Below are 72,089 nucleotides of genomic sequence, written 5' to 3'. Positions count from 1 at the left end.
TTTGCGGTGATCATCTACCCGCACAAGGTGAAGATCTGATCTTCTAATATTTTTAAAAGTTTTTAATCCTTGCCTAACTACGAACGGTTCATGAAACAACGTTCATGCGATGAACGTCGATCCCGCACATGCCTCTTCCGCTGCTGTTACGGGGGAACTTAGCCACCATGCCCCACGTGACCGGCACGCGCGCCCAGGAAGACTACGGCAGCCCCTTGATCCAGCAATCCGACCCCGAGTTGGACATCTTCGGCTCCGCAGCCCGACCCCGAGTCGGCTGCCCCTTGATCCAGCAATCCGACCCCGAGTCGGACATCTTCGGCTCCGCAGCCCGACCCCGAGTCGGCAGCCCCTTGATCCAGCAATCCGACCCCGAGTCGGACATCTTCGTCTCCGCAGCCCGACCCCGAGTCGGACATCTCTCGACAACGACAAGCTATTCCCCAGAGGCACGCCGCAGCCTCCTGCTCCACTACTCCCTGCAACGGTTGTATCTGGCGCTGCTCCACGATCCCCTGTAACGGCCGTACAAGGCGGAGCTCCACTACGCCCTGTCATGTCCGTACCCAGCGCTGCCCCACGACGCCCTGTAACGGCCGTGTCAGTGGCAGCTCCATCGTGCCCCACGATGACGAACCCCCCTGAAAGACCCCCCAGCCTGGTATATATGCGGCTGGGGGAAGAAGGGGGGGTAAGCGAGAACTTCCAGAGCATTCTCTTACTGGCTACTATTATCTCTCCTTCTCCTCCAATCTCCTCTGACTTGATCGTCGGAGGGCCCCCACTACCCCAGTGGTGGTGCGAGGCTTGCTTGCAGGTTTTCCGGTGGAAGGTGGAGCGCAATCAACACCAACCAAGGCAACTCAAACGGAACCCCGTTCACACCGCTGTGCCAATCGTTCTCGGTTTGGACCACCAGCAACAGTTGGCGCTAGAGGAAGGGCACCGAATCTCAGAGCGATCGTAATGGCACGGCGAGGTGGTCGTGGAGCTTCCAATGCCTCCGGTCGCGGGGCCTCTCGCGCCTCCGGCCGGGAGGCCGCTGCATCTCCAACACATTCTCAGCAACACTCCACCGCTCCACCTCCCATTCAGATGGTCGAAGCCGCTCAGTTCGATCAGTTAGCCCAGCAGGTTCGCACCCTCGCGGAGGCAGTGCAGAACCTGCAGGGTGTGATGTCTCGGGCGCCGCAGCGGGCCCAGGAGCCGCTGCTCCCTGAGCGCTCACCTGTCCTCCTCAACCCGCGCTCCTTCCTCTCCCATGGGGAGGAGCGCCGGCGCGAGGAAGATTCTCGAGCACGGTCCATTCTGCCGGGACCTTCCCATCGGAGCTGCGCGGGGTACGAGAGGCGGGCCCGGGCGCGTTCCCAGACCCCCCGGTCCTCAAGGAACCCGCGCTCCAGTCGGTCCCCCTCTCGGTGCTCCTTGTCTCCCACCCATCGGTCGCGCTCCCTGGACCGGCGGGTGGACGATCTCCACCGACAACTCCAGGTCCTGAAGGGCCACTCCAAAGATCCCTTCGCCGACTTGGAGATCTCCTCCCAGCCGGCGCTTGCCTCGAGGATCCTGCGGACCCCGAATCCGCCGGGGTTTAAAATGCCGGCGATCGAGCCCTATGACGGGGCGGCGGACCCGCGGGATCACGTCGAGAGTTTCAAGACCCTTATGCTCCTCCACGGAGCATCAGATCCTCTCAAGGCCTTCCCGGCGACCCTCCGTGGCCCGGCAAGGGCGTGGTTCGCTGGCTTGGAGGCTAACTCAATCCAGTCCTTCGACCAGTTTACTCGCCTCTTCATCACCCATTTCGCCGTCAGTAGCCGGCGGCGACTGGTCTCCGACTCCCTCTTTGATGTCCGGCAAAACGAGGGAGAAAGCTTGCGGGATTATCTTACCCGCTTCAACAAGGCTACGCTGGAAGTCCGGAACCTGAGTCAGGAGGTGGCTCTTTCAGCCCTGAAGCGTGGCTTCCGAAAGGGCAGACTCACCTTCTCCCTGGACAAACGCCTGCCGCGGAGCTTCCCGGAGCTGTTGTCCCGAGCGAACCAGTATGCGGACGCCGAGGAGGCGGCCGCCCACCGGAGCAAGGAGGCCGCCGAGATCCCTCCAAAGCTCGGGAAGAAAAGGCGAAAAGAGGCACACCAGAGGAGGAGCCCGACGCCTCAACGTCGGCGCAGAAGCCTGTCGCCGGCGAGGAACCACGGCGCCTTACGCCCTCGTTCTCCGCCCCGACATTTCAACCGGTACACTCCTCTCCTGACTCCCCGGGCCCAGATCCTCATGGAAATCAAGGGGCGGGAGGACCTCCCGGTCCCGAGACAGATGAAGAAGATTCCTGGGAGGAGGCCCTCTCGGGCGTACTGTGAGTACCACCGGGACCACGGCCACGACACCGAAGACTGCTTCCAGCTTCGGGACAAGATCGAGGCTCTCATCCGCCGAGGGCGTCTCGGTCGATATGTGAACGACCGACGTCCCCCCGCAGACCCGCGTCCGGCCGACCCGGCCCCTCAGGAGCCTCGGGAGCAGAATCGACCCGTCGCGGGCGTGATCCACACTATCACTGGGGGCTTCCCCCGGCCCGAGAGGAACGCAGGGGGCTCGACTGAAGCGTCAGGGGCAGCCGTCGCAAAGAGACAGAGGGTCGGTAATGTAATCACTTTTTGTGATGAAGATGTAAAGGGGGTTCAGACCCCCCACGATGACGCCATGGTGATCTCCCTCACTATGGCAAACTATGATGTAAGGCGTGTTCTTGTGGATAGTGGAAGCTCAGCTGATATTTTGTTTTACGAGGCCTTCCAAAAGATGAGCTTGTCCAGACAATTGTTGCACAAAACATCCACCCCCCTTCGCTTCAGCTCAGGCGTGTTCTCGGACCATTCCCCGTCGCTTCAGCTCAGCGGAAATTTTTGATTGTTGCAATCGACTACTTCACCAAGTGGGTGGAGGCAGAGCCGCTGGCCACTATCACGGAGGTGCAAGTCCGGAAGTTCGTGAAGAAGAACATCATTGTCCGATTTGGGGTACCTCGGGTCCTCATCTCGGATAATGGTCAACAGTTCGACAACAAGCATTTCCGTAACTTCTACGAGGAGTTCGGGATCGAGCATCGGTTCACATCTGTGTCGCATCCCCAAACCAACGGCGAGGCCGAGGTCACAAATCGGACAATCCTCCAAGAAATCAAAGCGCGAATCGGTCGGACGGGGCAAGCTTGGGTCGAAGAACTCGAGAATGTCCTTTGGGCGTATCGGACCACTCATCGGGCCCCTACCGGGGAGACGCCTTTCAGCCTAACCTATGGCACGGAAGCCGTTGTCCCCGTAGAGCTCGGACTCCCCTCACCTCGGGTGGCCGCGCACCGACCCGAGGCCAATTCGGAGCAACTCCGAGGGAACCTGGATCTCTTGGAAGAAGCGAGGGAAATGGCGCAGGTTCGGATGGCGATGTATCAGCGGAGGGTGGCCCGATATTACAACTCCAAGGTCCGACCGAAGCTTTTCAGAATCGGAGATCTGGTGCTAAGGCAAGCTAAAGCATCTCAACCTGCGGAAGGTTGGAAGCTAGCGCCAAATTGGGAAGGCCCGTATAGGGTTCGCTGGGTAAACCGACCTGGCTCCTACCAGTTGGAGGCCCTAGATGGTCGAGAAATTCCAAGGAGATGGAATTCCGCTAACCTGCGGATGTATTACCAATAGAACGACAATGCCAGAAAGACAGTTCAAAAATGTATAACACTTTTCATTTCAATAATTTCTGGTTACAATGGCGTGCTCGTGTGATTACAAGGAATTCCCAGAGGGGAATTAGGGTGTAAAGAAAGTAAAGAAGAGGTGGAGACTCCGAGGAGCTGAAGATCTGGGATCCCGAAACCTCCATCCGAAGCGGCTGCAATCCCGCCGGAAGTGGGTGCTTCCAACCGGAGGCGCCATCGGCGTCTCACGAAAAAGACGAAGAGCCAGCGTGGATGAAGAAGAAGTGGACGAAGGAGAAGTCCACACTACTCCTACCCAGAGGCGCCGTCCACGCCTCACGAAAAAGACGAGGAGCCGCCGCAGAAGAAGCTCCCGCTGCCTCCAGGGGAACGCCACCTCCAAGGGATATTCCGGTCCTCCCCAGTGTTAGGAGAGAGAAGGAATACAAGGGAGAAGAGCATACGGAGGCGCGGTCCCGGATCAAGCGTCTGGTGCGGAGCTCAATCGGGAGGCTGAACTTCAAGGAGGGGAGACGTGATCCCGGATGAAACGCCTAGAGCGGAGTTCCGCCGGGGAGAACCTCCTTGTTGATCCCAGATGAAATGGCTAGTTGGCGGAAGTCGCGAAGGGCGCGCCTCCCGTTCCTTCGATAGGGGTCTCTCAACCATGCGCCGGAGAGGAGGCTCACGATCCATGGCAATCTGAACAGCTCCGGCTTGGCAGGCTCCATCGCACCTGCACCTATATTTATAGCCAAACTGTGGCCCCCCGGTCGTTCCGATGCGGGTGGCTCCAATAAATGCGGGCGCATTGAATCCGGAGCCGATCCGGTTCTCGAGGCGTATCTTCCCGCGATTTCCTAAGCGTCATTCTCCTTAATCGCATTCTTTGTGCAGGACACTCCGGGTGGCCTGTACCCCTAGGTCTACGTATCTCCGCTCGCGCCCAGGCTGCATCCGCCTCGAAGAACGCGCGTATCGCGGCCGCTTAACTGACACTCCTCGCAAGCAGCAACTGGCGATCCGATTTCCCAGGTAACCCCTCAATTAGCATTTAATGCCCATCTGGTGTTCCCCAGGCAACGCTTGGAGAGGAGGAGAAACACGATCGCAGCTGGCCACGGAGAAATCCCGTCGGGCGGCAAGCGACAGGCGCACAACCAGCGAGCAGAATTTCCCGAGGCTCGGCCCTCGGATGCCAGGCTAACCCGATGATCATCCCGGGAGCAGACTAGCCTGAAGCCCCGACTGGTCGCCTCGGCTTGCGCCAGCCTTGGCCGACCAACGAGCGGAATTTTCTGAGGCCTGACAACCCTCGGATGCCAGGCTAACCCGATGATCATCCCGGGAGCAGACTAGCCTGAAGCCCCGACCGGTCGCCTCGGCTTGCGCCAGCCTTGGCCGACCAACGAGCGGAATTTTCCGAGGCTCGGCCCTCGGATGCCAGGCTAACCCGATGATCATCCCGGGAGCAGACTAGCCTGAAGCCCCGATCGGTCGCCTCGGCTTGCGCCAGCCTTGGCCGACCAACGAGCGGAATTTCCTGAGGCTCGGCCCTCGGATGCCAGGCTAACCCGATGATCATCCCGGGAGCAGACTAGCCTGAAGCCCCGACCGGTCGCCTCGGCTTGCGCCAGCCTTGGCCGACCAACGAGCGGAATCTCCTGAGGCTTGGCCCTCGGATGCCAGGCTAACCCGATGATCATCCCGGGAGCAGACTAGCCTGAAGCCCCGACCGGTCGCCTCGGCTTGCGCCAGCCTTGGCCGACCAACGAGCGGAATTTCCCGAGGCTCGGCCCTCGGATGCCAGGCTAACCCGATGATCATCCCGGGAGCAGACTAGCCTGAAGACCCGACCGGTCGCCTCGGCTTGCGCCAGCCTTGGCCGACCAACGAGCGGAATCTCCTGAGGCTTGGCCCTCGGATGCCAGGCTAACCCGATGATCATCCCGGGAGCAGACTAGCCTGAAGCCCCGACCGGTCGCCTCGGCTTGCGCCAGCCTTGGCCGACCAACGAGCGGAATTTCCTGAGGCCTAACCCTCGGATGCCTGGCCTAGCGCCGGAAGAAGTTCCCGAGGCCTAACCCTCGGATGCCTGGCGTAGCGCCGGAAGAAGTTCCTGAGGCCTAACGCTCGGATGCCTGGCCTAGCGCTGGAAGAATTTCCTGAGGCCTAACCCTCGGATGCCTGGCTTAGCGCCGGAAGAAGTTCCTGAGGCCTAACCCTCGGATGCCTGGCCTAGCGCCGGAAGAATTTCCTAAGGCCTAACCCTCGGATGCCTGGCCTAGTGCCGGAAGAATTTCCTGAGGCCTAACCCTCGGATGCCTGGCCTAGTGCCGAAAGAATTTCCTGAGGCCTAACCCTCGGATGCCTGGCTTAGCGCCGGAAGAAGTTCCTGAGGCCTAACCCTCGGATGCCTGGCCTAGCGCCGGAAGAATTTCCTGAGGCCTAACCCTCGGATGCCTGGCTTAGTGCCGGAAGAATTTTCTGAGGCCTAACCCTCGGATGCCTGGCCTAGTGCCGGAAGAATTTCCTGAGGCATAACCCTCGGATGCCTGGCCTAGTGCCGGAAGAATTTCCTGAGGCATAACCCTCGGATGCCTGGCCTAGTGCCGGAAGAATTTCCTGAGGCCCAACCCTCGGATGCCTGGCTTAGCGCCGGAAGAATTTCCTGAGGCCTGACCCTCGGATGCCTGGCTTAGTGCCGGAAGAATTTTCTGAGGCCTAACCCTCGGATGCCCGGCTTAGCGCCGGAAGAAGTTCCTGAGGCCTAACCCTCGGATGCCTGGCTTAGCGCCGGAAGAATTCCCTGAGGCCTAACCCTCCGATACCTGGCCTAGCGCCAGAAGAATTTCAAGAGTCGGGAGTCAGCGAGACGCTACCAAGAGTTAAAAAGAAGAAGGACGAAAGTGAAATGAAGAAACTCTATTTGCATTAACTTTCATTGTTTCAGGGCCGAGACCCATACAACTTGGCAAAACGCCAACACACAAAGAAAAGAACAAAAATACAGAAGGTCAGCTTGGAGGAACCCCCGGGTCGGGAACGCCGGGCACGTCCGCAGGGGGTAGGGAGGTGGTTGGAGAATCAGCGGGCAATGGCGCCGGAGAGGAGTCTAGAAGAGAGATCCCACTCAGGTCAATTTCGGGGTACTTAGCCGACACCCTTGTCAGGCCTTCCTCGAAGCCTAAGATAAAGGAGTCGGACCCCGCGTCCGACATGTCACGGACGAACTCGTCAGACTGACGATAGGCCTGTACCGCCTCCGACATATCACGGGTGAACTCGGCGGACTGACGATAAGCCTGTACCGCCTGACGCCCGATTTCCGCACTCTTCTCGGCCAGCGCCGCCTCTGCCCGCTCCATAATCGGAGCTTTCGCCTCCAAGACCTTCGCCACAATCCGGTCGTCCGCCTCGGAGGAGACCCTCAGCAGATCAGCCTGAGCCTCCTTGTGCTTCGCCTCGGCAGCAATGCGAGCAGCCTCAGCCTCCTCCAGGCGCGAATGAAGCTCCTGGTCGCTCGCGCGGAACTTCTCCAAGGCCGACTCCAATTCGCCCAGCTTGGCTTCAAGAGACCGGGTTCGGTTGCGGGCGTTGTCGGCTGACCGCTGGGCCTTCTCCCACCTCTCCCGGTAGTCGGCAGCCTTCCGGGACTGCTTCTCGGCCCGCTCCTCCGCCTTCTTGATCTCGCCCTCGAGACCCGAGGCAACCTTGAGTTGCTCCTGAGCTCCAACAGTTGCTTCTCGAGGGTGACGAAGCCGAGTGCCCGCTCTTCGGCCACCTGGAGCCTCATCTCGAGGTCCCTGATCGTCCTCCCCGCCGCAGCCTGACCTCCCTCCTCTACTGCCTTCAGTTGGCTCTCGGCCCTCGCCAGAAGCCTCGCCTGTTCCTCGTAGCACTCCTCCAGGCGGATCATGTACTGGGCGAGCTAAGAGATAGGAAAAACGAGGGCGTCAGGCGGGGATCAACAGAGCCTATAAATGATGAAAGCGACCAAAAGAACACTCACCGACATGAGACAGACGCAGCTGGCAGCCCCAACGTCAGGGACCCTCATCTCCCGGACCCGCCTGCGGTCCTTCTCCAGCAGCACCGTCTCGATGAGGTTTCGGGCGCCGGCGAAAGTGAAGGCCGACCCCGACTTCTCCCCGGAGTCGGACGGTGGTTCTGCAGCCTTACCCTTACCCATCGCTTGGGGAAGAGTCATGCTGACCATGCTTGGGGCGGGGACCGCCCCTGGAATTGACAGGGTCCCGCTCGGCCGGGGCCTCGGCGCGTCCCTCCTCGTATCATCCGGAGCCGACCGAGTCGAAGGCTGGGCTGGGGACCGATCACGTCCGACCCGTCCATCTCGGGCGCGCCCGGGTGATGCCTCCGGAGAAACGGTAGTCTCGGCATTGGAGGGCTGATATAGCGTCAACTGCCGGTCCGCGCCTGCGGCGTCCCCCTGATCGGTGGGTCCGGACCCGTCTGTCGGCGTCGGAGTCGCCTGCCGGCGGGACTTCTTCGCCGGAGGGGCCCCGCTCGGAGGAGCTCGTTTCTTCCTCCGGACCGCTTCCAGTAGGGACATCCTACCGACAACCGTTGCCTTGTCCGACCGCATGATGTCGTCGATCTCTGCAAAAAGGACGAGATGGTCGGAGGCTGAGAAACTGAAGGAAAGAAGAAACGAAATAGGAGAAAAGAGCTAAAAAAGAAATGGTGGCGGGCTCACGGTCAGCGGGGACCGAGCTCAGACCGACGTTCACCAAGGTATCCTCGGAAATAAGGCGAGCCACCGGGGGGAGCCGGCCCTCGGCAACCAACCCCTTCAAGACGGCGACGCCATCGGATTCCTCCCTCGACAACCTCGATAGGCCAATCGGGGAGTTCATCGGCGTCTCCCAGGTAGCCCTAATTCCCCAAAAGGGATCTGCGTCAACAAAAAAGAAGCGCCCCTTCCAGCCGTGAATGGAGGTAGGAGCCTCCTTGACGAGGCCGCACCCTCGCCGCGCCGCAAAGCACCACCACCCTTTGTCCTGGGGGTGGCCGCTCAGGCCGTAGCATTCCCAAAAGACATTCAGGGTGGCGGGAACCTCGTGCATGCGGCAGAGAACCTGAAAGGCCGTCAGGGCGCGCCATGAGTTCGGCACCAGTTGCGTCGGCGCCACTCTTAAACTCCGAAGCACCTGAACGACTAAGTCCGAGGGGGGAAAGCGAAACCCGGCCTGAAGAATGCCCTCATTGATGGCGACCTTCCCTGGAGGAGGATGGGACATCCTCTCCTCAGGCCCCGGGAGCGTAACATTGCAGGCCTCGGGAAGGTGATATCGAGCCACGAACCTATCTAGGTCTTCAGCGACCAGCTCCGACTTAATGCGGTCTGCTCTCACTTCGCCCATCCCTAATGGCCAGTGAATCTACGGTCAGGACGGGGTCAAGAAGGGGGAAAGGACCGGAACGACTGGAGTACCCTAATACAAAAGGAGAAAGTATGGAGAGCCTTAAATTGAAGAATGGGGCAACTCACCAGAAGAAAAGGAAGAACGGCTCCGAGAGCGTCAAAGGAGGAGCAAGCGGACAGTCCGACGGCAATGACGGCAGCGCAAAGGAGAAACTCGGAGATGTCTGTAAAGAGAAAGGCGGACGGAGGAGGGCCCCCGGTTAAATAGGCGGAAAGGTGGGTGACGCCACGGTGACGCCAGAGGACGCCTGGCTGCCGAAGGGTCGCTCGCGCCCCAAAGGCGAATCGACGCCATTAAGGAAGGATGTCCGCCGAAATCCTCAGACTGCCAGGTCAGCAACAACCGCCATACGCCATAAAGAAGGCGGGGAGCTCGAAGCGCGCGCGCCTCTCCGAGGGATGGCGGCAATCACGAAGCATCACTCCCTTCACCCGTTCCCCTTCTGGTTCCAGGCTCGGAAGTGGGGGGCTACTGTTACGGGAGAACTTAGCCACCATGCCCCACGTGACCGGCACGCGCGCCCAGGAAGACTACGGCAGCCCCTTGATCCAGCAATCCGACCCCGAGTCGGACATCTTCGGCTCCGCAGCCCGACTCCGAGTCGGCTGCCCCTTGATCCAGCAATCCGACCCCGAGTCGGACATCTTCGGCTCCGCAGCCCGACCCCGAGTCGGCAGCCCCTTGATCCAGCAATCCGACCCCGAGTCGGACATCTTCGTCTCCGCAGCCCGACCCCGAGTCGGACATCTCTCGACAACGACAGGCTATTCCCCAGAGGCACGCCGCAGCCTCCTGCTCCACTACTCCCTGCAACGGTTGTATCTGGCGCTGCTCCACGATCCCCTGTAACGACCGTACAAGGCGGAGCTCCACTACGCCCTGTCATGTCCGTACCCAGCGCTGCCCCACGACGCCCTGTAACGGCCGTGTCAGTGGCAGCTCCATCGTGCCCCACGATGACGAACCCCCCTGAAAGACCCCCCAGCCTGGTATATATGCGGCTGGGGGAAGAAGGGGGGGTAAGCGAGAACTTCCAGAGCATTCTCTTACTGGCTACTATTATCTCTCCTTCTCCTCCAATCTCCTCTGACTTGATCGTCGGAGGGCCCCCACTACCCCAGTGGTGGTGCGACGCTTGCTTGCAGGTTTCCCGGTGGAAGGTGGAGCGCAATCAACACCAACCAAGGCAACTCAAATGGAACCCCGTTCACACCGCTGTGCCAATCGTTCTCGGTTTGGACCACCAGCAACAGCTGCCATCTGATTTTTTTTTGAAATATCAGCGGCATAGGCGGGTTCCCAACAGCTGCATCCAGCCCTAGTGAAGAGATCAGCCCTGCATGGTATTGCGGGCGACAGCAGCAGCAATGTAGAAGATCTTCATCACGACTGGGTTCTCCATCCTTTCTCCCACCGGCTTCCTCTCCCTCTTGGACTTCATTATTTTTTTCTTTGGGAAATCATTCCCAAAATACCCAAACCATTCTCCCTCTTCAAGTAAAATCTTCCAAGGAGTCGCCGAAGAGAAGTCTGAACCGAACCCCTCGTTCCCTCTCCCGTTTCATGCCTGGGCCTTTTATAGGCTGCCATCTCCCCCTCTCTCCTCCTCTATGGCTGATTCGAATGGGAAGATAGGGCTGTGGAGGCTTCATCCCTTCCGTGGATGATGGGAGATCTTGCCATATCTAATCCGGACGTTGAGAAGAGGTGTTCACGGCTGAGATGAAGAAGTTCGGAGGCTTGCAGTTGAGATGATGTTCACCAACGGGAGGAGATGGGATGCTGGGAAGTTTGAGAATCCGTAGATGATGGGATAAGGATGCGGGCTGGTTCAGATTCGTGAGAGGAAATCTAGGATCCGGAAGATGGCTGGGACTTGATTCTAAAGCAGAGAAAGATGAGCTGCAGCCATTTCACCGCGGAGAAGATGTGGGCGTTGGAAATCTGTTCCGAACGGGATGTGCGAAAGATTTGAGCTGATCTTGAAGCTGGGGAGAAGCTTTAATGCGGTGGAAGGTTGGGATGCTGGGGAGCTGATCCGAAATGAAGTGGAAGATCTTGGTTCTGTTCCAAAACAGGGGATACGGATGACAAGTGGGTGGCTGGGAACAAACGTGTGAGCTGGGAGATGATCGCGGATGGGGAGTTCTAATCCGTGGAATGCTCTATTTGGGATGCTCACGGGATGCGGAGTTGTGAACATTGGGGTGTGGTTCACGGCTCAGATGAGGTGCCGGAAGAATCGGGAAGATAAGAATGAGTCGAGGGAGAAGGAAGATGCTGGGAACAAACACGGATGGGATGGAGTTTGGATTCGGAAGTTGAGAGGAAATGAACACTGGAAACAAGGGATAAGCTTGGACATTGTTGAGAGCTTATCCGTGGAGATGAGAACGCTGGAGACGGAGATGTTGTGAAGATATGATGGGAAGAGGATGAGGATGCTGGGACGTTGAACCTTGAATCGCGGACGCGGAATGATCCGAAAGATGTTGTGGCTTTGATCCGTGATGAAGAGAAGATGCTAGTCCGTGAAGCTCGGGAGGATGATGGAACACGATCTGGTGATGCGGAAGCTGGGAAAAGATGTTGGGATAAAGGGAAGATCACAAGTGACGTGGAGGAAGCTTGGTCGTGGGGAGCATGTAAATGGGATGAAAAGATTTCCGGAAGATGATCTAATCCGTGGGTGCAGTGGGAGAGAGGAAGATGAGGATAAGAAAATAAACTGGGAGCATGGAGTTTGGATCAATCCAGAAGAAGCTGGGTTTTGATTTTATCCCACGGGTCATGCGACTCTACTCCAGAACAGGGGAAGAAAGAAAAGAAAAGATGACGTGGGAGGTTGACATATGGAATGAAGGAAGAGCTTGGACATGTGGAAGGAAAGGTTCTGATTCGTGAAACTTGGATGCCATGAATGCAGGGGAGTTGGGAAGGGAGACGCATGGAAAATGCTCACAGCTGCGGATGAATTCTGTTCGTGGGATAGCTGATTGCACATGAAAGCTGATCCATGATACATGTTCAACGTGGGAGAATGTTAGAACATAAATGGTTGAACTCGATTGGATGTGAAAGGAATAGATGAGTTGGGCTGAATCGAAAATCTGAGAGGGTCTGATTCATAGGGTGCATGCGATTTGGGTTCAGGGATCATCCCAAATGAATTTGACTCGACCAATAAAATAAAGAAAATCAATCAAACTTGAATAATTTATTTAAAATGAAATGATGAAGGAAAACACATTTTCTCATATTTAAATTTAGAATATGTGTATGAAAATAATAATAAGTGCTATGTAAAATAGATTAATTTACGCATTATTTAGCACTTATCACCAGATAACGGCCGGTGGTGTGGCTGCGGTGTGGAGTTGTTCGCATGGGCGGCATGCAACGCTGATCGGGCGTAAATTGTGGTGTCGCCACAACTGCGAGATGACAGGGCCGTCTATCGTTAAAATTTGTCAGTCCGTGTCGACACGTGCTGATAGGCTCCTCAGTCGGAGATGAAGTCACTCATCTTAGGTGGTCGGATCCTTTGTTGGAGCCAAAGTCGTTCATTTTGGATAGTCGGCTCCTCGGTCGGGGCCAGAATTGTTTGAGGTCAAGGTTGGTCTCGTTCGAGGTCAAAGTGTCTAATATTTCTCCCTATCTAGTAATTAAGAATATATATCAATATGTGGACATATGAAAGGGATTCTATATAGGTCTCCGTGTGCTAGTATAAGTACTTAATGTGGTTCACAATAAATCTGGTGAATTATAGTCCCTAATGCAATACGTGGAGGTTAGATGACCATACATTTGCATTCCATATGTGAATGATTCCATGGCGAACCATTCATGCGCGTGTCACATCCTCGTACATTGGCAATTGATTCAAGCTGCTAGAAACGTTTGGCTTTATTAGCTTGAATAAAGAGTGAACAAGGCAATAGGTAGGTGACCTCAATTTGCAATGGGTTGGCGACCTTAAGACATACCATTCACTTCAAGTAAGGCATAATGCCATGCCCCCAACCCGTACTCGCGGGCCAAGGATGCCGCAACCGCCACATACTCACAAGACATTTCTCCTACAAATATGCGAGACTTCAATTATGATATCATAAAGATACAGAAACTAAAATCCAGAATCCAACAATTAACAAGTCCAAATTAACAAACTATATCCAAAAGTCAGTTGTATTTCAAAAGCTAATTTAATAAATAGACCCATAAAAAGTTTTTAATTGTAACACTAAATCTAACCTACATTGATGCGGTCGATTAACGCTTCTATTCTCACTTTCATAACAGTACCCATGTCCGTAATTAATTCTCTAAATCTGTAATAGAGGAAGAGAATGAGCTCAACAACCTAGTAAGTAATGAGCACCTTAACTAGATAAATCAGCCAATATAATAATAAGTAACTTTATTGAAAATAAGTACATAAAAGACATCAACTCAAAACCAAATCAAAATATACAAGAATAACCAATACACAAATTTTATAATAATTTCACATGGAAAATATCATGCAACTCCAATCTTTATCAAAATTCAAGTTTATATTCATGAGTACGATCCTGCAAAACATCTCGTTCAACTAATCAACAATAAAGTATGTGTTGGAAATTGTGTCCTAAAAATCAATCGTCAACCTATTGATGATTGAGATGTATATGAATTAATAAATAATAAAAGTTATTTGGCAATTTTCATCGCATATTTTGTACATCTTCATGAACTCATGTAATATGATAAAGTTTTTAGGACTCTTATAAATGATTAAGGAGGATTTATCTACAAGTCCTTAAACATGTTCACGACCGAACGATATGCTATTACAAGGACAATGGCATTATCAAGTATAGGTCGTTGTGTGCCATATTTGTTGGTTGTCCTCTTAACCAAGGAGTGTAGAGACACTGGTATGCCACACAAGTGAAGTGTAGGAGTACATTTCACTTAACGTGATCTAATCTGGAACGCTCTGCTGTCAAGAGATGTTCCGAGTGGATATGGATATGTGTGTCCCTCCGACCTGAGATCACCATGGTGACTAGCAAGAAACTCACTGTACTTTGGTACCAAACTATCTGAGTTTCTAATTTAGTGACGGAAGGTTACTGGGTGCAGTCAAGTATTTGGAATGTTGGTGTGTGAGTCAAGATGGAATTGATCCCTCCTGGTGATAGGAGATAATGCCCTTATGTTCAATTTAGCAAAACCTTCGCCAGGATAATCCTTCTGAGGAGTCACAAGATTTGTAAAGTTGAAACACATTATGGATGAACTGATTAATGAGTTGACAGTGAGCTCTAAAGTCGTCCTAAGCATTAGGTGTCATAGGGATGAATTATACGGTAACCATAGTCCAAGGGTTCTAGAATATTACTTTGCAATCATTCAGCCTATCCGGACGTCGGGTACCATTACTAGATGGTCACTTCGATTAGTACAGAAAATTATTTCTGTGCTACCGGCTTAGGTTCGAACCTATGGGGTCACATGCATAGAAGTTTCTAGGTTGATCAAAATGGCTGATTGATGATTAAGAATCATCCAAGGATAATTTGGTAAATTTGATTGACAAATTGCCCTAAACAAAAGTTGCAGTAAAATAATTATTAAATTATTGGAGGATTAATTAGCAATTAGATTGCTAATGAACTCAATTTGATTGAGTAATTGGGCTTAGGTTGAGCCAACTTAAATTAGATTCAATTAGGGCACAATAGGGTTTGACCTAATTGGATTGGGTTCAATCCAAGTGGATTGGGCTTGACCTAATTAATGGGACTTGACCCAATTGGATTGGGCTTGATCCATGGTCCTTATCTGATAAGGATTCTAAGTGCAAATATTCAAAATTTGAATTAGAGATCAATCCCTAAAAATTAGGAACCTTAAGAAGGAAATTGACACCTCATCCTTATCCACTTGGTAATCCTTCTTAGAGGAGGAGTGTTCCACAAAATTAAAAGGGATTAATCACCAATTTTTTATGACTAATTCAGGAGGGATCATGCCTTAAGAGTCCTTCTTTAAGAAGGACTCTTGAGCGCCTCTTATTGGACCAAAAATCAGGGTGGCATGCGACTAATATATGGGTCATGAATCTCTATTGTTTAGGGATTCAAAGCGCACAAAAAGGGCCAAAATCCTCTCCCCTTAGCTGCCGTATTTCTCAGGATTCTTAGGGGATTTTATCGGCCAAATAAGTTGGCTAAAATAAGGGTATGGCGTGAGGGTCCAAGGCTATAAAAGGACCTCCACGCCTAGGGTATGAAATATGCTTCTTGGGTTTTCAAAATGTTGCCCAAGGAGACAACCCAAGAGGGGGGGTGAATTGGGTTTTAATTAAATATGACCAATTAAAAGTATAATGAATAATTAACTAAATCTATTGCAAGCAAATTAGTTAGTTTACTAGATGCAGTGAGTGAAGAGAGAGAAAGAGACAACAGCCAATACAAACACAGATAAATTTATAGTGGTTCGGAGCCAATTCTTGCTCCTACATCCACTCCCCAAGCCGCACTTGGGTGTTCACTATAATCCCTAGGATTACAGTCGGTTATTTTACAAGCTCACAACCCAATTTGTTGTTTTCATGAGATTACAACAAACTCAGTCGGTTTTCACAGGCTCACCGACTAGAACCACCCAATTATTTTTCCGGGTTCGCAATCAAACCCAGTTGATTTTTTCCGGTTCACCAACCACAACCTTACACTGTTGGTTTTATATTTAGCTCACCAACAAACCTTACAACCCTTGATTCAATCCCCTGATTCAATCAAGTAAGAAAAATAAAGTTTGGGAGTTCACAAAGAATGCTTCTAAAAAGCAGATGTGAGAACAATATAAGCAAAGTAAAGTAAGAAGCCCTCAAACAAATTTTAGATGGAAAAGTAGGAGCTTCTCGATTTCTGAGTTTCCTCTTGAAAGCACTGAAGATTGGAGGACAGTAGTAGAGCCTTGAATGCGAAGGAAGTACTTCTCGGATTGAGTTAAATGCACATCTTCCTTCTTTTGCTTGTATTTACTCTTAACAAGCTCTTGGTAGTTGAAATGCTTTAATGCTCAGATAGAATAGCTCTCTTGTTGTCTACTACTATTCACTCTGGCTATTTAAGTGGTTCCATTCGAAAACTAGCCATTAGAGAGTGATTTGGAGCCGTTCTGTCCCGTCTGCACATCCTGACAATGTATCCGTTGGGATCGGAGTCGACTCGTGCGATCTAGAGTCGACTCGGCTGTTGCTGGAGTCGACTCATGCTTTACTGGAGACGACTCGCCCGTTGTACAGGATTTGAATTAAAGTGCTTGTCCCGTCCTGGAGTCGACTCGGACCAAACCTCGAGTCGACTCGCCAACATCTGGAGATGACTCAGGCACTTAGGAGTCGGCTAGTTCTCAGAGTTCCAGAAACCCATCTTTCTGTTTTTCTTCCTCGAGTCGACTCGGGTTTTCTTGGAGTCGACTCGGCTGTCTTGAGAGGCGACTCGAGATCTTCAGGAGACGACTCGTTCTCAGAGTCCGAAAAACCGATTCTTTGTCTATTGAACTGATCTAACTCGGAGTCGACTCGCGCTTTGTTGGAGTCGACTTGGCTGACTTGGGGGTCGACTCTGGAACTCTTGGAGTCGACTCGTTCATAGGGTTTCTGAGATTGGTTCTCTGCCTTTCAAACTGCTTTCTTCTGGGAGTCGACTCGGACATAACTAGGAGTCGACTCGCCAAACGTCGGAGTCGACTCGGTAACAGGGTCTAAAATCCATCGTTCTGTGTTTCCGTCTGTTACCCTTTGGAGTCGACTCAGAACCGTCGAGAGTTGACTCGGTAAGCATCGGAGTCGATTCGGCAAGCATCGGATTTGACTCGAAACCTTTTGGAGTCGACTCGCTGACAGAATCTGAAACTCTTCTTTCTGTCTTTCTATCTGTTCTCAGTCGGAGTCGACTCATAGAGTACCGGAGTCGACTCGAGCTGGTGCCAGAACCTTTAAACCACTCGGAGTTGACTCGTAATCTTCCGGAGTCGACTCGGGATGCAGACTTTGGTTCAAATTGAGTCCAATAATTATCCAAATTACTTTGAACCAGAGCTTAAGGCACTTAACTAGAAATTCACACATATTTGTCTGAAACACTAGATTGAATTCATTAGTACAACATAAAATATACTCAAATGCTTTGAGCTCATCAAAATCAAATAGGAGTTTACTCAATCACTCCACAATTTTTCCTTTTTTGATGATGACAAAACATTGAGTATTTGTAAAGTGAATTGCTCAATCAAGAAGTGAATTGTAGTATGGTTTCAAAATGAATTCAAATGTCTAGTCATTTAGTGTATCCAAAATTGAAAGGTATGAGTCAGTATACTTGAAATTAAAGCTCCCCCTTTTATTTGAAATTATATAAGCCTTCAAAAACATACATTCAATTGTTTGGCTTATATTCTTTTAATTAGTTTGTTTTCTTAGAATTTCATATTCTCCCCCTCAATATTTGCATTCTATTTTGTTTGAACTTTGTTCAAATTTTTTTTAAAATTTCTTTTAATTAGAGAAGAAAAAATCTGACAATTTGTTCTTTAATATGATTCAACTAATCTCCGAATATTTCTTGAATAGATTCTGGAGATTACTCCTTGAGAAGCCCCAACAGAGGAATAATGAACCTCGATGTATCGAATCCACTAAGAACAAATCACATTTGGTTTTCTTTTTGCTTAAAAATGTTCTTGTTTAGTGATTCCCTTAACATTCAATATATCATATAGTGATTTTCTTTACATTCAATGTATCATATTTTCTCCCCCTTTTTGTCATCATAGCAAAAAGGTAAAGTATCAAAGAATCAATGTAGAGGCACATAACACACAAAGTCATAACACAAAAGGCACAATGTTCAATTTTTTAGAAAATGACTTTAGTTCATTGATTACAAAATTTGAGTACATTGATTGAAAGTCCAAAAAGACTTTAAATGATAACATAAAAATACAAATCTAAGGACGTCTAGTAGAAGAAGATGACGCGCCCATAATCCGCCGCTGAGCTTACAAAACCAAGCTCATTCCTTCAGAGACATTCCCTAGTTGTGTAATAATCTCTGAAGTCGTCCTAGCTTGTGTCTGGATCAGTTGGGTCACACTTTGATTGATTGTATCAAGCTTATCTATCAATACATTTGCAAGCCTTTCTGCACCTTGATTTTGCCTTAGCAGCTCTGATCTAATAGTATCTTGCATTTGCTTCGTGTCTTCCTTAATAGCTGTGAGGCTCAAGTACTGACCCTGAACTAGACTCCTCAGACTTGACAGCTCCTCCTTGACTTCAGCTACCATCATGGATACTGCTGCTGTGGAGGGAGTGAGGTCAGTGGAGGGTGCACTGGAGGTACCTCTGAGTTCCCTCACTATGTCATCCCTCAACTCTCGGAGTTGCTCAGGACTAATCCGGATCTCTAGTGGCTGCTGAGGTGGTGGCACTGTGGAAGGTCCAGCAGAGGTCGAGGGCTCGGCAGTGAATGAGGGACCAGCTGTGGATGGAAAGGTGGAAGGATCTGTGGAGTAGTCCTGATCATGGTCAGAGATAGGTGAGTGATGAGTAGTAGGATCAGATGGTATGGATGTGAATGACTTCCTAACCCAAGCACCCTCCACCTTATGGAAACCCATCCGGTAGAGAGTCCCCTCACCCATATGATCTGTATATCTGAGTGAGCGAGAGGGTTCCTCCTCAGGGATAAGAACTTCTAACTCCCTAAAGATGAGTGTGAAGAGCATGCCGTAGGGGAGACTCAACCTAGGCTTATCAGGGGTTCACAAATGTAGCTGTAGATAAGTTTTGAAAAGTTGAGGGGAATGTCATGTAGAATGTAGAACATCAAGGCTAGGTCTTTTTCATAAATGAAATCAAACCTACCGGTCTTAGGGAAGAGAGTCCTAGAAATGATACTCAGGAGGAGTCGCATTTCAGCTGAAAGCTGATTTGCAAACACCTCCTCTATCGGGGATTGAGGTGGTCTCCCTAGGATGGCCGTAAGGGCCTCAGTCCTATCAGTGGGATGTGTGGGAGCGATCCCCTCTCGGGAGAGGTGGAGGACTCGAGCAATGAGATCCTCCAAAATAGAAATAGGGACATTTGTTGTAGTTCCTTGAATACCATCGCCACCCCGTGTGACGGTCCCATAGAATTTTCTAACTAGCCCTGGGTATGTAGGGAGGTCAAGGGAACAAAAGTAATCTAGGCCTTGGGCTCTAAAGTGATGCCCTAATGTGAACCCTTCTCGGAAGAGGAAGTCGAAGTTGACCTTCCTTCCGGTGGAGACAACCCTCCCGGCGCACGGATGTGAGGAAATCGATCTAGGCGGAGAAGGAACCGGAGGTGGTGGCCTCACGGGTTCGTTCCACGCCTTGGACCATCTCTCGGCACCGCTCGCTGTAAGAGGTCTCTTCCGGCTCGGGACGACGGCTTTTCTAGGCATTTTTGACCTAATCACGGAAGGAAAGACGGAAAAAGGGAGGAAACACTGGGGAAAGGACGAAGAAAGGGGTCGGAGACGAGGTAGGAGACGACTCTAGGGTTTTTGAACGGTGGCGGCCGAAAAAAAAGTTTGGAAAAAATTATTTCGATTAGGGTTAAAAGATGGATTCCCGACCTCGAGTCGACTCCAATAAAGAGCAAGTCGACTCGACCTCGAGTCGACTCCTGAATATGCGCGAGTCGACTCGCCCACGAGTCGACTCTTAAATTCATTCGAGTTGACTCGGACTCTGGCACATAACCAAAATCTCAGTTAATTCTGTGCCAAAAGAGAGAGATATGAAAATCTTTAGAACTTAAGGAATGATTTGATGATCACAGATGTGAAATCCTATATCCAACATAAGCTAATCATCAAAATCAATGAATTAGAGAAGAGTATCACAGGAATGGATTAATCACTCCTAACCCTCTTCTAAGAATACAAAATCGATCTTCACTCAAGGATTTTGTGAAGATATCAGCAAGTTGATCTTCAGTACAAACAAATTTAAGCATCACATCACCATTTAACATATGATCTCTTATGAAGTGATGTCTTATCTCAATATGTTTAGTTCTTGAGTGCTGAATTGAATTTTTAGTTAGATTTATGGCACTTGTATTATCACAATTTATGAAAATCTTATCTTATTTAATGTCATAATCTTCAAGTTGTTGCTTGATCCATAAAATTTGAGCAAAACAACTTCCGACAGCAACATATTCGGCTTCTGCCGTAGATAGTGCAACCGAGTTTTGCTTCTTGCTAAACCATGAAATTAAGTTCTCTCCTAAAAATTGACATGACCCGCTGGTGCTTTTTCTAACAAGTTTACAACCAGCGAAGTCGGAATCAGTGTACCCTATTAAGTTTATGCTTGATTCTTTAGAGTACCATAAATCTATATCTTTTGTTCCTATTAGATATTTAAAAATTCTCTTAACTGCGGTTAGGTGTGATTCCTTAGGATTAGATTGATACCTAGCACACATACATACACTAAACATGATATCAGGTCTACTTGCTGTAAGATATAATAATGATCCGATCATACCTCTATACAGCTTTTGATCTACTGACTTACCTGATTCATCTTTGTCTAGTTTGCATGATGAGCTCATGGGAGTGCCAATTGACTTGTTTCCATCTATATCAAATTTCTTTAGCATTTCCTTGATGTACTTAGCTTGATTGATGAAAATTTCTTCCTTAGATTGTTTGATTTGAAGTCCGAGGAAGTAGTTCAATTCTTCCATCATGCTCATCTCAAATTCACTCTGCATTAATTCAGCAAATTCTTCGCAAAGACGATTGTTAGTAGCACCGAAAATAATATCATCTACATAAATCTGCACTACTAGCATATCTTTGTTTTTCTTTTTCAAAAACAGGATTGTGTCTACATCCCTCTAGAAAATTCATGGTCTAATAAAAATTTGCTAAGTCTTTCATACCATGCTCTAGGGGCTTGTTTTAGACCATAAAGTGCTTTATTTAATTTGTAAACATGGTTGGGGTATTGATGATTTTCAAAACTAGGAGGTTGTTCTACATAAACCTCCTCATTAATATACCCATTCAAGAAAGCACTTTTTACATCCATTTGAAATAATTTAAAATCTTTAAAACATGCAAATGCTAGTAACAATCTAATTGCCTCAAGTCTAGCCACAGGAGCAAAGGTCTCATCAAAGTCTATACCTTCTTCTTGATTATAGCCCTTTGCTACTAGTCTAGCCTTGTTCCTAACCACAACTCCATTTTCATCAAGTTTATTTTTGTATACCCATTTAGTTCCAATTATTGAGTATTCAGAGGATCTTTCAACTAAGTTCCATACTTTATTTCTTGTAAATTGGTTAAGTTCCTCTTGCATAGCATTTATCCAATTTACATCACTTTCAGCTTCTTTAATGTTTTTAGGTTCTAAATGTGAAACAAATGTAAGATAATTATTTAAGTTTCTAAGAGAGGCTTTAGTTCTAACAGGTTGAGATGGATCATCTAAGATTAACTCTTTAGGATGACCGTGAGCATACCTCCAAACCTTTGTAAGCCCATGTTCAGCAATTACCTCTTGGCTTGTTGAAGTCTCATCAATTTGCTTCGGTTCATCCTCTTGTAAGGTCATGTCATCCATCTTTTTCTTCAAGTATCCCTGCATCATCATCAAAAGCTACTCTCTTGCTAGAGAAAGCATCATTAGTCTCATCAAAAACAACATGAATAGACTCTTAAATAATAAGAGTTCTTTTGTTGAAGACTCTACATGCCCTACTTGATGTAGAGTATCCCAAAAAGATACCTTCATCAGATTTGGAATCAAATTTTCCTAGGTTATCTTTGCCATTATTATGAATAAAACATCTACAACCAAAAACATGAAAATAGTTTACTTTGGGCTTTCTATCTCTCCAAAGTTCATAAGGTATTTTCGTTATAATTCGTCTCAATAAAACTCTGTTTAGTATATAACATAATGTGTTAATAGCCTCACCCCAAAAATACTTTGGAAGATCACTTTCACATAACATGGTCCTAGCCATTTTTTCTAGGGTTCTATTCTTTCTTTCCACTACTCCATTTTGTTGTGGAGTCCTAGGTGCAGGAAAATTATGAGTTATCCCCTTTTTACTATAAAATTTTTCAAATAGATGATTTTCAAATTCCGTTCCATGATCACTCCTAATAGTTATAACTGAAGCATTTCTTACGTTAGTTACTTCCTTATGGAATTTCTTAAATACTGAAAATGCTTCATCTTTATGAGCTAAAAACATGACCCATGTGTATCTAGAAAAATCATCTACTATGACAAGACCATACTTGTTTCCACCAAGGCTTGTGGTCCTAGTTGGTCCAAAAAGATCCATGTGAAGTAGCTCAAGGGGTCTAGTAGTAGAGACATAATTTATAGATTTAAAGAAACTTCTAGATTGTTTACCAAATTGACACGCTCTCCAAATTTTATTTTTCTCAAATTTTAGCTTTGGCAAACCAATCACAAAATCTCTTTTAATTAATTTAGATAGTGTATCCATACTTGCATGACCTAATTTACGGTGCCATAACCAACTTGCGTCATTGACCTTAGTATCACTAGCTACTAAGCAATGGCTATTTTTGGTAAGATCTTCAAGATCTACTACATAAACATTGCCACATCTTAGTCCTTTGAACACTAAGCTATTGTCAATAGAGTTGGTTATGATGCATAAAGATGGCTTAAACAGAACATCAAAACCTCTATCACATAATTGACTAATGCTAAGTAAGTTATGCTTAAGACCATCTACAAATCGAACATTATCAACAAAGGTTGAAGGTATGATTTGTATTTTACCGATACTGTGGAGTGATTGATTATAACCCTATTTGATTTTGATGAGCTCAAAGCATTTGAGTATATCTTATGTTATACTAATTGTTACGGGGAAACTTAGCCACCATGCCCCACGTGACCGGCACGCGCGCCCAGGAAGACTACGGCAGCCCCTTGATCCAGCAATCCGACCTCGGGTCGGATATCTTCGGCTCCGCAGCCCGACCCCGAGTCGGCTGCCCCTTGATCCAGCAATCCGACCTCGGGTCGGATATCTTCGGCTCCGCAGCCCGACCCCGAGTCGGCTGCCCCTTGATCCAGCAATCCGACCCCGAGTCGGCAATCTCTCGACAACAACAGACTGTTCCTCTGAGGCACGCCGCGGCCCCCTGCTCCACTACTCCCTGCAACGGCCGTATCCGGCGCTGCCCCACGATCCCCTGTAGCAGCCGTACAAAGCGGAGCTCCACTATGCCCTGCCATGGCTGTACCCAGCGCTGCCCCACGACGCCCTGTAACGGCCATGTCAGTGGCAGCCCCATCGGGCCACACGATGACGAATCCCCGGAAAAACCCCCCAGCCTGATATATATGAGGCTGGGGGGGGAAGGGGGAGGGTAAGATATATCTTCCAGAGTATCATCTCACCTACTACCTTCTCCTTCTCCTTCGATCTCCTCTGACTTGATCGTCGGAGGGCCCCCACTACCCCAGTGGTGGTGCGAGGCTTGCTTGCAGGTTTCACGGCGGAGGGCGGAGCGCAACCAAAGCAACTCAAAGGGAACCCCGTTCACACCGCTGTGCCAATCGTTCTCGGTTTGGACCTCCAGCAATAGTTGGCGCTAGAGGAAGGGCCCGGATCTCAGAGCGATCGTAATGGCACGGCGAGGTGGTCGTGGAGCTTCCAATGCTTCCGGTCGCGGGGCCTCTCGCGCCACTGGCCGGGAGGCCGCTGCATCCCCAACACGCTCTCAGCAACACTCCACCGCCCCACCGCCCGTTCAGATGGTCGAAGCCGCCCAGTTCGACCAGCTAACCCAGCAGGTTCGCACCCTCGCGGAGGCGGTGCAAAATCTGCAGGGTGCGATGTCCCGGGCGCCGCAATAGGCTCAGGAGCCGCCGCTGCCTGAGCGTTCGCCTGTCCTCCTCAACCCGCGTTCCTTCCTCTCCCATGGGGAGGAGCGCCGGCGCGAGGAGGATTCTCGAGCACGCTCCATTCTGCCGGAACCTTCCCACCGGAGCTGCGCGGGGTACGAGAGGCGGGCCCGGGCGCATTCTCAGACCCCCCAATCCTCGAGGAACCCGCGCTCCAGTCGGTCCCCCTCTCGCCGCACCTTGTCTCCCACCCACCGGTCGCGTTCCCTGGACCGGCGGGTGGACGATCTCCACCGACAACTCCAGGTCCTGAAGGGCCATTCCAAAGATCCCTTCGCCGACTTAGAGATCTCCTCCCAGCCGGCGCTCGCCTCGAGGATCCTGCGGACCCCGAATCCGCCGGGGTTCAAAATGACGGCGATCGAGCCCTATGACGGGGCGGCGGACCCGCGGGATCACGTCGAGAGTTTCAGGACCCTTATGCTCCTCCACGGAGCATCAGATCCCCTTCTCTGCAAGGCTTTCCCGGCAACCCTCCGTGGCCCGGCGAGGGCATGGTTCGCCGGGCTGGAGGCTGACTCAATCCGGTCCTTCGACCAGTTCACTCGCCTCTTCATCACTCATTTCGCCGTCAGTAGCCGGCGGCGACTGGTCTCCGACTCCCTCTTTGATGTCCGGCAAAACGAGGGAGAAAGCCTGCGGGATTATCTTACCCGCTTCAACAGGGCTACGCTGGAGGTCCGGAACCTGAGTCAGGAGGTAGCTCTTTCAGCCCTGAAGTGTGGCTTCCGGAAGGGCAGACTCACCTTCTTCCTGGACAAACGCTTGCCGCGGAGCTTCCCAGAGCTGTTGTCCCGGGCGAACCAGTATGCGGACGCCGAGGAGGCGGCCGCCCACCGGAGCAAGGAGGCCGCCGAGATCCCACAAAAGCTTGGGAAGAAAAGGCGGAAAGAGGCACGCCAGAGGAGGAGCCCGACGCCCCAGCGTCGGCGCAGAAGCCTGTCGCCGGTAAAGAACCACGGCGCCCCACGCCCTCGTTCTCCGCCCCGACGTTTCAACCGGTACACCCCTCTCCTGACTCCCCGGGCCCAGATCCTTATGGAGATCAAGGGGCGGGAGGACCTCCCGGCCCCGAGACAGATACGAAGGATCCCTGGAAAGAGGCCCTCCCGGGCGTACTGTGAGTACCACCGAGACCACGGCCACGACACAGAGGACTGCTTCCAGCTTCGGGACGAGATCGAGGCTCTTATCCGTCGGGGGCGTCTCGGTCGATATGTGAGCGACCGACGTCCCCCCGCAGACCCGCGTCCGGCCGACCCGGCTCCTCCGGAGCCTCGAGAGCAGAATCGACCCGTTGCGGGCGTGATCCACACTATCACTGGGGGCTACTCTCGGCCCGTGAGGAACGCAGGGGACTCGACGGAAGCGTCAGGGACGGCCGTCGTAAAGAGGCAGAGGGTTGGCAATGTAATCACCTTTTCTGATGAGGATGTAAAGGGGGTTCAGACTCCCCACGATGACGCCATGGTGATCTCCCTCACTATGGCAAACTATGATGTAAGGCGTGTTCTTGTGGATAGTGGAAGCTCAGCTGATATTTTGTTTTACGAGGCCTTCCAAAAGATGAGCTTGTCCAGACAGCTGTTGCACAAAATGTCCACCCCCCTCGTAGGATTCACCGGTGACGCTGTCCCGGCGGAAGGTGTCGTTGAGCTGCCTGTGACTGCGGGCGTCGCACCCGCAGAAGCCACGGTGCGACTCGGGTTCTTGGTCGTCCGTGTTCCCTCGGCCTGCAACGCTATCCTCGGGCGACCCGGGCTGAACGCCCTTCGCGCGGTGGTCTCCACGTACCACTTGCTCATGCGGTTCCCCACGGCGGTCGGGATCGGAGAGGTCCGAGGTGACCAACCGACCGCACGGCAATGTTTTCTAGCAACCCTCAAAGAGAAGAAGCCCGTGGAAGCCCTAAGCGTCGAGTCCCTTGATGCCAGAGACGAGGTGGCCTTGCGGCAGGGGGAGCCGGCCGAGGGTGTGGTCGAAGTCCCCCTCGAGGAAGGCCGCCCCGACCGGGCGGTCCGGGTCGGCGCCAATCTCGACCCGGGAGCTCGGGCCCGGTTGGTGGAATTCCTCCGAGCCAATACCGATGTATTTGCCTGGTCGGCGGCCGATGTACCTGGGATCGACCCGGAGGTCATTTCTCACGCCCTCAACGTCGACCCAACCCACCGACCAATAAAGCAGAAGAAGAGACACTGTGCCCCGGATCGGATCCGGATGGTCGACCAGGAGGTAGACAAGCTCTTGGAGGCAGGATTCATAAGGGAGGTAAGCTACCCCGAGTGGCTGGCAAATGTTGTACTTGTCCGGAAGGCGAGCGGGAAGTGGAGGATGTGCGTCGACTATACCGACCTGAACAAGGCGTGCCCTAAGGATAGCTTTTCGCTTCCGCGAATAGACCAACTGGTCGACGCGACTTCCGGGTATCAGCTGCTGTCTTTCATGGACGCCTTCTCCGATTACAACCAGATAATGATGGCCCCACAGGACGAGGAGAAAACTGCCTTTATAACAGACCGGGGGCTGTACTGCTACAAGGTAATGCCCTTCGGTCTGAAGAATGCTGGCGCCACTTACCAGCGCCTCGTCAATAAAATCTTCAAAGAACAAATTGGCCGGAACATGGAGGTGTACGTGGACGATATGCTGGTGAAGTGCCGCCATGCAGACCAGCACATCGCGGATTTGAAGGAGACTTTCACCACCTTGCGGAAGTTTCGCATGAAGCTGAACCCAGCGAAGTGCACCTTCGGTGCTTCGGCCGGGAGGTTCCTCGGTTTCATTGTCAACCAGCGGGGTATCGAAGCCAACCCGGACAAAATCAAGGCCATCCAAGGTATGTCCCCTCCGACCAAAGTAAAGGAGGTTCAGGAGCTCGCTGGAAGGGTCGCCGCGCTTGGACGATTTGTGGCAAAATCGGCCGAACGCTGCCAACCATTCTTCAAGGTGTTAAAACGCCCGAAAGACTTCCTCTGGACGGCCGAATGTCAAGCAGCATTCGACCAGCTCAAGGAATACCTGGCGTCTCCTCCCCTACTGTCCAAGCCGCAAGAAGGGGAGATGCTCTACCTCTATCTGGCGGTCTCCCTAACCGCGGTCAGTGCGGTGCTGGTTCGGGAAGAGGCAAAGCTCCAGAAGCCTATGTACTACATCAGCCGGGTCCTACGGGATGCCGAGACGCGGTACACGAAGGCTGAAAAGATCGCCTTCGCGCTGCTGACCGCGACCAGGAGGCTTCGCCCCTATTTCCAGGCTCATTCGGTCACCCTCTTAACCGATCAACCACTACGGCAGATCCTCAGCAACTCCGAGAATGCGGGATGACTGGTGAAGTGGGCAGTAGAACTCGGTGAGTTCGACATCCGCTACCAGCCTCGACCCGCCATCAAGGCCCAGGTGCTCGCGGACTTCCTCGCTGAGTGCACGGTGCAGGAGGCGGAACCTAGACCGCCGGAAACGCCCAGCCTCGACCTCCCGATCTGGACGCTTCACATCGATGGGTCGTCGAACCCCGAGGTGGAGGGGCCGGGCTGGTCCTTACCAGTCCTGATGGAGTGATAGCCGAGTATGCCTTGAGGTTTGGATTTCCAGTGACCAACAACGAGGCGGAGTACGAGGCCCTAGTCACGTGACTCAAACTCACCAGGGAGCTCGGCATTCGGCGTTTGAAGGTCTTCACAGACTCCCAGCTGGTGGTCGGGCAGGTTCGTGGGGAGTTCGAGGCCCGGAGCCCGACCATGCAGAACTACGTCCGGAAGGTGCAAGCACTCATTCCCGACCTCGGCAGTGTCGACATCCAGCAGGTCCCCAGAAGCGAAAATGCCAGGGCCGACAGGTTGTCCCGCTTGGTGGGCACAGAGGCGCACAACTTGTCGAGGGCAATCTACCTGGAGACCCTGGATGCCCCGAGCATCGGCGAGGCTGGAGCGGTGATGGCGATTGATTCGGAGCCGTCTTGGATGGACCCGCTCGTCGCCTACCTCGCCGAAGGAATCCTCCCTGAAGACGAAGATCAAGCTCGGCGACTTGTCAAGAAGTCCGCCCACTATGTACTCTATGAAGGGAGGCTGTATCGGACCTCGTTCACCGCCCCCCTCTTAAGGTGCCTCCGCCCCTCGGAGGCGGCCTACGTCCTCGGCGAAGTCCATGAGGGCGTCTGCGGATCGCACTTGGGGGCTAGGTCCTTAGCGCACAAGATCATGAGGCAAGGCTATTATTGGCCTACCTTGTTGGAGGACTCGAAGGATCACGTACGGAAATGCGACGCCTGCCAGCGCCACGCCAACGTCCAGAGAGTCCCTTCTGTCCCCTTGGCACCAATCACCGCGCCCTGGCCCTTCGCACAGTGGGGAATGGATATCCTCGGACCATTCCCCGTCGCTTCAGCCCAGCGAAAATTTTTGATTGTTGCAGTCGACTACTTCACCAAGTGGGTGGAGGCAGAGCCGCTGGCCACTATCACGGAGGCGCAAGTCTGGAAGTTCGTGAAGAAAAACATCATTGTCCGATTTGGGGTACCTCGGGTCCTCATCTCGGATAATGGTCGACAGTTCGACAACAAGCATTTCCGTGACTTCTGCGAGGAGTTCGGGATCGAGCATCGGTTCACATCTGTGTCGCATCCCCAAACCAACGGTGAGGCCGAGGTCACAAATCGGACAATCCTCCAAGGAATTAAGGCGCGAATCGGTCGGACGGGGTAAGCTTGGGTCGAAGAACTCGAGAATGTCCTTTGGGCGTATCGGACCATGCATCGGACCCCTACCGGGGAGACGCCTTTCAGCCTAACCTATGGCACGGAAGCGGTTGTTCCCGTGGAGCTCGGACTCCCCTCGCCCCGGGTGGCCGCGCACCAACCCGAGGCCAATTCGGAGCAACTCCGAGGGAACCTGGACCTCTTGGAAGAAGCAAGAGAAATGGCACAGGTTCGGATGGCGATGTATCAGCGGAGGGTGGCCCGATATTATAACTCCAAGGTCCGACCGAAACTTTTCAGAATCGAAGATCTGGTGCTAAGGCGAGCCAAAGCATCTCAACCCGCGGAAGGTGGGAAGCTGGCGCCAAATTGGGAAGGCCCGTATAGGGTTCGCTGGGTAAACCGACCTGGCTCCTACCAGTTGGAGGCCCTAGATGGTCGAGAAATTCCGAGGAGCTGGAATTCCGCTAACCTGCGGGTGTATCACCAGTAGAACGACAAAGCCAGGAAGACAGTTCGAAAAATGTACAATTCTTTTCATTTCAATAATTCCTGGTTACAACGGTGTGTTCGTGTGATTACAAAGAATTCCCAGAGGGGAATTGGGGAGTAAAGAAAACAAGAAAGAGGTGGAGACTCCGTGGAGCTGAAGATCTGGGATCCCGAACCCTCCATCCGAAGCAGCTGCAATCCCACCGGGCGTGGGTGCTTCTCCCCGGAGGCGCCATCGACGCCTCACGCAAAAGACGAAGAGCCGGCGCGGACGAAGAAGAAGTGGATGAAGGAGGAGTTCCCGCTGCCTCCAGAGGAACGCCACCTCCAAGGGATATTCCGGTCCTCCCCAGGAGAAGGGGAGGGAAGGAATACAAGGGAGAAGAGCGCGAGGAGGCGCGATCCCGGATGAAGCGTCTGGCGCAGAGCTCAATCGGGAGGCGAGGCTGAAAGGAGGGGGAATGTGATCCCGGATGAAACGCCTAGGGCGGAGTTCCGCCGGGGAGAACCTCCTTGTTGATCCCAGATGAAACGGCTAGTTGGCGGAAGTCGCGAGGGGCGCGCCTCCCGTTCCTCCGGCGGGGGTTTTCCAGCCACACGCCGGAGAGGATGTCCACGATCCATGGCAACCTGAATAGCTCCGGCTTGGCAGGCTCCACCGCGCCTGCACTTATATTTATAGCCAAACTGTGGCCCCCCGGTCGTTCCGATGCGGGTGGCTCCAATAAAGGCGGGCGCACCGAATCCGGAGCCGTTCTAGCTCCCGAGGCGTATCCTCCCACGATCTCCTAAGCGTCGTTCTCCTTAATTGCATTCTTCATGCAGGACACTCCGGGCGGTGTGTATCCCACGGCCCACGTATCTCCGCTCGCGCCCAGGCCGCATCCGCCTCGAAGAACGCGCGTATCGCGGCCGCTTAACTGACACTCCTTGCAAGCAGCAACTGGCGATCCGATTTCCCAGGTAACGCCTCAATTAGCATTTAATACCCTTCTGGTGTTCCCCAGGCGACGCTTGGAGAAGAGGAGAAACACGATCGTAGCTGGCCACGGAGAAATCCCGTCGAGCGGCAAGCGACAGGCGCGTGGCCAACGAGCGGAATTTCCCGAGGCTCGGCCCTCGGATGCCAGGCTAACCCGATGATCATCCCGGGAGCAGACTAGCCTGAAGCCCCGACCGGTCGCCTCGGCTTGCGCCAGCCTTGGCCGACCAACGAGCGGAATTTCCCGAGGCTCGGCCCTCGGATGCCAGGCTAACCCGATGATCATCCCGGGAGCAGACTAGCCTGAAGCCCCGACCGGTCGCCTCGGCTTGCGCCAGCCTTGGCCGACCAACGAGCGGAATTTTCCGAGGCTCGGCCCTCGGATGCCAGGCTAACCCGATGATCATCCCGGGAGCAGACTAGCCTGAAGCCCCGACCGGTCGCCTCGGCTTGCGCCAGCCTTGGCCGACCAACGAGCGGAATTTTTCGAGGCTCGGCCCTCGGATGCCAGGCTAACCCGATGATCATCCCGGGAGCAGACTAGCCTGAAGCCCCGACCGGTCGCCTCGGCTTGCGCCAGCCTTGGCTGACCAACGAGCGGAATTTTCTGAGGCTCGGCCCTCGGATGCCAGGCTAACCCGATGATCATCCCGGGAGCAGACTAGCCTGAAGCCCCGACCGGTCGCCTCGGCTTGCGCCAGCCTTGGCCGACCAACGAGCGGAATTTCCCGAGGCTCGGCCCTCGGATGCCAGGCTAACCCGATGATCATCCCGGGAGCAGACTAGCCTAAAGCCCCGACCGGTCGCCTCGGCTTGCGCCAGCCTTGGCCGACCAACGAGCGGAATTTCTCGAGGCTCGGCCCTCGGATGCCAGGCTAACCCGATGATCATCCCGGGAGCAGACTAGCCTGAAGCCCCGACCGGTCACCTCGGCTTGCGCCAGCCTTGGCCGACCAACGAGCGGAATTTTCCGAGGTTCGGCCCTCGGATGCCAGGCTAACCCGATGATCATCCCGGGAGCAGACTAGCCTGAAGCCCCGACCGGTCGCGTCGGCTTGCGCCAGCCTTGGCCAACCGACGAGCGGAATTTCCCGAGGCTCGGCCCTCGGATGCCAGGCTAACCCGATGATCATCCCGGGAGCAGACTAGCCTGAAGCCCCGACCGGTCGCCTCGGCTTGCGCCAGCCTTGGCCGACCAACGAGCGGAATTTCCTGAGGCTTAACCCTCGGATGCCTGGCCTAGCGCCGGAAGAATTTCCTGAGGCCTAACCCTCGGATGCCTGGCCTAGCGCCGGAAGAATTTCCTGAGGCCTAACCCTCGGATGCCTGGCCGAGCGCCGGAAGAATTTCCTGAGGCCTAACCTTCGGATGCCTGGCCTAGCGCCGGAAGAATTTCCTGAGGCCTAACCCTCGGATGCCTGGCCTAGCGCCGGAAGAATTTCCTGAGGCCTAACCCTCGGATGCCTGGCCTAGCGCCGGATGAATTTCCTGAGGCCTAACCCTCGGATGCCTGGCCTAGCGCCGGAGGAACTTCAAGAGTCAGGAGTCGGCGAGGCGCTACCGAGAGTTAAAAAGAGGAAGGATGAAAGTGAAATGAGGAAACACTCTGTTTGCATTAACTTTCGTTGCATCAGGACCGAGACCCATACAACATGGCAAAACGCCAACATACAAAGAAAAGAACAAAGAAAAGTACAGAGGGTCAGCTTGGAGGAACCCTTGGGTCGGGAACGGCGAGCACATCCGCAAGGGGTAGGGAGACAGTTGGAGAATCAGCAGGCAATGGCATCGGAGGGGAGTCGAGGAGGGAGACCCCACTCAGGTCAATTTCGGGGTATCTAGCGGACACCCTCGCCAGGCCTTCATCGAAGCCTAAGACAAAGGAGTCGGACCCCGCGTCCGACATGTCACGGATGAACTCGGCGGACTGACGATAGGCCTGTACCGCCTGACGCCCGATTTCCGCGCTCTTCTCGGCCAGCACCGCCTCTGCTCGCTCCGTAATCTGAGCTTTCGCCTCCATGACCTTCGCCACAATTCGGTCGTCCGCCTCGGAGGAGACCCTCAGCAGATCGGCCCGAGCCTCCATGTGCTTCGCCTCGGCAGCAACGCGAGCAGCCTCAGCCTCCTCCAGGCGCGAATGAAGCTCCTGGTTGCTCGCGCGGGACTCCTCCAAGGCCGATTCCAATTCGGCCAGCTTGGCTTCAAGAGATCGGGCTCGGTTGCGGGCGTTGTCGGCTGACTGCTGGCCTTCTCCCACCTCTCCCGGAAGTCGGCAGTCTTCCGGGACTGCTCTTCGGCCCGCTCCTCCGCCTTCCTGATCTCGCCTTCGGGACCCGAGGCAACCTTGAGTTGCTCCTGAGTCTCCAACAGTTGCCTCTCGAGGGCGGCGAAGCCGAGTACCCGCTCTTCGGCCACCTGGAGCCTCGTCTCGAGGTCCCTGGTCGTCCTCCCCGCCGCAGCCTGGCCTCCCTCTTCTACAGCTTTCAGTCGGCTCTCGGCCCTCGCCAGAAGCCTCGCCTGTTCCTCGTGGCTCTCCTCCAGACGGATCATGTACTGGGCGAGCTAAGAGATAGGAAAAATGAGGGCGTCAGGCGGGAATCAATAGAACCTATAAATGACGAAAGCGGCCAGAAGAACACTCACCGACATGAGACAGACGCAGCTGGCAGCTCCGACGTCAGGGATCCCCATCTGCCGGACCCGCCTACGGTGACTCTCCAGCAGCACCGTCTCGATGAGGTTTCGGGCGCCGGCGAAAGTGAAGGCTGACCCCGACTTCGCCCCGGAGCCGGACGGTGGTTTTGCGGCCTTACCCTTACCCATTGCTTGGGGGAGAGTCATGCTGACCGTGCTCGGGGCGGGAGCCGCTCCAGAAATCGACAGGGTCCTGCTCGGCCGGGGCCTCGGCGCGCTCCTTCTCGTATCATCCGAAGCCGACCGAGTCGAAGGCCGGGCTGGGGACCGATCGCGTCCGACCCGGCCGTCTCGGGCGCGCCCGGGTGACGCCTCCGGAAAAGCGGTAGTCTCATCACCGGAGGGCTGATACGGCGTCAACTGTCGGTCCGAGCCCGCGGCGTCCCCCTGATCGGTGGGTCCGGACCCGTCTGTCGGCGTCGGAGTCGCCTGCTGGCGGGACTTCTTCGCCGGTGGGACCCCGCTCGGAGGAGTCCGTTTCTTCCTCCGGACCGCTTCCAGTAGGGACGCCCTACTGACAGCCATCGCCTTGTCCGACCGCATGACGTCGTCGATTTCTGCAAAAAGGACGAGATGGTCGGAGACTGAGAAACTGATGGAAAGAAGAAACGAAAGAGGAGAAAAGAGCTAAAAAAGAAGTGGTGGCGGGCTCACGGTCGGCGGGGACCGAGCTCAGACCGACGTTCACCAAGGCATCCTCGGAAATAAGGCGGGCCACCGGGGGAAGCCGGCCCTCGGCAACCAGCCCCCTCAAGACGGCAACGCCATCGGACTCCTCCCTCGACAACCTCGATAAGCCGATCGGGGACTTCATCGGCGTCTCCCAGGTTGTCCCGATTCCCCAAGAGGGATCTACGTCAATGAAAAAGAAACGCTCCTTCCAGCCGTGAATGGAGGAAGGAGCATCCTTGACGAGGCCGCACCCTCGCCGCGCCGCGAAGCACCACCACCCTCTATCCCAGGGGTGGCCATTCAGGCCGTAGCATTCCCAAAAGACATTCAGGGTGGCGGGAACCTCATGCATGCGGCAGAGAACCTGGAAGGCCGTCAGGGTGCGCCATGAGTTCGGCACCAGTTGCGTCGGCGCCACTCTTAAACCCCGAAGCACCTGCACGACTAAATCCGAGGGAGGAAAGCGGAACCCGGCCCGAAGGATGTCCTCATTGATGGCGACCTTCCCTGGAGGAGGATGGGACATCCTCTCCTCAGGCCCCGGGAGCGTAATGTTGCAGGCTTCGGGAAGGTGGTACCGGGCCACGAACCTATCTAGGTCTTCAGGGACCAGCTCCGACTGAATGCGGTCCGCCCTTACTTCGTCCATCCCTAATGGCCAGTGAACCTACGGTCAGGACGGGGTTAAGAGGGGGGAAGGGACCGGAACGACTGGAGTACACTAACACGAAAGGAGAAAGTACGGTGAGCCCTAAATTGAAGAGTGGGGCAACTCACCGGAAAGGAAGGAAGAACGGCTCCGAGAGCGTCAAAGGAGGAGCGAACGAACAGTTCGGCGGCAACGGCAGCGGCACAAGGGAGAAACTTGAAGATGCCTGTGAAGAGAAAGGCGGACGGGGGAGGGTCTCCGGTTAAATAGGCGGAAAGGCGGGTGACGCCTCGGTGACGCCAGAGGACGCCTGGCTGCCGAAAATTTGTTCGCGCCCCAAAGGCGAATCGACACCATTAAGGAAGGATGTCCGCCGAAATCCGCAGATCGCCAGATCAGCGACAACTGCCTTATGCCATAAAGAAGGCGGGAAGCTCGGAGCGCGCGCGCCTTTCCGAGGGATGGCGGTAATCTCGAAGCATCACTCCCTTCACCCGTTCCCCTCCTGGTTCCAGGCTCGGGAGTGGGGGGCTACTGTTACGGGGAAACTTAGCCACCATGCCCCACGTGACCGGCACGCGCGCCCAGGAAGACTACGGCAGCCCCTTGATCCAGCAATCCGACCTTGGGTCGGATATCTTCGGCTCCGCAGCCCGACCCCGAGTCGGCTGCCCCTTGATCCAGCAATCCGACCTCGGGTCGGATATCTTCGGCTCCGCAGCCTGACCCCGAGTCGGCTGCCCCTTGATCCAGCAATCCGACCCCGAGTCGGCAATCTCTCGACAACAACAGACTGTTCCTCTGAGGCACGCCGCGGCCCCCTGCTCCACTACTCCCTGCAACGGCCGTATCCGGCGCTGCCCCACGATCCCCTGTAACAGCCGTACAAAGCGGAGCTCCACTATGCCCTGCCATGGCTGTACCCAGCGCTGCCCCACGACGCCCTGTAATGGCCATGTCAGTGGCAGCCCCATCGGGCCACACGATGACGAATCCCCGAAAAAACCCCCCAGCCTGATATATATGAGGCTGGGGGGGGAAGGGGGAGGGTAAGATATATCTTCCAGAGTATCATCTCACCTGCTACCTTCTCCTTCTCCTTCGATCTCCTCTGACTTGATCGTCGGAGGGCCCCCACTACCCCAGTGGTGGTGCGAGGCTTGCTTGCAGGTTTCACGGCGGAGGGCGGAGCGCAACCAAAGCAACTCAAAGGGAACCCCGTTCACACCGCTGTGCCAATCGTTCTCGGTTTGGACCTCCAGCAACAAACACTAATATAAGCAGACCAATCATGATGACATGTATTCAATCAGACAAGGACTTTTATCTAATTGTTACTCCCTTTATTTTTGTCGAATATCATAACCCTCAAGTATGATGAACGAGAAAATACTAATTTTCTTAGTGGGGTTGAGATCCAAATTCCTTATAAAAGACCTTGTGGGAATCACAACAAGCCCTTATAAGTTCAAAGGTAGGAAACTCTTTCCAATTGTATCCCATGCAATTCCCAACTTTATTCTGTCCTCTAGCACACATATAGTCTTGTGGGAATCACAACAAACTATTGTGTCTAGTTAAGTCAAACCCTTCATTTTTATACAGTCATATTTGAATAATGCTGCCCTTGTGGGAATCACAACAAGGCAACATATTAAAATATGCCATATGCATCATATGCACCAAGATATTACAATATCAATCCCTAATACTAGCTTTGTGGGAATCACAACAAGCTAGCATAGATATTGACATAATAATATCTAAGCATGAAGGAAGGACCTTTATAGTGTTATATCAGCAATTAGCTTTTCCATGGAGGTCAATCAAATAGTTGGCCAGGTAAGCAGATGGGAGGCTCTCCTTACTTAGTAAGGTCCTAATTAAATAACCACCTGTAGCCTCTTTCCTAGACACCAACTTAGTCAATTGATTCAGAATGGCTCAGCTTAAAGCAATTAACACTACGACTTAATTATGAATTTAGTGAGGGCTTTCAAATAGTAGTATCTTACTAACATTAAGCTCAACCATAAAGGACAATCAAATAATTGGCCAGGAAAGCAGGTGGAAGGCACCCCTCACTCAGAGAGTGAGGTCCTAATTAAGTAACCACCTGTGGCTTCCTTCCTAGACACCAATTGAGTCGATTATTCCAGAATGGGTCAGCCCAAAGTTTTCATACTACTATATTGGTCTCATTGCACATTCTATAATTTAGTACTAGCAATTATACTGTGCTACAACATGAATATAACACTATCTCATAGCATAAACTAATCATGCATACAAACAACCTAGCTATCTCATAGCATCAAGATAATAGCATGTATTATCATTTGGTTAAACTGATTAAGGGTGGCTCTGATACCACTGTTAGGGTTTCCCAGTGCCCTAGGGTGCAGTGGAAGATACGGGATTATAAAATTTTCTTATAAAACCCATTATATGAAATCCTAATAAGCCAAGATCGCCTTAATAGTATAACCAAATAATGTAGAAAATATAATCTTGGTATAGAAGAATACCTATCACGCTATATCCAATATATCTGAAGATGTCCTAAGGTGCCCAAATGTTCACCCTCCGATGTTGATCCACACAGAAATGGGTTCAAGACTCTAGCTCCACCAAAACTTGATTCTAATTGTTCAATCCTTCCAAAGAATTTAATTGGCTGATTTTCCTTCACTTCCTTCTTCCTTTCTACCTCTAAAACATTCACTAGCCTTTTTGTCCTGAAGAAGACCCTCTTGTCTTGGGTTAGGACAAAAGAGAGAGGCTTGTAAGAAAGAAGGGATAAGGGAGAGAGAAGGAGAGGCTTTTTCTTGGATGATCTTTAGAACCCCAAGGCACCTCCTTATTTATAAGAGATGGAGGGATGCATCATAAAGGGATGCATCCCATCCATACACCTCATCATGATGAGGCATGTGCCAAGAGATGCATCCCATCATGATGGGGTGCTAAGGAGAAGTGTGTATCAACTTCTTTCTCACATCTTCCTCTTAAATCATGATGATCCAAGGGCCCAAATGCAGTGAACCAAAGCCAATGGTCCAGATCTAGGTGCCATCTAATGGTCCAGATCAAGACATCATCATCCAGGCTGCCATCCAATGGTCCAGAAGTAAGATGCCATCACCGATGGTCCAGATTCAGGCGCGGAGCAACGGTCCAGATCTTTCATCCAGAGAGCCATCCAGTGGTCCAGATTCAGGCGCTGAGCAACGGTCCAGATCTTTCATCCAGAGAGCCATCCAGTGGTCCAACTTCAGGCGCTAACCAGTGGACCAGATCCTTCATCCAGAAAGCCATCCAATGGTCCAGATGAAGGCGCCAACCAGTTGACCAGATCCTTCATCCAGGAAGCGATCCAATGGTCCAGAAGTGAAGGCCCTATCAAATCCAATCCAATTGGGTTTAACTAACTTAAAGAAAACATTAAACCTAATCAAATCAGGTCTAATTAAAGCCAAATGGGTTTCAACTCTTGGCTAACCCATATTAGGTCATGATCTAATCATATTAGATCAACCAAATCTAAGAATCATATTCGAATTTAATTTGAATCAGGAGCTAGGGTTTGCAACACGTGCTAGCATGTTCATCTTGCAAACATGATCTAATCCAATTAGACCCTTGATCAATTCCCTTGTGTGTGACCCATTGGGTTCCTTATCTTAGCCAGCAGTAGGTGCAGGTGCAAGTTGACCTAACCTGATTAGAATACCTCTAATCCAATTTAGGTTCAATTTAGTGCTAAACCTGACTTAGCAATCAGAACCTTTCTGATGCTTTGATCTAATCAAACTCTTTGATGCGATCAACCCACAAGACATGATTGACGTCTAGCAACGTATCATGTCTACCCGGAAGATGAGGAATGTATTGGACAAATCCAAACATACCCTTCAGTGGAAAGTTACTGTGCAATTCAATCCCTCAGTCATACTACATCCTGAATAAGTGCTCGAGTATGGATCAATATCAAACTCAATCACTTATTCATGTCTCTCTCAATCTTTTATATGATAATTCAAACAATGAAACATTAGAAACTCTTTCTAATATTCATTTGCTTTGATCAAAGGCTTCTTGAATCATCATAAGATTAGAGTAAGTAGGATGTTACCTTCTCTTACTAGAAGTGACTGATTCCTTGTTGACCTACTCACAACCTTCGTACAAAATCCACCATATCCAGAATACCCCATACACAACGCAATGTCGTGATGAGGGTAAACCAAAACATAGCTTCAAGTGCACAAGGTACCATGGTGATCTCAAGTCTAAGGATCACTTGCACAACTCCCACTATGAGAACCATCTTTTGATAATTAAGTAAGAATCCATAAGATGTTCTCATGGCTGGTCATTTCAGTGAACTCATTCCTCTAATGAGCACCCACATCTTTGTATTAGTATCTCACACAAGTGATTGTGAGATCAATCACCCTCTACATTGAGCATACATAAGATGTGCCAGTCTTTCCGGTAATATTGATCCCCGACTCAATATACCAATTTGACTGGAAATATTCTAAATTAGGATTTTAGGATTTTAGGTCTCATTGGTATGATCTCATCATAACCCTAAAACCAATGTCCTAATTTATGGGGTTCATCATCCAATAATAAAATAGATAAGCAGCAAATGATGAAACACAATGCCTTTATTGATATATATCGAGTGTCAAAGTACATGATTTGGAGGATTACAAAGGAAAATCCATCAAATGATTGGCTTATAGGGCATCTACTCTTTCATGGGAGGCCAAGGTGACGGCAATCCAAGAAGCCAAGGACTTGAACAAGCTTCCACTTGAGGAGCTTCTTGGATCCCTAATGACGCACGAGCTCACAATGAAACAACACAGCAAAGAAGAATCCTCTCATAAGAAAAAGGTAATAGCTCTCAAATCTACTTCTTCTAACAAGGATTTATCTTGCAGTAGCAGCAGTGAAGAAGAAGATCATGAGGGAGATGATGATGAGGCTCTTCTCGTGCGTAAGTTCAGAAAATTCATCAACCGAAAGAAGTCCTTTCATCAAAGGAGAGGTCCCTCAAGTGCCTATTACAAGGATAAAGATAAGAAAAGGGAAAATGAGGAAATCGGATGCTACGAATGTAAGAAGCCGGAACACTTCAGAGCAAACTGTCCTTTGCTCAAGAAGGCCAGCAAGTACAAGAAAAAGAAAGTCCTCGTCTCCACCCTATCGGACTCCGATTCATCATCATCATCATCAGATGAGGAACAAGAAGAAAAGGCCAACCTATGTTTTATGGCAAACGAAAATGAGGTAACATCTGAAACGCATTTAGATTTTACCTTTGATGAATTGTATGATGCGTTTAATGAATTAATGGATGAATATAAGACAATAAATCTTAAGAATAAAGAGCTAAAACTAACCAATCAATCTTACCTCCATAAATACGATAAATTAGTTAAGGATAAGGATTTTATCATTAAAGAAAATTTAGAACTTAAAACAAGCAAACAAATATTAATTCAAAAAACTAATACCTTAATTAAAGATAACGAAAAACTAACCAAGAAAATTTCTGAACTTAAAAAGGATAAACAAACTATTAGAGATAATTTCACAAAAGACTTAAATGCACTAAAAACAGAAAAACAAAAGTTGGCACTAGAACTTGAAAAGTACAAACCTCTTGTAGAAAAGTTTACATATAGTTCTGAAAAATTGGAAATGATACTTAATAGTCAACGAGCTGTGTTCAATAGAGCTGGTTTAGGGTATAAACCTAAAAATAAGCAAAAGCTCCTTAGTAATTTCTTTGTAAAAGTAGGAAAAAGCAAAACTAAGAAAATAACCTGTTCTTGCTGTGAAACAATAGGACATAAAGCTAATGTGTGTGATCATAGAAAAGGAAAAGCTAAAGAAAAAATTAAAAGGGTTTGGGTTCCAAAAGGAACCAACATTACTAACCATGAAGGACCCAAGAAAACTTGGGTACCTAAAATTGTATGATTTTCCTGTGTAGGAGTGTCTTGCAGCCAAGGTCGACAAAAACTGTTGGTACTTGGATAGTGGCTGCTCAAGACACATGACGGGTGACAAAGACCAATTCTTCACCCTTGAGCCTAAGAAGGGAGGTGCAGTGACATTTGGAGACAATAACCAAGGTCACATCGTTGGTATAGGTAAAGTACAAATCACCTCCTCAACCTTTGTTGATAATGTACGATTAGTAGATGGTCTTAAACATAACTTACTTAGCATAAGTCAATTATGTGATAAGGGTTTTGATGTTTTGTTTAAACAATCCTTATGCATCATAACCAACTCAATTGATAATAGCTTAGTATTCAAAGGAATAAGACGTGAAAATGTCTATGTAGTAGATCTAGATGATCTTGCTAAAAAAAGTCCTTGCTTAGTTGCTAGTGATACTAAGGAGAATGATGCAAGTTGGTTATGGCACCGTAAATTAGGACATGCAAGTATGGATACAGTATCTAAGTTAGTTAAAAGAGATTCTGTAATAGGTTTGCCAAAACTAAAATTTGAGAAAAATAAAATCTGTGAAGCTTGTTAATATGGCAAACAATCAAGGAACTCCTTTAAATCCATAAATTGTGTCTCTACCTCTAGACCCTTGAACTACTACACATGGATCTATTTGGACCAACTAGAACCACAAGTCTAGGTGGAAACAAATATGGTCTTGTTATTGTAGATGATTTTTCTAGATATACTTGGGTCATGTTTTTAGCTCATAAAGATCAAGCATTTTCAGTATTTAAGAAATTTCATAAGGAAGTAACTAATGCTAGAGATGCTTCAGTCATAGCTATTAGAAATGACCATGAAACGAAATTTGAAAATCATCTATTTGATAAATTTTGTAGTAAAAAGGGGATAACTCATAATTTTTCTGCACCTAGGACACCACAACAAAATGGAGTTGTAGAAAGGAAGAATAGAACCTAGAGGAAATGGCTAGAACCATGCTATGTGAAAGTAACCTCCCTAAGTATTTTTGGGGAGAAGCCATTAATACATCTTGTCATATATTAATAGAATTTTATTGAGACCCATTATAAAGAAAACATCTTATGAACTTTGGAAAAATAGAAAGCCCAAAGTAAACTATTTTCATGTTTTTGGATGTAGGCGTTTCATTCATAATAATGGGAAGGATAACTTAGGTAAATTTGATTCTAAATCTGATGAAGGTATCTTTTTGGGATATTTTACATCAAGTAAAGCATATAGAGTATTTAACAAAAGAAATCTTGTCATTGAAGAGTCTATACATGTTGTTTTTGATGATACTAGTGATATCTCTTCTAGCAAGAGAGTTGTTCCTGATGATGATGCAGAAATTCTTGAAGAAAAGATTGACGAGATGACATTACAAGAAGATGAACAAAAACTAATTGGAAATGCATCAACAAGCCAAGAGGCAATTGTGGATCATGGGCTGACTAAGGCTTGGAGGTATGCTCATGGGCATCCTAAGGAATTAATTTTAGATGATCCATCTCAACCTGTTAGGACTAGAGCATCTCTTAGGAACTTAAATAATCATCTAGCATTTGTCTCACACTTTAAACCTAAACACATAGAAGAAGCTGAAAAGGATGTAAATTGGATAAATGCAATGCAAGAAGAACTAAACCAATTTACTAGAAACAAGGTATGGAACCTAGTTGAATGACCCTCTGAATATTCAATAATAGGTACCAAATGGATATATCAAAATAAACTTGATGAAAATGAAATTGTGATTAGGAACAAGGCTAGACTAGTAGCAAAGGGCTATAATCAAGAAGAAGGTATAGACTTTTGATGAAACCTTTGCTCCTGTAGCTAGACTTGAGGCAATTAGATTGTTACTAGCATTTGCATGCTCTAAAGACTTCAAATTATTTCAAATGGATGTGAAAAGTGCATTTTTGAATGGGTATATTAATGAGGAGGTGTATGTAGAACAACCTTCTGGTTTTGAAAATCATCAATACCCCAATCATGTTTACAAACTAAATAAAGCACTTTATGGTCTAAAGCAAGCTCCTAGAGCTTGGTATGAAAGACTTAGCAAATTTCTACTAGACCATGAGTTCTCTAGAGGAAATGTAGATACAACACTATTTTTAAAGAAGAAAAATAAAGAAATGTTAGTAGTGCAGATTTATGTTGATGATATTATTTTTGGTGCTACTAACAATCGCCTCTGCGAAGAATTTGCAGACTTGATGCAGAGTGAATTTAAAATGAGCATGATGGGAGAGCTGAACTATTTCCTCGGGCTACAAATCAAACAATCTAAGGAGGACATCTTCATCTGTCAAGCGAAATACATCAAAGAGATGCTCAAAAAGTTTGATATGGAAGGAAACAAGCCAATCGGCACACCCATGGGTACGTCATGCAAACTTGATAAAGATGAATCAGGTAAGTCAGTAGATCAAAAGATGTATAGAGGTATGATAGGATCTTTATTATATCTTACTGCAAGTAGACCTGATATCATGTTTAGTGTATGCATGTGTGCTAGATATCAATCTAATCCTAAGGAATCACATTTAATAGCTGTTAAGAGAATCTTTAAATACCTAATAGGAACAAAAACCATAGGTATATGGTACTCTAAAGATTCAAGCATAAATTTAATTGGGTACACTGATTCAGACTTTGCTGGTTGTAAACTTGATAGAAAAAGCACCAGCAGATCATGTCAATTCTTAGGAGAAAATTTAATCTCTTGGTTTAGCAAGAAACAAAACTCGGTTGCATTATCTACAGCTGAAGCCGAATATGTTGCTGCCGGAAGTTGTTGTGCTCAAATCTTGTAGATTAAACAACAACTTGAAGATTATGGCATTAAACAAGATAAAATTCCCATTAACTGTGATAATACAAGTGCCATTAATCTAACTAAGAATCCAATTCAGCACTCAAGAACTAAACATATTGAGATAAGACATCACTTCATAAGAGATCATGTACTGAATGGTGATGTGACACTTTAATTTGTGTGTACTGATGATCAACTTGCTGATATCTTCACAAAACCCCTATGTGAGGATCGATTTTGCATACTTAGAAGAGGGTTAGGAGTGATTGATCCATTCTCGTGATACTCTCCTCTAATTCATAGATTTTGAGGATTAGTCTAAGGTAAACATAGGACTTCTTATCCATGATCATCAATTCAGCTCCTAAATCATGGATAAGTCTATAACTATCTCTAGTGGCACGAAAATAATATGATTTTTGGGTGCGTGCCAGAGTTCGAGTCGACTCGGATACATTTTAGAGTCGGCTCATGGGGGAGTCGACTCGCGCATATTTCGGAGTCGACTCGAGGTCGATGGCATCATGGGGGGAGTCGACTCGCGCATAGTTTGGAGTCGACTCGAGGTCGAGTCGACTCGCGACTTACTGGAGTCGACTCGAGGTCGGGAATCCGATGTTTTAACCCTAATCGAAACGTTCAATCGACACTTCTATTTACCGCCGTCATTGTTTCAAAAACCCTAGAGTCGTCTCCGACCCTTGTTAGGCCATTTCCGTCGAGTTTCCCTCCGTCCCTCGTGTCCTTTCCCCCTCCTTAGGTCTAGGATGCCTCGCAAAGCCACTGTCCCGAGCCGGAAAAGGCCCCATTCCGCGAGCGGCACCGAGCGACGGTCAAAGGCTCGGAATGAACCCGCGAGGCCACAACCTCCGGTTCCTTCCCCGCCGAGGCCGGTTCCCTCGTGTCCGTGCGCCGGGAAGGCGGTCTCCACCGGGAGAAAAGTCAACTTTGACTTCCTCTCCCGGGAAGGCTTTACCCTAGGGCATCGGTTAAGGGCTCAAGGGTTAGAAAGGTTTTGTTCCCTAGATCTCCCTACTTACCCGGGGTTAGTTAGGAAATTTTACGGTACTGTAGCTAGAGGTAATGGTGGAATTCAGGGAACTGTAGCGGGTGTCCCTATATTTATTTCGGAGGACTTCATTGCTCAAGTCCTCCATCTTCCCCAAGTAGGGGTGTCTCCCTCTCACCCCGCGGATAGGACTGAGACCCTTACGGCCATACTAGAGAGTCCACCTCAGTCCCCCTAGAAGAGGTGTCTGCAAATCAGCTATCAGCTGAAATGCGGCTCCTCTTAAGTATCATATCTAGGACCCTCTTCCCCAAGACAGGCCGTTTTGATTTTGTGTCTGAGAGAGACCTAGCCCTGATGTTCTACATACTTCAAGATACTCCAATCAACTTCCCAAAACTCATCTACAGATACATCTGTGAACCATTAGATAAGCCTAGATTGAGTCTCCCGTATGGTATGCTATTCACCCTCATCTTTAGGGAGTTAGGGGTTCCTATTCCTGAGGGAGAACCCTCTCGCTCACTGCGTCACACTGACCGAATGGGTGAGGGGACTCTCCATAGGATGGGGTTCCATAGAGTCGAGGGAGTCTGGGTATGGAGACCATCCACTTCCACACCTTCTGACCCTACTACTCGACACTTCCCCAGCCCTGATCATGACTCAGATTTTCCCACCTATCCCTCCACTTCAGCACCATCTACTTCAGCCGAACCCTCCACTGCACCACCTTCTCAGCCACTGGAGGTCCGGATATCTTCTGAGCAGCTCCGGGAGTTGCGGCAGGAGATCGTGAGGGAGCTACGGGACGACCTACTGAGGGAGCTCCGAGGTCCTCAGAGTGCTCCCTCCACCCAGCTAGTACCCTCCTTAGCAGCCGTGACAGAGATGGTTGCAAATCTGAGGGAGGAGATATTCAACATCCGAAGCCTAGTTCAAGGACAATACTGGAACATAAGTGACGTCAAGGACGACACAAGGGAGATGCGAGATAGCATCAAAAAGGAACTAGGCAACCAGAGTCAGGGTGCTGAGAGACTAGCCAACGCACTGATCTTCAAGCTCGACACCCTCCAAGAAAGTGTGAACAACATATCAACTATTCAGTCTAGAGCCACCTTGGAGATTCTTGAACAACTGGGAAACATCAATGAGGGACTAAGCATGGTCATCAAACACACTAGACTGAGCAAGGGCTAGAGTTGTATATTTTTCTTTACTTTATGTTGTACAGTCCCTTGAGGACTCAATTGATATGTAATCACACTTGTACTTAATTTTGGATAAATACAATGAGTAGAACTTCTTTTCAAAAATTGTGCATTCTTGAGTTTTTGCATCTTACTGTGCTTTCTGCCTTTTTGCTGTGATGACAAAAAGGGGGAGAAAATATATTGAATAGACATGTAAAGGGAATCAATAAAAAGAAAACTTTTAAAGCACAAAATAATTTGTTCTAAGTGGATTCGATACCTCGAGGCTCATTATCTCTCTGTTGGAGCTCCTAAAGGAGTAATCTCCAGAATCTATTCAAGGGATATTCGGAGATTAGTTGAATCATACTCAAGAACAAATTGGCAGATTTTCCCTCTAAAACCAAAAATTTAAGTTCAAAAGCTTCAATACACTAAAAGAAAATTCAGAGAATCTAAACAAAGTTGAATGCATGTGTTGAGGGGGAGAATCTGAAATCTTAAGAAAGCAAACTCATTAAATATATATAAGCCAAACAATTGATTGCATGACATGAAGGCTTATATAATTCTAAATGAAAGGGGGAGCTTTAACTTCAGAATTTACTGTTTCACACCTTTCAGTTTTGGATAAATTAAATGACTAGACACTTGAATTCATTTTAAAACTTTACTATAAATCTCTTTTTTGGTTGAGCAATTCACTTTACAAATACTCAATGTTTTGTCATCATCAAAAAGGGGGAGATTGTGGAGTGATTGATTATAACCCTATTTGATTTTGATGAGCTCAAAGCATTTGAGTATATCTTATGTTATGCTAATGAATTCAATCTAGTGTTTAAGTCAAATATTTGTAAATTTATGTTCAAGTGTCTCTAGCTTTGGTTCAATACACTTTGGATAAGTAAGGAATTCAATTTGAACCAAAGTCTGAATCTCGAGTCGATTCCGGAAGATTACGAGTCGACTCCAAGCGTATCAGAAGCTCTGGCACAAGCTCGAGTCGACTCCTGCACATTACGAGTCGACTCCGACTGAGAACAGACAGCCGGACAGAAAGGTTCATCTCAGAACCTGTCAACGAGTCGACTCCTGAAGAATTCGAGTCGACTCCGATGCTTGCCGAGTCGACTCCAGCATAGTACGAGTCGACTCCATGGAGTAACAGACAGAAAGATAGAGAAGCCATTTTGGACTCTGAGAGCCGAGTCGACTTCCGAAGAACTCGAATCGACTCCGACGGTTGGCAGGTCGACTCCTAAGGAAGCAAGAGTCGACTCCCAGAGAAATGCAAAGCTAAAAGCCAGAGAGCCAACTTCGATGTCTGAGAGCCGAGTCGACTCCCGAAGAACTCGAGTCGACTCCGACGGTTGGCAGGTCGACTCCTAAGGAAGCAAGAGTCGACTCCCAGAGAAATGCAAGGCTAAAAGTCAGAGAGCCAACTTCGATGTTTGAGAGCCGAGTCGACTCCCACAAAGTCCGAGTCGACTCCAAGGCAGTTCAACTCCAAAGACAGAAGATCGGTATTTCGTGTCTGAGAGCCGAGTCGACTCCCGCAAAGTCCGAGTCAACTCCGAGATAGTTCAAGTTCAAAGATAGAAGACCTGTCTCTCCGGCTCTGAGAGCCGAGTCGACACCAAGGAAATCCGAGTCGACTCGAGGAAGTAAAATCGAGAGGATGAGTTTTGAAGCCCTGAAGATCGAGTCGTCTCCAGAAGGGAAAGTCATCTCCGGACAATTGGCGAGTCGACTCCAGGTTCAGCCGAGTCGACTCCAGAACGGGACGGCACTCGATTTCAAATTTTGAACAGTGGGCGAGTCGTCTCCAGTAAAGCATGAGTCGACTCCAGCAACACTCGAGTCGACTCCTGATCGAGCGAGTCGACTCCGATCCCAACGGGCATTTTGTCAGGAGTTGCAGAATGTGCAGAACGGCCTTGAATCTATGTCTAACGGCTATTTTTCTTTGGGAATGGCTTAAATAGCCTGAGTGAACAGTAATAGAGTAAGAAAGAGAGACTCCATTCAAAGCAAAAGGGATTTCCACCAACCAAAAGCTCTCTAGAGTGATTACACGAAAAAGAAGGAAGAAGTGCATTGAAGTCGACTCTCCAACTGTCTTCCTCACATTCAAGGCTCTCCTCCTGACAGCAAGTCTACATCAAATTCAAGAGGAGTCAAAGAGTTTGAAAAGCCCCTTCCTCCATCTCCAAAATCAGTTTGAGGGCTTCTTACTCTTCCTTGCTTAAATTGTTTAAATACGCTTTTGAGAAGCTACCTTTTTGTTTGTGTCAAACTATTTGTTACTTACTTGATTCAATCAGGGGATTGAATCAAGGGTGTTAAGGTTTGTTGGTGAGCCAAGGTTAAAACCAACAGTGTAAGGGTTTGATTGTGATCCCGGAAAAATAATCGGGTGGTTCTAGTCGGTGAGCCTGTGAAAACCGACCGAACTCGTTGTGATCTCGTAAAACAACAAATTGGGTTGTGAACTTGTAAAACAACCGGCTGTAATCCGAGGGATTATAGTGAACTCCCAAGTGAGGCTTGGGGAGTGGACGTAGGAGCAAGAGTTAGCTCCGAACCACTATAAAATTGCTTGTGTTTGTGATTGTTTCATTGTCTCTTCCTTTTCCTTCATCCACTGCATATAGCAACTAATTAATCCACTCGCAAAAGTTTTAATTAGTTACTCACAAAGTCTTTTAATTGCAATAATTATTTTAAAATCCAATTCACCCTCCTCTTTGGTTGTCTATCTGGGCAACAGATACCAATGATGTGACCTTGGTTATTGTCTCCAAAAGTCACCGCACCTCCTTTTTTAGATTCTAGGGTGAAGAATTGCTCCTTGTCACCCGTCATGTGTCTTGAGCAGCCACTATCCAAGTACCAACAGTGTTTATTGAGCTTGGCTGCAAGACACTCCTACACAAAGAAATCATACAATCTTAGGTACCCAAGTTTTCTTGGGTCCTTCAAGGTTAGTTATGTTGGTTCCTTTTGGAACCCAAATCTTTTTAATCTTTTTTTTAGATTCTGTTTTTCAATAGTTACATATATTAGCTTTATGTCCTACTCTACCACAACAAAAATAGGTTACATTTTAGTTTTACTTTCACCGACTTTTATGAAGAAGTTTTTGAGGAATTTTTGCTTGTTCTTGGGCTTATACCCTAACCCTGCTCTATTAAACATAGCTCTTTAACTATTAAGGATCATATCAAGTTTTTCAGAGCTATAGGTAAATTTTTCAACAATAGGTTTATATTTTTTAAGTTCTTTGGTTAATTTCAAGTTTTCTTCACTCAATGATTTAATATTAGTAATTGAATTATCTTTTAAAGTATGATTACTATTTTTAAGTTCGGAGATTTCTTTAGTTAGACTTTCTTTATCTTTAATTAAGGCATCAGTTTTTTGAGTTAGCAATTGGTTGCTTGTTTTAAGTTCTAAATATTCTTTGACAATAGAGTCCTTCTCCTTAATCAATTTATCATTTTTATGAATGTAGGACTAATTAGCTAGCTTCAATTCTTTGTTTTTAAGGTTTATTCTCCTATATTCATCCATTAGTTCATTAAAGGCATCATACAATTCTTCAAAAGTAAAATCTAAATGAGTTTCAGACATTACCTCTTTTTCGTTTGCCATAAGGCAGAAATTAGCTTTCTCCTCTTGTTCCTCTTCCGATGATGATGATGATTTATCAGAGTCAGTCCATGTGATGATAAGAGCTTTCTTCTTTTTGTACTTATTGCTCTTCTTCAGCAAGGGACAGTCGGCTCTAAAATGACCCGGCTTCTTGCATTCATAGCATCTGATTCCCTCACTTTTCCTTTCCTTACCTTTATCCTTGTTGAAGGAACTCGAGGGAACTCTCCTCTTATGGAAAGGCTTCTTCCGATTGATGAATCTTTTGAATTTTCGCACAAGAAGAGCCTCTTCTTCATCTTCCTCATTGTCTTCTTCTTCACTGCTGCTGCTGCAAGAAAGATCCTTGTTAGAAGAAGTAGACTTGAGGGCAATTACCTTTTTCTTATGGGAGGATTCTTCTTTACTGTGTTGTTTCATTGTGAGCTCATGCGTCATTAGAAATCCAAGAAGCTCCTCGAGTGGCAGCTTGTTCAAGTTTTTTGCTTCTTGGATTGCAGTGACCTTGGCTTCCCATGACCTTGGTAAAGAGCGAAGAATTTTTCTGACAAGATCACTGTTAGTATAACTTTTGCCAAGACTTTTTAAGCCGTTGACAATATCAGTAAATCTTGTGAACATGCAAGAAATGGTTTCATTAGACTCCATTTTAAATAGTTCATATTTGTGAACTAGCATGTTAATTTTAGATTCTTTGTCTTGATTTGTGCCCTCGTGGGTCACTTCAAGTCTATCCCATATCTCTTTTGTAGAATTACAAGTAAAGATTCTATTGAATTCATTAAGGTCCAAGGCACAATAAAGAACATTCATTGCTTTGGCATTTAGTTGTGCCTTCCTTCTATCATTATCATCCCAATCTTTTTCAAGCTTAGGTATAGCAATGTTATCAACATAGATAGAATGAATATGTGGTCCATTAATTATGATGCTCCAAACATCATAATCTTGGGCTTGGATAAATATCCTCATTCTAGACTTCCAATAGGTATAGTTAGCTTCATTGAACAATGGAGGCCTATTGGTGGATTACCCCTCACTAAGAAAAGATACAAAAGGGGTTGTCATCTTAATCTTTTACTCTTTTTAAGGATTGTGTGGAGTGATTGATTAAAACCCTATTTGATTTTGATGAGCTCAAAGCATTTGAGTATATCTCTTGTTTACTAATGAATTCAATTAAGTGTTTCAGTGAAAATCTTGTCTAAGTGTCTCTAGACTTAGTTCATAATATTTTGGATAAGTTAAGAAGTCAGCCTGAACCAAAGTCTGAGACTCGAGTCGACTCCAGAGTATCACGAGTCGACTCCAAGCGTATCAAGTTCACTGGCACGGGCTCGAGTCGACTCCGGATAAGTACGAGTCGACTCCGACTTAGAACAGACAGACGAACAGAAAGCATCAACTCAAAACCTGTCAGCGAGTCGACTCCTGAAGTACGCGAGTCGACTCCGATGTTCACCGAGTCGACTCCAGGGTAGCAAGAGTCGACTCCAAGGAGCCACAGGCAGAAAAGTCAGAGAGCAGTTTTCGGGTCTGAGATTCGAGTCGACTCCAGTGGAACGCGAGTCGACTCCGATGGTTGGCAAGTCGACTTCAAAGAAAGTGAGAGTCGACTCTCAGAGGAACACAAGGAAAAAGTCAGAGAACGTTTTTCGAACTCTGAGATTCGAGTCGACTCCGAGACTCCGAGACTCCGCGACCACAAAGAAGACAGAAGACCAATTTACTGTCTCTGAGATTCGAGTCGACTCCCAGACAGCTAGAGTCGACTCCAAGGCAGCTCTACATCAAAAAGGCAGAAGACAGTGTTTCGGAAACTGAGAGCCGAGTCGACTCCGGGGAAGTTCGAGTCGACTCCAAGACTGGACGAGGCAAAAGACAGAAGATAGGGAGTTCGGGCTCTGAGCGCCGAGTCGACTCCCAGGATTGTCGAGTCGACTCGAGTGGACCAAATTCAAAAATAGATCCACGGACTCCATGAGATGAGCCGACTCCGAGAAAGCCAAGTCAGCTCCAGAAGTTGGCGAGTCGACTCCAGGTCAAGACGAGTCGACTCCCAGTCTAAGAGGCTACTTTAATTCAAATCCGAAACAGTTGCCGAGTCGACTCCAGAAAAGCATGAGTCGACTCCCGCTACAGCCGAGTCGACTCCTGATCGCGCGAGTCGACTCCAACCCACCAACGGACACATTGTCAGGGTGTACAGAGTGTGCAGAACGGGCAGAAAAAGCTCTCTAATGGCTAGTTTCCGTGGGGGTTGGTTTAAATAGCCACAGAGGACTGTAGCAAAGTAGAGAACAACCATTCCACTCCAAGTAATCAAGCTTTCAATCTCTGCAACTTGTTCTTCAACGAAAAAGAGGGAAGAGCAGCATTAACTGCATCCACCTACTTCTTCCCAACATTGAAAGAGCCTCCTCCTGCATTCAAGTCGACTACACATTCAAGAGGAGACCCGAAGTTCAAGAAGCCCTTCCTCTTCTCCAACTTAAAAGCGTTTGAGGGCTCTTAACTTCGTTATTGTTCATATTGCCATTTATCTGCTTTTGAGAAGCTGTATTTTTCTGTTTGTTCTTTTCATCTACACATTGTCTTTGCTTGGTTCAATCGGGGGATTGAATCAAGGGTATAGAGGTTGGTTGGTGAGCCGAGTGTAAAACCAACGTGTAAGGGTTCGATTGTGATCCCGGAAAAACAATCGGGGTTGGTTCTAGTCGGTGAGCCTGGAAAAACCGACCGAGTTCGTTGTGAGCTCGTAAAACAACAAGTTTGGTTGTGAGCTTGGAAAACAACCGGCTGTAATCCAAGGGGTTATAGTGAATTCCCAAGTGAGACTTGGGGAGTGGACGTAGGAGCAAGGGTTAGCTCCGAACCACTATAAAATTTGGTGTTTGTGATTGATTGTCTCTCTTTCTCTTACTCTCATATCACTCACAGCACATAGCAATTAATCGAACAACTTGCAATAGCTTTAATTAGTCATCCACATCGTTTTAAATTGTAAGATTATTTTAAAACCCAATTCAGCCCCCCTCTTGGGTTGTCTATCTGGGCAACAAGTGGTATCAGAGCCTAAACTCTTCCACCCAAGAGTAAAAGATCGAAATGACAACCCCATTTGGATCTTCCCACATTGAGGGTCAGTCCACCCAAAGACCCCCATTCTTTAATGGATCCGACTACTCATATTGGAAGGCTAGGATGAGAATATTCATCCAAGCCCAAGACTATGAGATGTGGACCATTGTAGTAAATGGGCCATACATCCCATCCATATATGTAGAGGGTGTCACGGTATCCAAACTAGAAAAGGATTGGGATGAACATGACATGAGAAAGGCACAACTAAACTCTAAAGCTATGAATGTGCTTTATTGTGCCTTAGATAGAAATGAATTCAATAGGGTCTCAACTTGCAATTCTGCAAAAGAGATTTGGGACAGACTTGAAGTGACCCATGAGGGCACGAATCAAGTCAAAGAATCCAAAATAAATATTTTGGTTCATAAGTATGAACTATTTAAAATGGATTCTAATGAAACAATCACATGCATGTTCACTAGGTTTACTGACATTGTCAATGGCCTAAAAAGCCTTGGCAAGAACTATACTAACAGTGAGCTTGTCAGGAAAATCCTTCGTTGTCTACCAAGGTCATGGGAAGCTAAAGTGACGGCAATCCAAGAAGCCAAGGACTTGAACAAGTTACCACTTGAGGAGCTTCTTGGATCCCTAATGACGCACGAACTAACCATGAAGCAACACAATGAGGAAGAGTCCTCCCATAAGAAAAAGGTAATAGCTCTTAAATCTACTTCATCTAACAAGGACTTGTCTTGCAGTAGCAGCAATGAAGAAGAAGAACATGAGGAAGATGATGGTGAGGCTCTTCTTGTGCGCAAATTCAGAAAATTCATCAACTACAAGAAGTCCTATCATCAAAGGAGAGGCCCCTCAAATTCCTACCGCAAGGACAAAGGTAAGGAAAGGGAAAATGAGGGGATTGGCTGCTATGAGTGTAAAAAACCGGGACACATCAGAGCTGAGTGTCCCTTACTAAAGAAGGGCAACAAGTACAAGAAGAAGAAAGCCCTCGTCACCACCTTATCGGACTCCGACGCATCATCTTCATTATCGGATGAAGAACAAGAAGAAAAGGCCAATTTGTGCTTCATGGCCAATGAAAATGAGGTAACATCTGAATCACATCTCGATTTTTCTTTTGATGAACTTTATGATGCATTTAATGAATTAATGATAGAATATAAGGCCATAAATCTTAAGAATAAAGAACTAAAAATAGCTAAACAATCATACATACTTAAATGCGATAAACTAGTTAAGGATAAGGACTGTATCACTATAGAAAATCTAGAACTTAAGACAAGCAACCAACTCTTAATTAAGAAAACTAACACCTTAAGTAAAGATAACGAAGAACTAACTAAGGAATTCTCAGAACTTAAAAACCATAAACAAATCTTAAACAAGGATCTCACAAAAGAACTAAATGATCTAAAAGCAGAAAATCAAACACTAACTAAAGAACTTAACAAATACAAACCTTTGGTTGAAAAATTTACATATAGTTCTGAAAAGTTAAATATGATACTAAATAGTCAACGAGCAGTATTTAATAAAGCGGGTTTAGGATATAAACCAAGAAATAAACAAAAACTTCTTAGTAACTTCTTTGTTAAAGCTGGGAAAAGTAAAACTAAGAAAATAACCTGCTTTTGTTGTGGAACTATAGGTCATAAAGCAAATGTGTGTAATTTTAGGAAAGGTAAAACAAAAAGAAAAATTAAAAGGGTATGGGCTCCAAAAGGAACCAACTTGACTAACCATGAAGGACCCAAGAAAACTTGGGTACCTAAGATGATATGATTTGCTTGTGTAGGAGTGTCTTGCAGCCAAGGTCAACAAAAACTACTGGTATTTGGATAGTGGCTGCTCAAGACACATGACGGGTGACAAGGATCAATTTTTCACCCATGAAGCTAAGAAGGGAGGTGCTGTGACTTTTGGAGACAACAACCAAGGTCACATCATTGGTATTGGTAAAGTTCAAATTACCCCTTCTACTTTTATTGATAATGTTAGATATGTTGATGGTCTTAAGCATAACTTATTAAGCATTAGTCAATTATGTGATAAAGGGTATGATGTTATGTTTAAACCATCACTATGCATTATAACAAACCCTAATGACAATAGTTTAGTTTTTAAAGGAATTAGACGTGGAAATGTGTATGTTGTAGACCTTGAAGATCTTGCCAAACATAACCAATGTCTAGTTGTTAATGAAACTAAGGATAATGATGCTAGCTGGTTATGGCACCGTAAGTTAGGTCATGCAAGCATGGACACAATAACTAAACTAGTTAAAAGAGATTCCGTGATAGGTTTGCCAAAATTAAAATTTGAGAAGAACAAAATATGTGAAGCATGTCAATTTGGCAAACAATCTAGGAACTCATTTAAATCCATAAAATGTGTCTCTACATCTAGACCTCCAGAATTATTACACATGGACCTATTCGGACCAACTAGAACCACTAGCCTAGGTGGAAATAAATATGGTCTAGTTATTGTAGATGACTATTCTAGATACACTTGGGTTATGTTCTTAGCACATAAAGATCAAGCTTTTTCAGTATTTAAAAAGTTTCATAAGAAAGTAACCAATGCTAGAGATACTTCAGTAATAGCCATTAGAAGTGACCATGGTACCGAATTCGAAAATCAGTCATTTGATGAGTTTTGTAGTAAAAAGGGGATAACCCATAATTTTTCTGCACCTAGGACACCACAACAAAATAGAGTTGTGGAGAGAAAAAATAGAGCTCTAGAGGAAATGGCTAGAACTATGTTATGTGAAAGTAACCTCCCTAAGTACTTTTGGGGAGAAGCCATTAATACTTCTTGTCATATACTAAATAGAGTTCTATTGAGACCCATCATAAAGAAAACACCTTATGAACTTTGGAAAAACAGAAAACCAAAAGTTAATTACTTTCATGTTTTTGGATGTAGGTGTTTTGTTCATAATAATGGGAAAGATAATCTAGGTAAATTTGACTCTAAATCTGATGAGGGAATATTCTTAGGTTACTCTACAACTAGTAAAGCCTATAGAGTCTTTAATAAAAGAACCTTAGTTATAGAAGAATCTATACATGTTGTATTTGATGATTCTAGTGACATCTCCTCTAGTAAGAAAGTTAACTTTGATGATGATGCTGAAATTCTTGAAGAAAAGATAGATGAGATGACATTACAAGATGATAATCAAAAATTGACTGAAGGAGCATCATCAAGCCAAGAGGCTATTGTGAATCATGGGCTAACTAAAGCTTGGAGGTATGCTCACGGGCATCCTAAGGAACTAATTCTAGATGATCCATCTCAACCGGTTAGGACTAGAGCATCTCTTAGGAATTTAAATAACCATCTAGCTTTCGTCTCACACTTTGAGCCCAAACATATAGAAGAAGCCGAAAATGATGTAAATTGGATAAATGCAATGCAAGAAGAATTAAACCAATTTACTAGAAACAAGGTATGGAATCTAGTAGAGAGACCTTCTGAATATCCGATTATAGGTACTAAATGGATTTATAAAAATAAACTTGATGAAAATGGAATTGTTATAAGGAATAAGGCTAGACTAGTAGCAAAGGGTTATAATCAAGAAGAAGATATAGATTTTGATGAAACCCTTGCTCCTGTAGCTAGACTTGAGGCTATTAGATTATTATTAGCATATGCATGCTCTAAGGATTTCAAACTATTTCAAATGGATGTAAAAAGTGCATTTTTAAATGGGTATATAAATGAGGAGGTATATGTAGAACAACCTTCTGGTTTTGAAAATCATCAATACCCTAATCATGTATATAAACTGAACAAAGCACTTTATGGTTTAAAACCAGCACCTAGAGCATGGTATGAGAGGCTTAGCAAATTCCTACTAGAACATGAGTTCTCTAGGGGTAATGTAGATACAACACTATTTCTGAAAAAGAAAAACCAAGATATGCTACTAGTACAGATTTATGTTGATGATATCATTTTCGGTGCTACTAACAATCGCCTCTGCGAAGAATTTGCTGATTTGATGCAGAGTGAATTTGAGATGAGCATGATGGGAGAGCTGAACTACTTCCTCGGGCTTCAAATCAAACAGTCTGAAGGAGGCATCTTCATCAATCAAGCCAAATATATCAAGGAGATGCTCAAGAAGTTTGATATGGAGGGAAACAAGTCAATCAGCACCCCCATGAGCTCATCATGCAAATTAGACCAAGATGAATCAGGTAAATCTGTAGATCAGAAACTGTATAGAGGTATGATAGGATCTTTATTGTATCTTACTGCAAGTAGACCTGATATTATGTTTAGTGTCTGCATGTGTGCTAGATATCAGGCTAATCCTAAGAAATCACATCTAGTTGCAGTTAAGAGAATTTTTAAATACTTAATAGGAACTAAGAATATAGGGTTATGGTACTCTAAAGAATCTAGCCTAAACTTAATAGGATACACAGATTCAGACTTCGCTGGATGTAAGCTTGATAGAAAAAGTACCAGCGGGTCTTGTCAATTTTTAGGAGAAAACCTAATCTCATGGTTTAGCAAGAAACAAAACTCGGTTGATTATCTACTGCTGAAGCTGAATATGTTGCAGCCGGGAGTTGTTGTGCTCAAATCTTGTGGATCAAACAACAATTAGAAGATTATGGCATTAAACAAGATAAAATACCTATTAACTGTGATAATACAAGTGCCATTAATCTAACTAAAAATCCAATTTAGCATTCAAGAACTAAACACATTGAGATAAGACATCACTTCATAAGAGATCATGTACTGAATGGTGATGTGACACTACAATTTGTTTGTATTGATGATCAATTAGCAGATATTTTTATAAAACCCCTAAGTGAAGAGAGGTTTAGTGTGCTTAGGAGGGGATTAGGAGTGATTGATCCTCCTAGTGGTAGTTTCCACTAGATTCGTTGATTTTGATGATTAGATTGTGGTTAAAATAGAGTTTCTTTTCAATGATCATCAAATCAGATCATAATTTAGTGATTTTTCCTCATTCGGCACGAACATAACATGATTTTTAGGTGCGTGCCAAAGTTAGAGACGACTCGAGTAAGTTTCAGAGTCGGCTCCTAAGCGGGAGTCGACTCGCGCATTTGCGGGAGTCGACTCGTAAAGATGGCAGCAGAGGGGGAGTCGACTCTCATATAGTCGGGAGTCGACTCGAGGTCTACAGGCGCATAAGGAGAGTCGACTCGCGCATATTCTGGAGTCGACTCGAGGTCGAGTCGACTCGCGACTCAGTGGAGTCGACTCGCAGTCGGGATCCGACTTTTTAACCCTAACTTTGTCGTTTCGAAAACACTTCTTTCTCAGCCGCCACTGTTCACAAGCCCTAGAGCCGACTCCTAGGTCGTCCCCGGTCGTCCCAAAGGCCTTTTTCCGTTGATTTTTCACCGTCCCTTAGGGTTTTCCTCCCTTCCTAGGTCGTCTCCGGTCGTTCCCAAGCCTTCTCCGTCGACCTTTCACCATCCTTTAGGTTTTCATCCCATTCTAGGTCATTATGCCGCGTAAAACCGTAGTCCGGAAGAGGTCCCGACCCGAGGCCGGTCCCGAGAGGCGCTCCAAGGCTCGGCACGATCCCGCGAGGCCACAACCTCCGGCTCGTTCCCCGCCAAGGGCGGTTCCCGCGAGGCCATTAGCCGGGAAGGCCGTCACCACCGGGAGATATGTCGACCTCGACTATCTCTCCCGGGAAGGGTTCACTATAAGTGATAGACTTAGGGCCCAGGGCTTAGAGTACTTCCTCACCTTAGATCTCCCCACATATCCAGGGCTCATTAGAGAGTTTTACGGTACCGTCCATCGGGGAGATGGGGGTATCGAGGGCACGGTAGCCGGTGTCCCTCTGTTCATTACGGAGGATCTTATTGCCCACATCCTCCACCTTCCACTAGTAGGGGTGGCTCCCACACATCCCGAGGACAGGGTTGAGGCCCTTACGGCCATTCTAGGGCATCCACCCCAGTCACCCTTAGACGAGGTATCCGCTAGCTCACTTCCGATTGAGATGCGGATCCTCCTAAGTATATTGTCTAGGTCCATCTTCCCTAAGACCGGGAGATTTGACTTTGTATCTGAGAGAGACCTAGCTCTCATGTTCTACATGCTTCATGACACCCCAATCAACTTCCCCAAACTCATATACCGATACATGTGTGAGCCACTAGACAGACCTAGGCTCACTTTGCCCTACGGTATGGTCTTCACCTTGTTATTTAGGAAGTACGAGATTCCTATCCCTGAGGGGGAACCCTTTCGCGCATTGCGATGGACTGATCGCACGCGTGCAGGGACCCTACACAGGATGGGGTTTCGGAAGATAGAGGGGACATGGGTTAGGAAGTCCTCCATCACCACACAGACCACCAGACACTCTCCTAGTCCTGAGCCAGATTCTGACTATCCTGACTTACCGGACTTTCCATCCACTTCTGCTCCTACCACCTCCGCCGGACCCTCCTCCTCGGCTCCACCATCTATGGAGGTCCGCATCGCTCCTGAGCAGCTCCGGGAGCTGCGGCAGGAGATAGTCCGAGATCTGAGGGATGAGTTGCTTCGGGAGCTCCGAGGTTCGGTGCCTGCTCCCTCTCCCGCTCCATCTTCAGCGTTGGTCCCTTCCCTGACGGCCGTGACTGACATGACGGCTCATGTGCGGGAAGAGATCTACAACATGAGGACTTTGCTCCAGGCCCAGTTTCATAGCATGAGTGAGGTCACGAGCACCACTCGACAGATGAGGGAGGACATTGGTCGTGACATGCACACCACTACCGAGGGGGCCGAGCGCTTGTCGAATGTGCTCATCGACAAGCTGGACGCACTTCAGACGTCGGTGACTGAGCTCTCTACTACACATAGCAGAGCCACTTCGTCCATTATCACTCAGCTCGGACATGTTACAGATGCAGTCACCCTCCTCATGGAGCAGAGCAGATTGAGAGGAGGAGCTACATCCTCGAGAGGAGGAGCCACGTCCTCAAGAGGAGGAGATACAACCTCGAGAGGAGGAGCCACATCCTCGAGAGGAGGAGATACATCTTCGAGAGGAGGAGCTACATCCTCGAGGAGACCATAGCTACTTTTTGTGTTTTGTTTTGACTGTATTGTTTTGCCTTATTTTTTGTACTCTCAAATGTATTTACATGCAAATCAATACAATGAGTAGCCATATTTTCTTCAATTCTGTGCCATTTGATGATTGATTGGTTGTGCCATTGATTGTGTGTGCTTACCTTCTTTTTGATACGATGACAAAAAGGGGGAGAAATATGTATAAAATATGTAAAAGGAATCAATGAAAATCAAAAAAAAACTGTTAAAACACACAAAATTTGTTCTAAGTGGATTTGGTACCTCGAGGCTCATTATCTCTCTTTTGGGGCTCCTAATAGAGTAATCTCCAGAATCTATTCAAGGGATATTCGGAGATTAGCTGAATCCTACTCAAGAACAAATTGACAGATTTTCCCTCTAAAAACAAAAAATTCAGTTCAAAAATCAGTTCCTCCATCTCCAAAATCAGTTTGAGGGCTTCTTACTCTTCCTTGCTTAAATTGTTTAAATACGCTTTTGAGAAGCTACCTTTTTGTTTGTGTCAAACTATTTGTTACTTACTTAATTCAATCAGGGGATTGAATCAAGGGTGTTAAGGTTTGTTGGTGAGCCAAGGTTAAAACCAACGGTGTAAGGGTTTGATTGTGATCCCAGAAAAATAATCGGGTGGTTCTAGTCGGTGAGCCTGTGAAAACCGACCGAGCTCGTTGTGATCTCGTAAAACAACAAATTGGGTTGTGAACTTGTAAAACAACCGGCTGTAATCCGAGGGATTATAGTGAACTCCCAAGTGAGGCTTGGGGAGTGGACGTAGGAGCAAGAGTTAGCTCCGAACCACTATAAAATTGCTTGTGTTTGTGATTGTTTCATCGTCTCTTCCTTTTCCTTCATCCACTGCATATAGCAACTAATTAATCCACTCGCAAAAGTTTTAATTAGTTACTCACAAAGTCTTTTAATTGCAATAATTATTTTAAAATCCAATTCACCCTCCCTCTTGGGTTGTCTATCTGGGCAACAGATACCAATGATGTGACCTTAGTTATTGTCTCCAAAAGTCACCGCACCTCCTTTTTTAGATTCTAGGGTGAAGAATTGCTCCTTGTCACCCGTCATGTGTCTTGAGCAGCCACTATCCAAGTACCAACAGTGTTTATTGAGCTTGGCTGCAAGACACTCCTACACAAAGAAATCATACAATCTTAGGTACCCAAGTTTTCTTGGGTCCTTCAAGGTTAGTTATGTTGGTTCCTTTTGGAACCCAAATCTTTTTAATCTTTTTTTTAGATTCTGTTTTTCAATAGTTACATATATTAGCTTTATGTCCTACTCTACCACAACAAAAATAGGTTACATTTTAGTTTTACTTTCACCGACTTTTATGAAGAAGTTTTTGAGGAATTTTTGCTTGTTCTTGGGCTTATACCCTAACCCTGCTCTATTAAACATAGCTCTTTAACTATTAAGGGTCATATCAAGTTTTTCAGAGCTATAGGTAAATTTTTCAACAATAGATTTATATTTTTTAAGTTCTTTGGTTAATTTCAAGTTTTCTTCACTCAATGATTTAATATTAGTAATTGAATTATCTTTTAAAGTATGATTACTATTTTTAAGTTCGGAGATTTCTTTAGTTAGACTTTCTTTATCTTTAATTAAGGCATCAGTTTTTTGAGTTAGCAATTGGTTGCTTGTTTTAAGTTCTAAATATTCTTTGACAATAGAGTCCTTCTCCTTAATCAATTTATCATTTTTATGAATGTAGGACTAATTAGCTAGCTTCAATTCTTTGTTTTTAAGGTTTATTCTCCTATATTCATCCATTAGTTCATTAAAGGCATCATACAATTCTTCAAAAGTAAAATCTAAATGAGTTTCAGACATTACCTCTTTTTCGTTTGCCATAAGGCAGAAATTAGTTTTCTCCTCTTGTTCCTCTTCCGATGATGATGATGATTTATCAGAGTCAGTCCATGTGATGATAAGAGCTTTCTTCTTTTTGTACTTATTGCTCTTCTTCAGCAAGGGACAGTCGGCTCTAAAATGACCCGGCTTCTTGCATTCATAGCATCTGATTCCCTCACTTTTTCTTTTCTTACCTTTATCCTTGTTGAAGGAACTCGAGGGAACTCTCCTCTTATGGAAAGGCTTCTTCCGATTGATGAATCTTCTGAATTTTCGCACAAGAAGAGCCTCTTCTTCATCTTCCTCATTGTCTTCTTCTTCACTGCTGCTGCTGCAAGAAAGATCCTTGTTAGAAGAAGTAGACTTGAGGGCAGTTACCTTTTTCTTATGGGAGGATTCTTCTTTACTGTGTTGTTTCATTGTGAGCTCATGCGTCATTAGAGATCCAAGAAGCTCCTCGAGTGGCAGCTTGTTCAAGTTTTTTGCTTCTTGGATTGCAGTGACCTTGGCTTCCCATGACCTTGGTAAAGAGCGAAGAATTTTTCTGACAAGATCACTGTTAGTATAACTTTTGCCAAGACTTTTTAAGCCGTTGACAATATCAGTAAATCTTGTGAACATGCAAGAAATGGTTTCATTAGACTCCATTTTAAATAGTTCATATTTGTGAACTAGCATGTTAATTTTAGATTCTTTGTCTTGATTTGTGCCCTCGTGGGTCACTTCAAGTCTATTCCATATCTCTTTTGTAGAATTACAAGTAGAGATTCTATTGAATTCATTAAGGTCCAAGGCACAATAAAGAACATTCATTGCTTTGGCATTTAGTTGTGCCTTCCTTCTATCATTATCATCCCAATCTTTTTTAAGCTTAGGTATAGCAATGTTATCAACATAGATAGAATGAATATGTGGTCCATTAATTATGATGCTCCAAACATCATAATCTTGGGCTTGGATAAATATCCTCATTCTAGACTTCCAATAGGTATAGTTAGCTTCATTGAACAATGGAGGCCTATTGGTGGATTACCCCTCACTAAGAAAAGATACAAAAGGGGTTGTCATCTTAATCTTTTACTCTTTTTAAGGATTGTGTGGAGTGATTGATTAAAACCCTATTTGATTTTGATGAGCTTAAAGCATTTGAGTATATCTCTTGTTTACTAATGAATTCAATTAAGTGTTTCAGTGAAAATCTTGTCTAAGTGTCTCTAGACTTAGTTTATAATATTTTGGATAAGTTAAGAAGTCAGCCTGAACCAAAGTCTGAGACTCGAGTCGACTCCAGAGTATCACGAGTCGACTCCAAGCGTATCAAGTTCACTGGCACGGGCTCGAGTCGACTCTGGATAAGTACGAGTCGACTCCGACTTAGAACAGACAGACGAACAGAAAGCATCAACTCAAAACCTGTCAGCGAGTCGACTCCTGAAGTGCGCGAGTCGACTCCGATGTTCACCGAGTCGACTCCAGGGTAGCAAGAGTCGACTCCAAGGAGCCACAGGCAGAAAAGTCAGAGAGCAGTTTTCGGGTCTGAGATTCGAGTCGACTCCAGTGGAACGCGAGTCGACTCCGATGGTTGGCAAGTCGACTTCAAAGAAAGTGAGAGTCGACTCTCAGAGGAACACAAGGAAAAAGTCAGAGAACGTTTTTCGAACTCTGAGATTCGAGTCGACTCCCGTAATACGCGAGTCGACTCCGAGACTCCGAGACTCCGCGACCACAAAGAAGACAGAAGACCAATTTACTGTCTCTGAGATTCGAGTCGACTCCCAGACAGCTAGAGTCGACTCCAAGGCAGCTCTACATCAAAAAGACAGAAGACAGTGTTTCGGAAACTGAGAGTCGAGTCGACTCCGGGGAAGTTCGAGTCGACTCCAAGACTGGACGAGGCAAAAGACAGAAGATAGGGAGTTCGGGCTCTGAGCGCCGAGTCGACTCCCAGGATTGTCGAGTCGACTCGAGTGGACCAAATTCAAAAATAGATCCACAGACTCCATGGGATGAGCCGACTCCGAGAAAGCCAAGTCAGCTCCAGAATTTGGCGAGTCGACTCCAGGTCAAGACGAGTCGACTCCCAATCTAAGAGGCTACTTTAATTCAAATCCGAAACAGTTGCCGAGTCGACTCCAGAAAAGCATGAGTCGACTCCCGCTACAGCCGAGTCGACTCCTGATCGCGCGAGTCGACTCCAACCCACCAACGGACACATTGTCAGGGTGTACAGAGTGTGCAGAACGGGCAGAAAAAGCTCTCTAACGGCTAGTTTCCGTGGGGGTTGGTTTAAATAGCCACAGAGGACTGTAGCAAAGTAGAGAACAACCATTCCACTCCAAGTAATCAAGCTTTCAATCTCTGCAACTTGTTCTTCAACAAAAAAGAGGAAAGAGCAGCATTAACTGCATCCACCTACTTCTTCCCAACATTGAAAGAGCCTCCTCCTGCATTCAAGTCGACTACACATTCAAGAGGAGACCCGAAGTTCAAGAAGCCCTTCCTCTTCTCCAACTTAAAAGCGTTTGAGGGCTCTTAACTTTGTTATTGTTCATATTGCCATTTATCTGCTTTTGAGAAGCTGTATTTTTCTGTTTGTTCTTTTCATCTACACATTGTCTTTGCTTGGTTCAATCGGGGGATTGAATCAAGGGTATAGAGGTTGGTTGGTGAGCCGAGTGTAAAACCAACGTGTAAGGGTTCGATTGTGATCCTGGGAAAACAATCGGGGTTGGTTCTAGTCGGTGAGCCTGGAAAAACCGACCGAGTTCGTTGTGAGCTCGTAAAACAACAAGTTTGGTTGTGAGCTTGGAAAACAACCAGCTGTAATCCAAGGGGTTATAGTTCCCAAGTGAGACTTGGGGAGTGGACGTAGGAGCAAGGGTTAGCTCCGAACCACTATAAAATTTGGTGTTTGTGATTGATTGTCTCTCTTTCTCTTACTCTCATATCACTCACAGCACATAGCAATTAATTGAACAACTTGCAATAGCTTTAATTAGTCATCCACATCGTTTTAAATTGTAAGATTATTTTAAAACCCAATTCACCCCCCCTCTTGGGTTGTCTATCTGGGCAACAAGTGGTATCAGAGCCTAAACTCTTCCACCCAAGAGTAAAAGATCGAAATGACAACCCCATTTGGATCTTCCCACATTGAGGGTCAGTCCACCCAAAGACCCCCATTCTTTAATGGATCCGACTACTCATATTGGAAGGCTAGGATGAGAATATTCATCCAAGCCCAAGACTATGAGATGTGGACCATTGTAGTAAATGGGCCATACATCCCATCCATATATGTAGAGGGTGTCACGGTACCCAAACTAGAAAAGGATTGGGATGAACATGACATGAGAAAGGCACAACTAAACTCTAAAGCTATGAATGTGCTTTATTGTGCCTTAGATAGAAATGAATTCAATAGGGTCTCAACTTGCAATTCTGCAAAAAAGATTTGGGACAGACTTGAAGTGACCCATGAGGGCACGAATCAAGTCAAAGAATCCAAAATAAATATTTTGGTTCATAAGTATGAACTATTTAAAATGGATTCTAATGAAACAATCACATGCATGTTCACTAGGTTTACTGACATTGTCAATGGCCTAAAAAGCCTTGGCAAGAACTATACTAACAGTGAGCTTGTCAGGAAAATCCTTCGTTGTCTACCAAGGTCATGGGAAGCTAAAGTGACGGCAATCCAAGAAGCCAAGGACTTGAACAAGTTACCACTTGAGGAGCTTCTTGGATCCCTAATGACGCACGAACTAACCATGAAGCAACACAACGAGGAAGAGTCCTCCCATAAGAAAAAGGTAATAGCTCTTAAATCTACTTCATCTAACAAGGACTTGTCTTGCAGTAGCAGCAGTGAAGAAGAAGAACATGAGGAAGATGATGGTGAGGCTCTTCTTGTGCGCAAATTCAGAAAATTCATCAACCACAAGAAGTCCTATCATCAAAGGAGAGGCCCCTCAAATTCCTACCGCAAGGACAAAGGTAAGGAAAGGGAAAATGAGGGGATTGGCTGCTATGAGTGTAAAAAACCGGGACACATCAGAGCTGAGTGTCCCTTACTAAAGAAGGGCAACAAGTACAAGAAGAAGAAAGCCCTCGTCACCACCTTATCGGACTCCGATGCATCATCTTCATCATCGGATGAAGAACAAGAAGAAAAGGCCAATTTGTGCTTCATGGCCAATGAAAATGAGGTAACATCTGAATCACATCTCGATTTTTCTTTTGATGAACTTTATGATGCATTTAATGAATTAATGATAGAATATAAGGCCATAAATCTTAAGAATAAAGAACTAAAAATAGCTAAACAATCATACATACTTAAATGCGATAAACTAGTTAAGGATAAGGACTGTATCACTATAGAAAATCTAGAACTTAAGACAAGCAACCAACTCTTAATTAAGAAAACTAACACCTTAAGTAAAGATAACGAAGAACTAACTAAGGAATTCTCAGAACTTAAAAACCATAAACAAATCTTAAACAAGGATCTCACAAAAGAACTAAATGATCTAAAAGCAGAAAATCAAACACTAACTAAAGAACTTAACAAATACAAACCTTTGGTTGAAAAATTTATATATAGTTCTGAAAAGTTAAATATGATACTAAATAGTCAACGAGCAGTATTTAATAAAGCGGGTTTAGGATATAAACCAAGAAATAAACAAAAACTTCTTAGTAACTTCTTTGTTAAAGCTGGGGAAAGTAAAACTAAGAAAATAACCTGCTTTTGTTGTGGAACTATAGGTCATAAAGCAAATGTGTGTAATTTTAGGAAAGGTAAAACAAAAAGAAAAATTAAAAGGGTATGGGCTCCAAAAGGAACCAACTTGACTAACCATGAAGGACCCAAGAAAACTTGGGTACCTAAGATGATATGATTTGCTTGTGTAGGAGTGTCTTGCAGCCAAGGTCAACAAAAACTGCTGGTATTTGGATAGTGGCTGCTCAAGACACATGACGGGTGACAAGGATCAATTTTTCACCCTTGAAGCTAAGAAGGGAGGTGCTGTGACTTTTGGAGACAACAACCAAGGTCACATCATTGGTATTGGTAAAGTTCAAATTACCCCTTCTACTTTTATTGATAATGTTAGATATGTTGATGGTCTTAAGCATAACTTATTAAGCATTAGTCAATTATGTGATAAAGGGTATGATGTTATGTTTAAACCATCACTATGCATTATAACAAACCCTAATGACAATAGTTTAGTTTTTAAAGGAATTAGACGTGGGAATGTGTATGTTGTAGACCTTGAAGATCTTGCCAAACATAACCAATGTCTAGTTGTTAATGAAACTAAGGATAATGATGCTAGCTGGTTATGGCACCGTAAGTTAGGTCATGCAAGCATGGACACAATAACTAAACTAGTTAAATGAGATTCCGTGATAGGTTTGCCAAAATTAAAATTTGAGAAGAACAAAATATGTGAAGCATGTCAATTTGGCGAACAATCTAGGAACTCATTTAAATCCATAAAATGTGTCTCTACATCTAGACCTCTAGAATTATTACACATGGACCTATTCGGACCAACTAGAACCACTAGCCTAGGTGGAAATAAATATGGTCTAGTTATTGTAGATGACTATTCTAGATACACTTGGGTTATGTTCTTAGCACATAAAGATCAAGCTTTTTCAGTATTTAAAAAGTTTCATAAGAAAGTAACCAATGCTAGAGATACTTCAGTAATAGCCATTAGAAGTGACCATGGTACCGAATTCGAAAATCAGTCATTTGATGAGTTTTGTAGTAAAAAGGGGATAACCCATAATTTTTCTGCACCTAGGACACCACAACAAAATGGAGTTGTGGAGAGGAAAAATAGAGCTCTAGAGGAAATGGCTAGAACTATGTTATGTGAAAGTAACCTCCCTAAGTACTTTTGGGGAGAAGCCATTAATACTTCTTGTCATATACTAAATAGAGTTCTATTGAGACCCATCATAAAGAAAACACCTTATGAACTTTGGAAAAACAGAAAACCAAAAGTTAATTACTTTCATGTTTTTGGATGTAGGTGTTTTGTTCATAATAATGGGAAAGATAATCTAGGTAAATTTGACTCTAAATCTGATGAGGGAATATTCTTAGGTTACTCTACAACTAGTAAAGCCTATAGAGTCTTTAATAAAAGAACCTTAGTTATAGAAGAATCTATACATGTTGTATTTGATGATTCTAGTGACATCTCCTCTAGTAAGAAAGTTAACTTTGATGATGATGCTGAAATTCTTGAAGAAAAGATAGAAGAGATGACATTACAAGATGATAATCAAAAATTGATTGAAGGAGCATCATCAAGCCAAGAGGCTATTGTGAATCATGGGCTAACTAAAGCTTGGAGGTATGCTCACGGGCATCCTAAGGAACTAATTCTAGATGATCCATCTCAACCGGTTAGGACTAGAGCATCTCTTAGGAATTTAAATAACCATCTAGCTTTCGTCTCACACTTTGAGCCCAAACATATAGAAGAAGCCGAAAATGATGTAAATTGGATAAATGCAATGCAAGAAGAATTAAACCAATTTACTAGAAACAAGGTATGGAATCTAGTAGAGAGACCTTCTGAATATCCGATTATAGGTACTAAATGGATTTATAAAAATAAACTTGATGAAAATGGAATTGTTATAAGGAATAAGGCTAGACTAGTAGCAAAGGGTTATAATCAAGAAGAAGATATAGATTTTTATGAAACCCTTGCTCCTGTAGCTAGACTTGAGGCTATTAGATTATTATTAGCATATGCATGCTCTAAGGATTTCAAACTATTTCAAATGGATGTAAAAAGTGCATTTTTAAATGGGTATATAAATGAGGAGGTATATGTAGAACAACCTCCTGGTTTTGAAAATCATCAATACCCTAATCATGTATATAAACTGAACAAAGCACTTTATGGTTTAAAACAAGCACCTAGAGCATGGTATGAGAGGCTTAGCAAATTCCTACTAGAACATGAGTTCTCTAGGGGTAATGTAGATACAACACTATTTCTGAAAAAGAAAAACCAAGATATGCTACTAGTACAGATTTATGTTGATGATATCATTTTTGGTGCTACTAACAATCGCCTCTGCGAAGAATTTGCTGATTTGATGCAGAGTGAATTTGAGATGAGCATGATGGGAGAGCTGAACTACTTCCTCGGGCTTCAAATCAAACAGTCTGAAGGAGGCATCTTCATCAATCAAGCCAAATATATCAAGGAGATGCTCAAGAAGTTTGATATGGAGGGAAACAAGTCAATCAGCACCCCCATGAGCTCATCATGCAAATTAGACCAAGATGAATCAGGTAAATCTGTAGATCAGAAACTGTATAGAGGTATGATAGGATCTTTATTGTATCTTACTGCAAGTAGACCTGATATTATGTTTAGTGTCTGCATGTGTGCTAGATATCAGGCTAATCCTAAGGAATCACATCTAGTTGCAGTTAAGAGAATTTTTAAATACTTAATAGGAACTAAGAATATAGGGTTACGGTACTCTAAAGAATCTAGCCTAAACTTAATAGGATACACAGATTCAGACTTCGCTGGATGTAAGCTTGATAGAAAAAGTACCAGCGGGTCTTGTCAATTTCTAGGAGAAAACCTAATCTCATGGTTTAGTAAGAAACAAAACTCGGTTGCATTATCTACTGCTGAAGCTGAATATGTTGCAGCCGGGAGTTGTTGTGCTCAAATCTTGTGGATCAAACAACAATTAGAAGATTATGGCATTAAACAAGATAAAATACCTATTAACTGTGATAATACAAGTGCCATTAATCTAACTAAAAATCCAATTCAGCATTCAAGAACTAAACACATTGAGATAAGACATCACTTCATAAGAGATCATGTACTGAATGGTGATGTGACACTACAATTTGTTTGTACTGATGATCAATTAGCAGATATTTTTATAAAACCCCTAAGTGAAGAGAGGTTTAGTGTGCTTAGGAGGGGATTAGGAGTGATTGATCCTCCTAGTGGTAGTTTCCACTAGATTCGTTGATTTTGATGATTAGATTGTGGTTAAAATAGAGTTTCTTTTCAATGATCATCAAATCAGATCATAATTTAGTGATTTTTCCTCATTCGGCACGAACATAACATGATTTTTAGGTGCGTGCCAAAGTTAGAGACGACTCGAGTAAGTTTCAGAGTCGGCTCCTAAGCGGGAGTCGACTCGCGCATTTGCGGGAGTCGACTCGCAAAGATGGCAGCAGAGGGAGAGTCGACTCTCATATAGTCGGGAGTCGACTCGAGGTCTACAGGCGCATAAGGAGAGTCGACTCGCGCATATTCTGGAGTCGACTCGAGGTCGAGTCGACTCGCGACTCAGTGGAGTCGACTCGCAGTCGGGATCCGACTTTTTAACCCTAACTTTGTCGTTTCGAAAACACTTCTTTCTCAGCCGCCACTGTTCACAAGCCCTAGAGCCGACTCCTAGGTCGTCACCGGTCGTCCCAAAGGCCTTTTTCCGTCGATTTTTCACCGTCCCTTAGGGTTTTCCTCCCTTCCTAGGTCGTCCCCGGTCGTTCCCAAGCCTTCTCCGTCGACCTTTCACCATCCTTTAGGTTTTCATCCCGTTCTAGGTCATTATGCCGCGTAAAACCGTAGTCCGGAAGAGGTCCCGACCCGAGGCCGGTCCCGAGAGGCGCTCCAAGGCTCGGCACGATCCCGCGAGGCCACAACCTCCGGCTCGTTCCCCGCCAAGGGCGGTTCCCGCGAGGCCATTAGCCGGGAAGGCCGTCACCACCGGGAGATATGTCGACCTCGACTATCTCTCCCGGGAAGGGTTCACTATAAGTGATAGACTTAGGGCCCAGGGCTTAGAGTACTTCCTCACCTTAGATCTCCCCACATATCCAGGGCTCATTAGAGAGTTTTACGGTACCGTCCATCGGGGAGATGGGGGTATCGAGGGCACGGTAGCCGGTGTCCCTCTGTTCATTACGGAGGATCTTATTGCCCACATCCTCCACCTTCCACTAGTAGGGGTGGCTCCCACACATCCCGAGGACAGGGTTGAGGCCCTTACGGCCGTTCTAGGGCATCCACCCCAGTCACCCTTAGACGAGGTATCCGCTAGCTCACTTCCGATTGAGATGCGGATCCTCCTAAGTATATTGTCTAGGTCCATCTTCCCTAAGACCGGGAGATTTGACTTTGTATCTGAGAGAGACCTAGCTCTCATGTTCTACATGCTTCATGACACCCCAATCAACTTTCCCAAACTCATATACCGATACATGTGTGAGCCACTAGACAGACCTAGGCTCACTTTGCCCTACGGTATGGTCTTCACCTTGTTATTTAGGAAGTACGAGATTCCTATCCCTGAGGGGGAACCCTTTCGCGCATTGCGATGGACTGATCGCACGCGTGCAGGGACCCTACACAGGATGGGGTTTCGGAAGATAGAGGGGACATGGGTTAGGAAGTCCTCCATCACCACACAGACCACCAGACACTCCCCTAGTCCTGAGCCAAATTCTGACTATCCTGACTTACCGGACTTTCCATCCACTTCTGCTCCTACCACCTCCGCCGGACCCTCCTCCTCGGCTCCACCATCTATGGAGGTCTGCATCGCTCCTGAGCAGCTCCGGGAGCTGCGGCAGGAGATAGTCCGAGATCTGAGGGATGAGTTGCTTCGGGAGCTCCGAGGTTCGGTGCCTGCTCCCTCTCCCGCTCCATCTTCAGCGTTGGTCCCTTCCCTGACGGCCGTGACTGACATGACGGCTCATGTGCGGGAAGAGATCTACAACATGAGGACTTTGCTCCAGGCCCAGTTTCATAGCATGAGTGAGGTCACGAGCACCACTCGACAGATGAGGGAGGACATTGGTCGTGACATGCACACCACTACTGAGGGGGCCGAGCGCTTGTCGAATGTGCTCATCGACAAGCTGGACGCACTTCAGACGTCGGTGACTGAGCTCTCTACTACACATAGCAGAGCCACTTCGTCCATTATCACTCAGCTCGGGCATGTTACAGATGCAGTCACCCTCCTCATGGAGCAGAGCAGATTGAGAGGAGGAGCTACATCCTCGAGAGGAGGAGCCACGTCCTCAAGAGGAGGAGATACATCCTCGAGAGGAGGAGCCACGTCCTCGAGAGGAGGAGATACATCTTCGAGAGGAGGAGCTACATCCTCGAGGAGACCATAGCTACTTTTTGTGTTTTGTTTTGACTGTATTGTTTTGCCTTATTTTTTGTACTCTCAAATGTATTTACATGCAAATCAATACAATGAGTAGCCATATTTTCTTCAATTCTGTGCCATTTGATGATTGATTGGTTGTGCCATTGATTGTGTGTGCTTACCTTCTTTTTGATACGATGACAAAAAGGGAGAGAAATATGTATAAAATATGTAAAAGGAATCAATGAAAATCAAAAAAAAAACTGTTAAAACACACAAAATTTGTTCTAAGTGGATTTGGTACCTCGAGGCTCATTATCTCTCTTTTGGGGCTCCTAATAGAGTAATCTCCAGAATCTATTCAAGGGATATTCGGAGATTAGCTGAATCCTACTCAAGAACAAATTGACAGATTTTCCCTCTAAAAACAAAAAATTCAGTTCAAAAATCAGTTCCTCCATCTCCAAAATCAGTTTGAGGGCTTCTTACTCTTCCTTGCTTAAATTGTTTAAATACGCTTTTGAGAAGCTACCTTTTTATTTGTGTCAAACTATTTGTTACTTACTTGATTCAATCAGGGGATTGAATCAAGGGTGTTAAGGTTTGTTGGTGAGCCAAGGTTAAAACCAACGGTGTAAGGGTTTGATTGTGATCCCGGAAAAATAATCGGGTGGTTCTAGTCGGTGAGCCTGTGAAAACCGACCGAGCTCGTTGTGATCTCGTAAAACAACAAATTGGGTTGTGAACTTGTAAAACAACCGGCTGTAATCCGAGGGATTATAGTGAACTCCCA

Source organism: Phoenix dactylifera, chromosome 7 (assembly GCF_051530095.1).
Source record: "Phoenix dactylifera cultivar Ajwa chromosome 7, Ajwa_hap1_PhDact_Kaust_v1.1, whole genome shotgun sequence".
NCBI lineage: Eukaryota > Viridiplantae > Streptophyta > Magnoliopsida > Arecales > Arecaceae > Phoenix > Phoenix dactylifera.
Note: the sequence above shows the minus strand (reverse complement) of the source record.